The 65,475-nt window shown below is 32.3% G+C and overlaps 2 protein-coding genes across 2 annotated transcripts; one reads left to right on the top strand and one right to left on the bottom strand.

The window, feature by feature from the left end:
• The first annotated feature begins 19,860 nt into the window (after nt 1–19,860).
• On the top strand, nt 19,861–39,696 carry LOC143922302 (ras-GEF domain-containing family member 1B-like). The gene is made up of 11 exons (XM_077445528.1): nt 19,861–19,926; nt 20,521–20,637; nt 21,221–21,337; nt 23,897–24,136; nt 25,080–25,225; nt 25,309–25,453; nt 25,529–25,762; nt 25,857–26,000; nt 26,253–26,437; nt 31,919–32,372; nt 39,631–39,696. Exons 1-11 carry the CDS (start codon nt 19,861–19,863, stop codon nt 39,694–39,696), a joined length of 1,914 nt encoding a protein of 637 aa, XP_077301654.1.
• A 938-nt stretch (nt 39,697–40,634) lies between these two features.
• LOC143922303 (proton-coupled amino acid transporter-like protein acs) lies at nt 40,635–49,650 on the bottom strand. The gene is made up of 8 exons (XM_077445529.1): nt 49,598–49,650; nt 49,434–49,529; nt 46,515–46,665; nt 46,226–46,432; nt 44,630–44,902; nt 44,161–44,339; nt 43,692–43,867; nt 40,635–40,876 (listed from the first exon to the last, which is right to left on the bottom strand). Exons 1-8 carry the CDS (start codon nt 49,648–49,650, stop codon nt 40,635–40,637), a joined length of 1,377 nt encoding a protein of 458 aa, XP_077301655.1.
• Between the last annotated feature and the right edge of the window lie 15,825 nt (nt 49,651–65,475).

Here is a 65,475-nt window from a genome sequence, read left to right on the forward strand (position 1 = left end):
TACTTTTTGTGCCGAACAGCTCAAATTTACTTTCGTCACTCCACACAATTCGTTTCCAAAACGATAAAGGCATTGCAATATATTTTTGGCGAATTTAAAATCTCATGGCTTTTTTCACCTTGCTGGTTAAAGGTTTGCACCGCATTCTACATTTTTTTAAGCCAGCTTCTTTTAATCTACGCGACACTAACTTCTCCAAGATATTCAACGACAGGTTTTCTTTAATTTCCCGACAAGTTTTCGTTGGTTCTTGCTTTACTTTCTTAAATATCATCCCGTCGATTGGTTCATTTTTTTCTTCCTCCCCGGTAAATTCATCAACAGTGTCATGGTTTTTGAATTTATTCCAAATCTTTTCGGCAGCACTTTGAAATACGATATTTACTCGCGATATCACGAAAACTCACCCCAATTTTATGATCTTCTACCACAAATTTTCGAACTTAAACATGAATTTTAGATTTTTTCGACATTTTATTTTTACAACACTACACGGAAACAATATAAACGAAACAACTGTCTCCTACCAATTCAAAGGATAGAATAATAAAACAAAATAAAATTGAAGAAATCGTATCAGTAATAACTGAAATACAGGGCCCCTGACCACATTCGTTCCGCATGAACGCACGACCCAATTTTTGAATTGTGACGAACGCGGCAATGTCAACGAAACAGCTATAAAGTGTAAGAAACGAAATGTCTAAATTAGGATCATAAAATAACACTCTTTTAATTTTTGAAAACTATAAAGCTCTATGATAAATACTTTTTGAGAAAACCGCGTTCTTGTGTTCACAGAACTAGTGTCCACTTAATTCTGTCGGGCAATTTATTTATGGTTCTTTCTCTATTTTTTCTTTTTTTAAGACATTCCCTTCTTTGTTTTTTTATAATTTGTAATTATTATTATCCGCTATTTTATAGCTTACTATTTTTATGAGTATGTTAAATGTGTTGTTTGTGTATATATGTATATGTTTTGTTTTTGTCATGTCTAATTTCTATAGTTATTAGTATGTTTCTTTTCTTTTCTGTTATATTTTTGACCATTGTGGCGCATTTATAATTCCTGTAATACTACAATGGTCCAAAACTTAAAATAAATATATAATGTTTTGCGTTTAACAATATTTAAAAATACTGGTGGTTTATTCTGCTTTTCTGAGATTCTGGACATATCAAATTAAAAGAAGTGATAACAATTTGGGAATTAAGTCATACATAAATAGTGATTTTGTAACTGAAAATTGGACTTCAGCTACTTTCAAATATAACGGCTCATATGTACTTTGAGGAATTTATCTGTTCACAAATAATCTTTTATCGTCTCGGGATAAATATTTGAGAGTATCTAGACTTCGTCGTTTCGTGTACATACGTATATAACCACAAAACTCTTGTTTCTTATATTCTTCAATTGACACTTGTTTTTGGCCCGTAGAGTCGTCCATTTGACGATGTTTTTCTAGGACTCTTGCAGCCGGAAAATCGCCATGTTCCCCGACTGAAAGGACTTTCAGATTATATTCGTTGGTAAGGGTTAGATGGGGGCTATGAGCCAGCTCCATTGATCCTTGAAACAATTTAAATATACCTCGTGACTCGAGCTTTGTGTACCTGAAAAAAAAACACTGGTCTTTGCGGTCATGTTTCTCGTACCAATTAGTGGCGAAATGAATTATTTTTTATATATCTATGGTACGTGAAAATTTTTTTTTGTATTATGTATGATTTCGGTTTTGATAACACGGCTAACAAGAAAATTTAACAATCGACTATTTTGATTTTTCACTTCTTTTTATTTTAAATATTGCATGGCCCTTATCAGAAACCATTTACCCATCTAACGAAAATAAATTTAATATTTTCATTTGTTTATTTTAAAAGTGTTTTTCATTATAGTATATGAAACCAATTTACAATGTTCCCGTATGCACTGTGTGTTTTTATACGATTTTTTTACTCGGGATTTTTCAGAACGTGTCCATCATGTATGAAAATAATTGGGAGTACACGTAAACTCGCCCCTTTCAAAGATCGTTCAACTTTTCGACAATCTGGTACACTACATGCTTATATTATTTGCCAATTGTTTTGATGACGAGGTACATAGTTGGACTGATTTTGATCTGCACGAAAAATAGCAGTAGCACAGAAAAATATTAATCGTTTATTCATTATATCATACATATGTACATATGTATGTATGATATAATCGTGACGAAAGACTAATATTAGGAATCTCCGCAAGAAAATTCATTTAAAAAAATGAAAAGTATCAACGTTGATGATTATTGTACATTTTTAAAAAGCCATTAGTAGAATTAAACGTATGTTTCGATACAGTAAATCTATTTTCATATCGAAATGAATTGGGAATTGCCGCTGTGATTCGACGGCTTGAATTTTTAAATAATACACATTGCAAATGTACATACTAGTAATCGAGTTTGATTTTTTTTCATATTGTTATCGTCGTGAGTCGCAATTTGTATTTTGCATATCGAGTTGCAATTTGTTAAAGTACACGTGAGCGAGGGGTGTATGTACTGTTATATGCATAATATAACCGCCCCAATGTGCATGCATATCATTCATGTGCACGTATATTTTAAAATCAATTGGTTTTTGCTACCGGAAAAGCCTATGGAGAAATCCAAAAATCCGTTTTAAATCTATGGTATGTTTTACACACGAGAATTCCCTGCAAATTGAAAGAGTGAATTATAAACCGATTGAAATATACCGATCCTATTCGAATTTGCATTCGATATTTGCGTGTACATATTTATGCATATTTACACACGCGCCTCCGACCGTTTTAGAGTATATTTTTCAAATACCAAATACGCATTATGAATCAATCGAATAGCCATATTTTGAAATAAATACATACATATGCATCTCTACATAAATTGAGGGCTCGAAGAGTCCGAATCTTTCAAAGAAAACTTATTTGGTTCGTTTGATTGTTCGTGACTCCGATCTGAAAATTAAGACTTGCTTATTTTTTTTAACAATCCAATTGAATCAATGGCTACGTCCACACTACCGATATCTACACCCGATATTTGCGAATTTTTCCATAACCAGTTCCTAAATAGCAACCACAGGTTTTAATATGGGAACTGGATATGGAAAATTCGAGAATATCGGGTGTAGATATCGGTAGTGTGGACGTAGCCAATAATGCATATGTATATATTTCAATTTAAAGGGTTTTATGTGAAATTGAAGTTCGTCGACAATCAAGACGACATTAAACATGGCTCTCGTAAGATGATTCGATGTCAAATGCAATTTTGGATTCGCCAAAATTTAAACTTTATCAATTCGTTAAATCTTTTTCTTCCTCGTTTGCTCTATGCTGACGGTCATGGTCATTGATCTCATCTTGCTTAATATAAATAAACGTTAGCGTTAAGGGATGATCCCGTCAGTTCTTTGATTTGTTCAGACCATCTTTTGGAAGACCGTCGTCTCGCTTGACTCTCCACATTCTTCCTAGCCATATTGCCAAAGTAGGAAAGAACCCTTTTCCGATATGTTGTGGAGAGTCTCTCTGAGACTGCCAGTTCTTTGAGGATGAAGATGTTCGTGCGTCTTTTGGTCCATGGTATCCGTCTCAACACCACATTTCGAATGCATCTAGAATGTCCGTTTCTCTCTTTTTCATGGTCCATGTCTCGACTCCATACAATGCACTAAACGGATTTTCGTTCTTCTAATAATAGAGCGGTTCTTCCTTATTTTTACTAGACTAACCATCACCTTTTTCGAAATTCCTTCTCTTCTGCGGATTTCCGATCCTTCCCTTCAGATCAGGGTATATTAAGTCGCCGACTTCCTCATAGACTTTACGAGTCTCAAATTTGTCAACGAATTAAATAAGTCATTACAAATAAGATCACTTGACTGTTAGTATTTTGTCGTTAGTGTTGACTGACAAGTCGCTGAAAAGCAGCTAGATTTATTGCACATAAAGCTTGCATCTTAAGTAGAAAAGTTCACTTTCCGCTTTTCCTAAAGCGACTTCGATTGCGTTGCCGTTGCGAAATTGGTTTATCCGAATTTCTCTTGTCAGTTTAACCTCGCAACGTATTAGTTTTTCGAAATTTACGAGATGTATGTTTCCAAAATAAGCATCATTAAACAAAGGTTCCTATTGTTTTGTATGATGCGCAAACAACCACCGCTATCGATGTGTGCTAATTATTATCGATAGTTTGCGTAATAAACGTTAATATATGTATATCTTCATATAATTTGCGATGCTACGTCCGTATATTAAATCGCATACATGCATATAATATTAGAGATTAATTAAGCATATTCATATGCATACGGGGGATGCTAGCAACTGTTCTGAAAATCAAATTATGAATTTATTCAATGTATTTTGGTCTACATATAATATATTAGTTATTACATTGTAAATTTTCAATATATTTTCCGTTATTTACAAATGTACATATTATAGTATGTATGCAAGTGTTCTCTTTAATCTACTGTTTTAAATTTCACGCTATTTAATTCCTGGAATTGCCATCACGTTGAAAATTCTTAAATTATAAAAAAATGTTCTATTAAAAATAAAAATTGCCAGATCGGATGATTGAGTTTTTATTTTCAAATTTTCTTTATAGTGCATTATCCTGATTGCAGTGATAGTCGATTATGCAGATTTCCATAATCTGATTAGTGCTTGTGACAAAAGATTTTGGATGTTTTAATACCTTCTTACAAAAGAAAATGATTGAGAATGTATGTACGTTTATTTTATTTTATTTATACAGGTTTACACCCATTTTTACTAATACGACAACTTTTATCAACATTTTACATAATTATTATGACAAACATTTTACGTATTTATTATTCAAAACAAATTACAAACATCGATCATCAAACATTACAATTATCATAGATACATATATAGACACATTTTTGCTTCTTTTAAATATCAAATTTTACGAGAAATAGGACAGGATTGCCAATTCGCGAAACCGTTTCTAATGAAATCAGATGAATTGGCCAACTCTGAAAGGAAATGATTGACTTTAGAGTCATATATGCTAGGTCAATGATCAATGTTTGTCGTAGTTAACAAAATCAACACTTAGTTATTCAAAATCATACTGATTGTATTGGAATATATTGACTTATGTATGTATATCAGAAATTGTTCAGTAAGCATCAGTCATTAGCTTTGCATTATTAAGCCGGATCGCAGGATCCCCAGAACCGCCATTGTACGTGCGTTCCCATTCATTGAAGGATTAGTCAAAATACATACATATTGTATGCGATAATTGAGGGAATTATTTCCATTGTTCTGGAGTTTTCTTCATATATAATATTTTGATGTTAATGTTGGTTTATTACCATACATAATTTGTATGCGATTCGGGATTCGTTGACAAATTTGAAATTGAAAAATTAAACCGCTTGATTAGTCAAACAAATCTGTACGTAAAATTCGGGGATAATTGCTATAAATAGGTAAACGGTTTTCTGCGTTGTCTGGATCATCTTAAATATACAACCCTAGCCGCCACATCCACAGACTTTTCCAGATAAATATGGTTTTTGATTGCACATATGAACCGTAATATTTATATGAAATATAATTTCATAATAAATAAATATTTATATAATTTCATATAAATATTGCGGTTCATATGTGTACAGGTCCAAAAACACTTTTTAATTCGATATTTTTTATTTTTTGTACTAGTATGTACTATACAGATCAAGAAACACACCAAATTATATACATAATTCGAAATTATACGTGACATCTATGGTCAAAACATTGCAAAGTGCATTTGCAAACATCTTATTTATAAAATACGAATTTTTATACAATATTCATCCACAGAGGCATATATGGAGAGAAACCCGGCGAACCTTGATATATAGCATAATAACTCCAGATTTTGCGAGAGAAATGGGGAGGGGAACCCAATTTTGTAGGAATAATTTCAATAAAAATTGGCAAACTCTGGTAGGAAACGATCGACCTGGTCACAAGGTCTGGGCCAGCAGCAACCAGTGTGACTCGAACTCGTAACCACACTGACCACAGCAAGATGACCACTAGTCTAAGCTGCTGGTTTAGTATGGACTAGTGATTCCATGTGTAGAATCTCGGAAAAGCAGGGTAAACGTTTTGCAGGCCACCAGTATTTTTAAATATTGTTAAACGCTAAACATTATATTTAATGTTTTTAAAATTATTTCTCGAAATGAAGAAAAATTAACTTTTGGCCGTTAATCGTGTTTCAGCATGCAGCAAATGTGACAATTTGGTCTGATTATATTTAATAAAATTCGAATATTTTTTCGGTATTGTTTGTATTTAAAATAAAGATGGGTTCCCAAGGAAGCTCTCAACAATTGATATAATCAAAATGACGACGGGATCGTGGAAAAATTACAATTCAAGTTGTGAGCGTTGTTCGCTATGTATGGAACTTACGCGCGAAACTAATCATAATCGACGAATTTTTGATTTTTAAATGCTTTTTATTACGAAATTATGTTCACAATACATCTTATATCTATTTTAATTTGATTTTGATTTTTAAATGCTTTTTATTATTACGAAATTATGTTCACAATACATCTTATATCTATTTTAATAGCTACTGATCTACTGATCATTTTCTATTTTATAATTTAATTTAATTTGGTTAGTAATCATAGTATTATATTATTCTAATGTTAATGTACAGCATAATAGGAAAAAGAGCTCAAAAACCTATTTACAATCCTTATAAATGCTCATAATACATCTAATACATAATATTAATTAAAGACTCATTAAAGTCGATGACCTAAAGCAGATTGTGTTTAGGTAATCTGTGTTTATACCTGAAGGGTATAGACATTTTGTTGTAATCACCGAGACTCTTCACAAGTATGTTAGTATGGTTATTAGTGATTCTGTCATAGAATCTACTTGTTAGTTCGTTAGTAATGTCTGTAACAAACAAAATATTATATATGACATGCAGTTTTTTCAAGTTAGTATATATTGGTGTATTATAAATTATTTTTAGGGATTTATTTTGTATTACTTGGAGCTTGGAAAGGTTAGTATTTGAGGCGTTATTCCATACAGGTGAAGTATAGGCTAAATACATAATCGACAAATTTGAAATGCAATACATACATAAGTGAGCTTTAATTTTTTTAATGTATAGTAAAAAATTAGAAACATTCTAAAGAAAAAGGATACTCGAAAAAGCCTCTTTTTCGTGATAAATCGATTGGTTGGATGTGCAAGGTTTTTATTTAACATTTGCTTGATACGACGCAAGTTTTCCGCCGGGTCTGATCTAATGGACTTATTTTTTTATATGCACATATGTATATATTAATTAATACGACACGCCATTCGCATACGGCTTAGCACGGCCCGGCCGCGACTAACCACGGACAACTCCTTGACCTACCCAAAGGTAAATTGCATGCAAGAATTGTTGCGTTTTCGATACATTTTTCCCTCACATTGAATATGTCGATAAGGTCGTTATCGTAGGCACCTCCCATTTGGTGGCCAATGGCAACGAGGGTTGAAACCTTTGATAATGGTGGGAGGGGTTGTGTTTGATGCTGGTGGGGGTTGCCGGTTAATAATTTATGCGCGGGGCTGACAAAAACTGCCGCAGAACCGTGTTCAACGAGCAATCAGTCGGTTGAGGTGCATCTTCGGCGGCAGTAGTGGACCACCCTCCATGGGTGGCGGTACCAGTTACATCTACGTGACGTCAATTTCAACCACCCTTTAAAAGCAGATCCCGAGTTGATCGCCATCAGTTAGATCCGCGCTTCTGGACAGCATCCCCGTCGACCGATCGTCGCCATTTTCGACAGCTACTTCTATCACAATGGTCAGTTAGTGGTTACCCATCGTCTGCTTTCATTTAAATTCCACTTTTAAAAGCTTTCATTTAAATTCCACTTTTAAAAGCTTTCATTTAAATTCCACTTATACTAGGTTTCATTTGAAGCTTTAACTATTTGGAATTTTTCGTAAATTTATGACGATGGTTAATTATGTATATTGTTTGATTTCATTTCGTGTCTTTGTACCGTTGTATTATATCTAGGGTTTTCTTTAGGAGCAACAGGTTGTGTTCGTTGTTGAAGCGCGAGCGGTTTCAGTTTTCCGGCGAAAAACTTTCGCCGGCTATACACACGCTATAAAAGCTGCTGCATTTTATGTTTAAATAATGCAAAATTTTCTGCGACTTAATTTTAATGTGTTATTTTTCTATTTGTTAAAAAAAATTTGTGCATAACGTTTTTAACATATGTAAATTTAATAAATCTTAATATATTATACATAGGCAGAAATAAATCGTCATTTATATCGTATCGTCGTTATACTGGCAGAAAACTTTAAGTTAAAAATTCTTGTTTTGATAAAATCGATTTTTTCGAAAATTGCGAAGTTTGAAGCTCTATTTTATGACTCAAAATCATTATTCATTTTTTTGACTAAATTCAAAACATCCAATTTTTGACTTAACGTTTACTGCCAGTATACCGACGATATATTTCTTGAGTTGAACTGACGATTTTTATTACAAAGTTTACATTAGTTTCACTTTAAGATTATTGTGGACAAACCTTCTAACACTCCCGATCGCTTTGAAAGCTGCCATTTTCTTACATTATTATGTCTTATATTGCATTTTTTCATACATACATCACAATTTAGCAAATGTATACACTTTCAAATATATTAAAAGGCTTTAACGCGTGTTCTTTTTATTTTTCATATGAGCCGTTATATTTGAAAGTGTCCATTTACATTTCCAAAACACTATTTCTGTTTAAATTAATTCACAAATTGTTATCACTTATTTTAATTTGATTTGTCCAGAATCTCGGAAAAGCAGAATAAACTTATAACAGGCCACCAGTATTTTTAAATGTTGTTTAACGCAAAACATTATATTTAATGTTTTTCGAAATATTTCTCGAAATGAAGAAAATTTTACTTATTCCACTTTCAATTATGACGGCTCACATTTTCACTTAATTAGCGGTTTACTGCGACGACTGGATCATCTTAAACGTACAACCCTATTGTAAGATGATTTTCCGCTGCCACATCCACAAACTTTTTCCCTGGTTTATATGGTTTTTGACTGTACATATGAGCCGTTCGTTATATTTAAAAGCGGCAAAAGTACGATTTTCAGTCTCAAAACAGTTTTTCTGTTTGATTTAATTCACATATATCATTTTTTCCACATTTAATTCACATATCCATTTTTTCATAATCTCGAAAAAGCAGAGTAAACGTTTTACCGGCCACCAGTATTTTTAAATATTGTTAAACGCCAAACATCATACGTAATGTTTTGCGAGATATTTCTGAAAATGAAGAAAAGTGAACATAAGTTCATAATGCCATTTTAAATTATAACGGCAGATATACTTTTTTATAATGATTTATATTCATATACATATGTACATATGATACGAAATCTACGATGAAACTGTTTTTCGATTAGGACGTGTTAAATTTCCCATTACAATTTCAAAGACTTTTCTTTTCATAGTGCGCTCTTTATAATAATCCAAATGGTACACATATATGTTTTCTTGTATTGCGTTTCAGTGAGTAATATTTTTGCTGTAAATAATGAAGCGCAGTTGGACGGTTATTCAAGGGCGCAACTATGATATTTCCCCTCTGGAAAAGCATTCTTACATAATAAATATATATGTAATAATGCGAAGATATCACGGCCAATGCTGTTGATCCATTTCTGTAGAATAAAACCGTATTAGTTAACGTAGTATTACATGACTGTGCAAACAAGCGTTACAAAACCGTTTAATAGCACTGCATAACATTGTTTCACATTTTTATAATGAGCCAGAAAGGCCTTCACCCGACTTCATTTAAATACTAAAAAAAATGCAGACAAAACTGTACCAAAATTTCCGATTTTTATGCATTTTTAAGGGGGTATTCTAGTCTAGAGGGACAAATTTTGGGCGTTTTTTAAAATTCAATAAACTAAAAACATTTTTGCCATGCATTTTTTTACTATATGTTTATTAATATTTCAATAATACATAACAAAAATGAAAAAAAAAAACATTAAAAATTGAAAAAATTACAGGCTGGTAAAGTGGGGGAGGTAAAAAAAGGGTGCCTCCATCTTGACACGATTCTAGTCATCCGAAAAAAAAAATATTCTTAATTAATAAGAGTGTCGCTATGGTCCGTACCACGGAAAAAAATAAAAAATTTTTTTCGCGAAATGGCAAGTTTTTAATTTTTTAAAATATTAAACAACAAAATTTTTACATAATTCTGGTACGGACCATAGAGGGATATATAAAATAGAACCACACCAAATTTTAAGTTAATTGGTCCATTAGAACTTGAGATATCATGTCAAACCCGTTGGAAAAAGTAGTTTCGAGAAAAACGCGTTTAAAGTTTCGGGTAACGTTACGCGCCGGTTGGATGCCACGTCACTAAAACAGCTATATATCCGAAAATAATTTGAATTTTCAAAAATCCTCTTAAGGACATATTCTTAAAGGTTTAAGATTTGAAAATATGAAACAAAAAAAATCGATTTTTTCAAATTTCTAGACTAAAATACCCCCTTAATTCATTATACGATATTTCGAATTGCACATTCGCAGAATATTCGAGTGCAATATCAAAATGTAGGAAATTCAACGTTCACTTGAATCGGGGAATTGATATGTAAAAGACAGATTAATTGGTAGGTAGATTGGATACTTCAGTTCCTTTGATATCTCCTTATTCCTATTGCGAATATTTAGCATTTGTGCAAGTCTAAATATAGATATTCTGCATTTCAACTTGCACCCGCTCAATATAAGTTTTAATTGCAAAATGAGTCAGTCATTTTTCCATTGTTACAGATACGTATGTCCGTATAATACAACCCTACTCCGCTCAAGAAAACCCTTTAATGATCCTTTTGTACTAAAATTACTTTATTTTTCCTTTGTAAGTTCTCATCTTGAATTTGCCTCAATTATCTGGTCACCTTTTTATTTATCCCATATTAATTGTATTGAGAAAGTTCAACTTAAATTTATTAAATCCTTACGCTACCTTTTTCCTACCTATACCCATTCTACTGTTTCCGACATTTTAAAAATCCTTTCTTTTAACAATCTTTCTGTCAGGCGACGACATACTGATGCTATATTCTTCTTTAAGCTCATAAATGGTTTCCTTGATTGTTCTGATTTACTGAATAAGGTTAATTTCAGAATCCCAGTTCGGTACTCTAGACGCGTTGCACTCTTTTCACTTGATCCTTTCAATACTAATTCCCAAAAATATTTTTATCTGCAGCGCGTTTATCGTATGTTTAACGGAGAGCTGAATGAGGTTGATCTATTTGGTATTTCCCTACATCAATTCAGGTCTAACATCAAGAGAATCTTGACCGATTGATTCATTTCTTCTCCTATTCTATTTTTCCAATATTTCCAATATTTTTATACTTTAGTTTAGTTATGTAATGTGCTATTTAATCATATTATAGCTTTCATTCTTTTCCTTTTCATTTGTTTATTTTGTATTTACCTTTTTCATTTGTTTTATATTTGTAAATTTCAATTTCTTCTTATATTCTATTTTATAACCTTTTCCAAATATTTTAATACTATAGTTTAATTATGCAATGTTCTACATATTTTGTCATGCCTTTATTCTTTACTTTTTAATTTGTTTTCCTTATATTTATCTTTTTCATTTTTGTAAAAATCTATTATTGGACTCGGATGTTACATATATTATTTATTTACTATTTGTTTTTTTATACATATCTATGTACATCCTGTCTGTTGATTTTTCAATTAATAAAATAAAATGAAATAAAATAATATGTGCATATATGTATATAATAGTAACTCGCTATTTTTTTTACGATTTTGTATCAATTTGTACCCATATTTGATTTACGCCCAGCACAAATACATAGTACAAATTCAAACAATGTGGTATATTGTGAACGCGGATCTGTCTATTCTTTCGTCTATTCTATTGATATACTCACTATCTCAGTGCGACCCTTTTCCGCGTATTTCTGTTCAATTGCCGCATATTCGGTCATTGTCAATTTTATCACGATACATTGTAGATGCAATTGGATCGTGTATTGAAGTTTCCACTTTGAATACAACATCACAATAAATCACCGAGCTTTCTCGCATTTTCATTTTACCAAATCATAATTGACTATAAAACTTGTGTTTAGTTTATGTGTTTGGTTTCAAGTAGCATTTGAAATTTAATAACACGTACCTGTACGAGAAACTTGCAAAGCCGTTTTGTTATTTGCAGCTTTAAGCACATTCGTCAGTCCGGCAACTTCAGCGTTCCATTTAAGATTTTTCTTCGAATTGTAATTTTCAGAAATGTTCTTTTCCCAAACGCGTCTTTGCGTAGCGATCTATTTAAAAAAATGACGGAAATTTTTTTCATCGAGAATAGTTGATTTTATTCTTATTAAAAAAAGCGATCAATAGTCACCTAGTTCGAATTGTTATTTTATTAAATATATACTACATATATATGTACATACATACATATGTATAATACAATCATCGGAAATAAAATCTTTATTTCCCAAACGCGATTTATCTTTAAAAAATGACGGCATTCTTTTTCATCGGGAATAGTTTTGGTTTTGTTCCTATTATAAAAAAACGATCAAAAGCCACCTCTTTTGATTTGCCATTTTATTAAATATATACATACATACATGTATAATTTCCGGAAATAAAAATTTTCTTTTCCTAAACGCGTCTTTGACGATTTATTTATCTCAAAAAATGACGGAAACTTTTTTCATCGAGAATAGTTTCTATTTCTATTAAAAAAAAAAACGATCAATAGACATCTATTTCGAATTTTTATAATCTGTATAATCTTCGGAATTAAAATTTTATTTTCCTAAACGTGTCTTTACAACGATTCATCTCAAATAATGGCGGAAATTTTTTTCATCGAGAATAGTTTTGGTTTTGCTCCCTTTTAAAAAAAAAGCGATCAATAGCCATTTAATTCGAATTTTTATTTTATCAAATATATACATAAATATGTATAATCTTCGGAAATTAAATTTTCTTTTCCTAAACGTGTTTTACCAAGCGATTCATCTCAAAAATAAAAATAATAGATTTTTCTTTCATCGAGAATAGTTTTGATTTTGTTCCTATTATAAAAAAGCGATCAATAGCCACCTATTTCAGTTGAAATGAGTTGATTATGATTAGTTTCGATTTATTGGGGATAATTTAAAAATAATTTTGCACTATGGCTCTGATAAATTTTTAGTATGCTCCTTTATGCGAGTTCATAATCAATATAAAAATAGATAAATACGGAAAATGATGAAATCTTACAAGTATAGAACAATATCGAGATTGAGAACGAAATGACGATTTTCTTAAGAGACTAATTTGCTGATATTAGTCTAAACACAATCGACTCGTTTAAATTGAAATGGATGGCTATTGATCACCTTTTATTAAAAGCAACAAAATTAAAACTACATATGTATAATGTTATAAATTAAAAAAATATATATATTTTTCGCTCCAACTTGACTGTATGTACATACATATGTGCGTACGTATATGTACTTGAGACATAAAATGAAAAAAATAAACATAATAAAGTGGTGGCTTTTTGCGACTTGTTTATACAATTTTCACGCGATAGAAAATTTAATTTTCTATTTCATCTCCATGCATATCTTCCGCATCTCGCGTATCCATTACGCCATATGCAATCTTCCCGTTTTTTTGGCTTTGGCGTTTTGAATTAAACTATCTTTTTTACTGCAATATTACAAATTTGATTGTAATTGTCTTCTGTTCAAATAAATACATACCTACATACATATATTCCCGACGTCGCTCTAGTTTATATGTAAATAATATTACTAAGGTCTGAAGTCTATTTATAGCCATATACGTACCTAGATATGGACATTTCCGATACAATAACGAATTACATATTTTCGCAGCTCCGAACATAATTATTTAGCAGCAGTGTTAAAAAATCTCTTAACGGAATAAAAATTCGGGGGTAGCGGATGATTTTAAAAGAAATTTATGAAATTCGCACCCTAACACAATTTCGTAATTATTATTGGTCAGCATCCCACGTAACACAACTACATACACCTGCTGCGGTTTTGGTTGCATAATTTGTATATTCGGCGTGGAGAATAAATGATTGATCAAAGCGTGGGCAGTTTCAATTTTGACGCCTTCGTGATTTTATTAACCGTGTATACAATTGATACGTAAATATGTCATTGTTATTTATTTTCATTGACAATTTAATGTAGTGTATGCGATTTTTTTCAGTTTCAGTTCTACGCATTATAACGGATTCGTAGTATAACGAAACAAACGATTCGATAAAGCACTTTACATATTGATGTACGAATAATTAAACAATGTCCATTATCGAATCATTTTTATGCTGCATATAATCGGTTGCTCTTTCGTTCATCGATTTTTTACCAGTTAAAGTATAGCGGATTCAAATCACGGCTGAAATGGGAAGAAAACTCGATTATTACCTCACATTCTTTCGTTGCTGATAAGATGTGGATGATTATGAAATCCAAATCGACCGTTTCCCGTAGACCAAGTCCGTCTACAGAGTTTGTTGGTTTTATCTGTCATGCTGACACAATTCCATACTTCACAATCAACCCACTTCATAATCAAAGTCATAATCCCATTATTTCAGCTCCAGAAGGCTACATAATATAAAAATCGTTCCTAAGACAATTTTACTGTTTCTGATTCTGATAATTGTTAATAAATAAGCCTTTTGTGGTTTTGTGGTGGTATATGAATACGAAATTTTAAGTATCGCACTCTAACGTATTTATTTGTTATAAAGGCATGTACGCATATTGTTCAAGAAAAGCGTCGATTTCAAATCTTTTAATACTACATACTCACGAGAAAATTCTCTTGTTTTCAACAAGCTACGTACATACATATGTAGTTAAGCTTATTAACAATCTATTTTCCCCGTTGAAGCTTTATGAGAAATAAAAATAGCACTCACCGGGAACTGACTTGCTCAACTAGCGCTTCTGCGCAAACTTTTAATTAAGTCACTCTATTAATGTATCTTTTTACTTATTCTATGTACGTAGTAACAATAGATGAAGTTTTGTGATCATGCGAAAATTCGAACTCGAGATTTTGACTGATTCGAACTCAGAATCGATTACCGATCACGTTTTCATGATCTAGAAAAAAATGTGTGTGCGTGTGTGTGACTGTGTGTGTGTCTGTGTGTCTGATAAAAATAATAATTTTTATAACCTTAAATTTTTTAAATATTTCTATCTGAACCGGAAGTAGTACTTTTACTCTAGAGAATCGAGGTTTTTTATGTTTTTCTCAGAAACCTTTTGGTTTATCGAACTTAAATTTCATATCTAGAAGTTTAAGCGTAATACCAAGCTATGTATAAAATTTAGTAAGAATCCCTCAACCGGAAGTGGCAGTTTACTCTTGTTCGATTTTTCTTCCACTATTTTTTTCGACCCTTTATACATGTGTGATCTTCACGAAAAAAATCAAGTATAATTCTTCTATCAATGAGATGAAAATAAAATAAAATCACCAAATTTAATGAACCGGAAGTGGGATTTTATCTTATTTTAATTATTTTAATCTTCTTGATATTTATTGAGTATAATAAAGATAGTGATTTTAAGTAAAAATAAAAAATAAAATCACTAAATTGAATGAACCGGAAGTGGGATTTTCTCCTCTTAGAAAGGTCAAAAATGTTGTCGCCTGGATCCTGTCCACACCCCTGAACGTATTAAGCTGAAAAATTATATTTATATTATTTATGTACTAACTTAGATTTGGTAATGGTTTGGTCTGGATTCGTAAACCGGAAGTAGTATTTTTTTTTAAAACAATATTTCATTATTTTATTTTGACCTTTAAATTATTTTTATTTTCTTGATATTTAATAAGTATAATACTGATAGTGATATTAAGTAATAAAAAAAATTTTGAACAAAATCTGACTACCGGAAGTAGAACTTTTGTCTTGTGCAAGTTTCCATACATTTGCGCTCAATTTGTATCGAAAATGCTGTCATAGTTATTAGTATTTGATAATTTGTCTGTACGGTTCAATATCGAATTTTGTTTAGTAACCTTATATTCCTCAAATACATAGATAAAGTCATGGGTTGGTCACACCCGAATTTTTTTTATTTGTCTTATTAAGGGAGGCTCCTTGTCTTCGAAGGCTTGTTTTTCGGGGGACAAGAGATCGCTCATGCATGGAGGCAACAATTCGCCGGAGGGCCCATCCCCTTCCAGAGACATCCCACTGGACCTGCTGGTTTGTTAATATTACTTAATTTGTAATCTATGTTTGTCTGCTATACTATACCACATATACAGTGCCCGACAGAATTAAGTGGACACTTCAGAAAAAAAAACTTTAAGACAGAATATTTTTGTTATGATACATTTTACACAAGAGAAATAAATCAGTAATATTCATGATACTTGGGTTTAAAAAGTTATACAAAAATATTTTGAAAAAACAATACCGTTTATTAAAAAAAAAAAATGAGCAAAGTACGGAAAAATGAGCAGTACAAACAAAATTAAGTGGACAGAGAGAAATTGAGATATATATTTTTTTTAAAACTTGTATGAGATCCTTTGGAATTAATTTCAGCTTGCAGTCTATTGGGTGTGGTTTCAACTAATTTTTGGTGTGTCAGCATCTAATTTTTTTCAAATAGTGGACAATTCATCAAAAAACATTTTTTATTTCTTTTTTTTTAATTTTTAAAATTTTTTGGTCCATTATAGACTACTAATTTTCTATGGGATTAATATCTGGTGATTGGGGAAGCCACTCAATTATTTAATTGCATCTTCTTCGAAAAATTTCATTGGTTTCTTCGATTTGTGTTTTAGTTCGTTGTCCTGTTGAAAGATGAAAGTACTCCCCAGACCCATTTTTTTCGACTGATTCTTCCAAGTTGTCTTTGATTATATCGATGTATATATCGGAGTCCATTATTCCTTCTATTTTGGCTGGACTCCGATGCCCTTCCAGGAAAAACAGCCCCATATCATAATTGAGCCACCACCATATTTCACCGTTTTCTCAACACACTTGTTTTTGAGGGCTTCACTGAATTTTTTCTTTACTTTTCTTTTACTTTTTGTGCCGAACAGCTCAAATTTACATGCGTCACTCCACACAATTCGTTTCCAAAACGATAAAGGCATTGCAATATATTTTTTGGCGAATTTTAATCTCTTCGCTTAGTTCACCTTGCTGGTTAAATGTTTGCGCCGCATTCTACATTTTTTTTAAGCCAGCTTCTTTTAATCTACGCGACACTGTCTTCTCCAAGATATTAAACGACAGGTTTTCTTTAATTTCCCGACAAGTTTTCGTTGGTTCTTGCTTTACTTTCTTAAAAATCAGACGATCACCCCGTCGATTAGTTCATTTTTTTCTTCCTCCTCCTGGTAAATTCTCAAAAGTGTCATGGTCTTTGAATTTATTCCAAATCTTTTCGGCAGCACTTTGAAATACAATATTTACTCGCGATATCACAAAAATTCACACAAATTTTATCATCTTCTACCACAAATTTTCGAACTTAAACATGAATTACAGATTTTTTTCGACATTTTATTTTTATAACACTACACGGGAACAATATTGACGAAACAACTGTCTCCTACCAATTCAAAAGATAGAATGATAAAACACAAAAAAAAATGAAGAAATCGTACCAGTAATAACTGAAATACAGGGTCCCAAACACATTCCTCCCACATGAACGCACGACCCAATTTTTGAATTGTGACGAATGCGGTAATGTAAACGAAACAGCTATAAAGCGAAAGAAACGAAATTTCTAAATTAGGATCATAAAATAACACCCTTTTAATTTTTGAAAACTATAAAGCTCTATGTTAAATACTTTTTGAGAAAACCGCGTTCTTATGTACACATAAAAAGTGTCCACTTAATTCTGTCGAGCACTGTATGTACAACTAAACCACAATTTTCAACGCAATACTACCAAATTTGAAACCGATAACGGGTTGTAGATGGACTCTTATATATGTAGGCATAAAGACGCCTGGGCAACGCCAAGCACATATGTTTGTCTGGGGTGCACCTCACGGGATCGAATGTGAAATGCACGAAAAACCAAATATCGGAAGGCAAAGATCTTAAGTCGAAAGGTCAACAAAAAAAGGGTGCATGGTAAACGGTACATACTCACGCACATACTCACTTAATTTGCGCGAGCAGGATACAACAGAAACAAGAGGAATAGGCTTTTCCTCCCGTATTAATGTGCGCGCGCATAATACGAGAGGCAAAGCCTGTTCCTCTTGTTCCTGTTGTACCCTGCTTGCGCAAATTAAGTGAGTATGTACGACGGGGGGAGAGGTTTACCATGCACCCTTTTTTTGCGGTGGTATATGAATACAAAATTTAAGTATCGCACTCTAACGTATTTATTTGTTATAAAGGCATGTTCGCATATTGTTCAAGAAAAGCGTCGATTTCAAGTCTTTTAATACTACATACTCACGAGAAAATTCTCTTGTTTTCAACAAGCTACGTACATACATATGTAGTTAAGCTTATTAACAATCTATTTTCCCCGGTGAAGCTTTATGAGAAATAAAAAAAATAGCAGTCACCGGGAACTGACTTGCTCAACTATCGCTTCTGCGCAAACTTTTAATTAAGTCACTCTTTTAATGTATCTTTTTTTTATTTGTCTTATTAAGGGAGGCTCCTTGTCTTCGAAGGCTGGTGTTTCGGGGGACAAGAGATCGCTCATGCATGGAGGCGACGATCCGCCGGAGGGCCCAAGCCTTCCCAGAGACATCTCACCGCACCCGCTGGTTTGTTAATATTACTTAATTTGTAATTTATGTTTGTCTGCTATACTATACCACATATATGTACAACAAAACCACAATTTTCAACGCAATACAACAAAATTTGAAACTCAAAACGGGTTTTAGATGGACTCTTATATAGGCATAAAGACGCCTGGGCAACGCCAAGCACATATGTTTGTCTGGGGTGCACCTCACGGGATCGAATGTGAAATGCACGAAAAACCAAATATCGGAAGGCAAAGATCTTAAGTCGAAAGGTCAACAAAAAAAGGGTGCATGGTAAACGGTACATACTCACGCACATACTCACTTAATTTGCGCGAGCAGGATACAACAGAAACAAGAGGAATAGGCTTTTCCTCCCGTATTAATGTGCGCGCGCATAATACGAGAGGAAAAGCCTGTTCCTCTTGTTCCTGTTGTACCCTGCTTGCGCAAATTAAGTGAGTATGTACGACGGGGGGAGAGGTTTACCATGCACCCTTTTTTTTGCGGTGGTATATGAATACGAAATTTTAAGTATCGCACTCTAACGTATTTATTTCTTATAAAGGCATGTACGCATATTGTTCAAGAAAAGCGTCGATTTCAAGTCTTTTAATACTACAAACTCACGAGAAAATTCTCTTGTTTTCAACAAGCTACGTACATACATATGTAGTTAAGCTTATTAACGATCTATTTTCCCCGGTGAAGCTTTATGAGAAATAAAAAAAAAATAGCAGTCACCGGGAACTGACTTGCTCAACTAGCGCTTCTGCGCAAACTTTTAATTAAGTCACTCTATTAATGTATCTTTTTTTTATTTGTCTTATTAAGGGAGGCTCCTTGTCTTCGAAGGCTGGTTTTTCGGGGGACAAGAGATCGCTCATGCACGGAGGCGACGATCCGCCGGAGGGCCCACGCCCTTCCAGAGACATCTCACCTGACCCGCTGGTTTGTTAATATTACTTAATTTGTAATCTATGTTTGTCTGCTATACTATACCACATATATGTACAACTAAACCACAATTTTCAACGCAATACTACCAAATTTGAAACCCATAACGGGTTGTAGATGGACTCTTATATAGGCATAAAGACGCCTGGGCAACGCCAAGCACATATGTTTGTCTGGGGTGCACCTCACTGGATCGAATGTGAAATGCACGAAAAACCAAATATCGGAAGGCAAAGATCGAAAATTGAAAGATCTTAAGTCGAAAGATCAACAAAAAAAGGGTGCATGGTAAACGGTACATACTCACGCACATACTCACTTAATTTATTACACATATTGTTCAAGCAAAGCGTCGATTTCAAGTCTTTTAATACTACAAACTCACGAGAAAATTCTCTTGTTTTCAACAAGCTACGTACATACATATGTAGTTAAGCTTATTAACAATCTATTTTCCCCGGTGAAGCTTTATGAGAAATAAAAAAAAATAGCACTCACCGGGAACTGACTTGCTCAACTATCGCTTCTGCGCAAACTTTTAATTAAGTCACTCTATTAATGTATCTTTTTTTTATTTGTTTTATTAAGGGAGGCTCCTTGTCTTTGAAGGCTGGTGTTTCGGGGGACAAGAGATCGCTCATGCATGGAGGCGACGATCCGCTGGAGGGCCCAAGCCTTCCCAGAGACATCTCACCAGACCCGCTGGTTTGTTAATATTACTTAATTTGTAATCTATGTTTATCTGCTATACTATACCACATATATGTACAACTAAACCACAATTTTCAACGCAATACTACCAAATTTGAAACCCATAACGGGTTGTAGATGGACTCTTATATAGGCATAAAGACGCCTGGGCAACGCCAAGCACATATGTTTGTCTGGGGTGCACCTCACGGGATCGAATGTGAAATGCACGAAAAACCAAATATCGGAAGGCAAAGATCGAAAATTGAAAGATCTTAAGTCGAAAGATCAACAAAAAAAGGGTGCATGGTAAACGGTACATACTCACTTAATTTATTACACATATTGTTCAAGCAAAGCGTCGATTTCAAGTCTTTTAATACTACAAACTCACGAGAAAATTCTCTTGTTTTCAACAAGCTACGTACATACATATGTAGTTAAGCTTATTAACAATCTATTTTCCCCGGTGAAGCTTTATGAGAAATAAAAAAAAAATAGCACTCACCGGGAACTGACTTTCTCAACTATCGCTTCTGCGCAAACTTTTAATTAAGTCACTCTATTAATGTATCTTTTTTTTATTTGTCTTATTAAGGGAGGCTCCTTGTCTTCGAAGGCTGGTGTTTCGGGGGACAAGAGATCGCTCATGCATGGAGGCGACGATCCGCTGGAGGGCCCAAGCCTTCCCAGAGACATCTCACCGCACCCGCTGGTTTGTTAATATTACTTAATTTGTAATCTATGTTTGTCTGCTATACTATACCACATATATGTACAACTAAACCACAATTTTCAACGCAATACTACCAAATTTGAAACCCAAAACGGGTTTTAGATGGACTCTTATATAGACATAAAGACGCCTGGGCACCTCACGGGATCGAATGTGAAATGCACGAAAAACCAAATATCGGAAGGCAAAGATCGAAAATCGAGAGATCTTAAGTCAAAAGATCAACAAAAAAAGGGTGCATGGTAAACGGTACATACTCACTTAATTTGCGCGAGTAGGATACAACAGGAACAAGAGGAATAGGCTTTTCCTCCCGTATTCGGCGCGCGCACATTAATACGGGAGGAAAAGCCTGTTCCTGTTGTATCCTGCTCGTGCAAATTAAGTGAGGATGTACGACGGGAGGAGACGTTTACCATGCACCCTTTTTTTTGACCTTTCGACTTACGATCTTTCGATTTTCGATCTTTGCCTTCCGATATTTGGTTTTTCGTGCATTTCACATTCGATCCCGTGGGGAAGACACGTTTGTCTGCTATGCTATTTACAGTTTTCAAATTTTGATTAATGGACGCCGGGCGAAGCTAGGAAATATGTGACGTTGCTAGGCAGCTCCAATTAATATGTTTTAAATTTAAAATTCAATTTCTATATAGAGTTGAGCAATGTAACATACATATTTATATTATAAAATATAAGTATGTACTATGTAAAAATACTTTTCCACTGTTATCGTTGCATCGTGAGAGGACTTAAAATAAGCTTTAAATAATTACTTCCTGATCACTTTGTGCATGCATCCCCTTTCACCACCAGAGATGGAAAACAATTTGCAGGGTTCACGTTCGAAACGTTTAGATCCCCTCTCTCGGTCTGCTTTAGACTTGTGCGGGAATCCCAAAGCCCACTGTATTTATCCATGAAAAGGCTTTGTTTTCGAATACAGTACACTCTCCATTATCCGGGCTAATGCTGGGGAGGAAGAGCACGGATAATTGAAAATCTCGGATAATCTGATTCATTGAATTTTGACATGCATTCCCTTCACCACCAGAGATGGAAAACAATTTGCAGGGTTCACGTTCGAAACGTTCAGATCCCCTCTCTCGGTCTGCTTTAGACTTGTGCGGGAATCCCAAAGCCCACTGTATTTATCTATGAAGAGGCTTTGAGTTTTCGAATACAGTACACTCTCCATTATCCAGGCTAATGCTGGGGAGGAAGAGCACGGATAATTGAAAAAGACGGATAATCCGAATCAATGGATTTTGACTTCAATTTTTATCTTTGCCTTCCGATATTTTCGTTTTCGGGCGTTACACTTTCGGTTGTTATGGTTACAAAAATTTTGTAACCATAAGTCCATCGTTTGTTTTCAATATGCTTTCGTTCGGATGTGAAGGAGCATTATTTAATAACAATACTGCTCTTTATGGCAATTCCTTAATTTTTTTTTAAATCTTGCACCTCTGGAACCAAATTCTTTTTGAACCAATCTTCAAAAATGTCCCTGTCCATCCATGCCCCTTTCTGACTAAAATAATCAATGGGAAAATTTTTCATTTAAGTTCAAAAGAACGAGGTATGTATATTTGCTTTCCCAATCATCAAAAGTTTCATTTCATGAATTCCTGATGCGTTTCCGCAAAACATGACAGTTATCCTTTCTTTGGACGTTTTATGTACAGGAGCGAACTTTCCTCTCGTAAGCCAGCGTTTTTGTCGGCAAGCACTTTCAATACAGGCCTGTTTCATCTGCATTATAGATTTGATCGGGTTGCAAATTTTCTCTTTGCAAATATTCTTGAAATTCGATGCAGAATTCATCAGCAATTGAAAATAATTAAACAGACTTATGTTACGAAAAAATCTGCTCATGTCACTTCTTCGGATCAAAAGCGACTGAAAAGCTTGCTGATCAAAAGCAACTGAAAGAATTAACGCAATAGTAAAAGACATTTAAAAAGGGAACGAAAAAAATTTCTGTGTGACATAATTTTCTTGTCGCAATCAATCTGTGCGTCTCATAATCATATAAGAAAAAAATTAAATTAATTAATATTTTTCAAGCACGGATAATTCGCAAACCAAATAATCCGCGCCCAGATAATCCAGAGTCTACTGTATTTAGTTTTAGAATAGACACTCCTTCATTCCAAAGTACGTATGTACATACACATATATATATATATATATATATATATATATATATATATATATATTTTTTTTTTTTTTTTAATTTTTTTTTTATTTATTTATTTATTTATATAGCAAACTGCTAATACATATAACACAAAATAACAACAAAACATTATAAATCATCTTCCACAAAGGTATCCATTAACACCTTTCAAGAAAGCATCAATGTTATTAGAACTTCTAATGCCTTCAGGAAGGGCATTATACATTTGAACACCTCTGTGAAAAACACCTCCTGCAGTTTTAGCTTTCTTAACTCTACCCAATTGAAAACTTTCCATTGAAGGAGTTGAATTTCTAATGCTTCAATTTTATGTTGCACTTTGTGTTGGAATATAGAGAGCCGATCAGAATGTTGCCGGAGCGATCCCAGACAACCCACCTTTGGTCGAAGCCCACGTGGGGCCTGATCTGGAGTACCGCGATGGCAAAATCGTCAGCGGCACCTTGGAGGCTATTGTGGACCAGCTAAGACCTGGTGCCGATCCCATATTCAAATTTGCATTTTTTCTATGCTCACGGGTCTATCTGCGTCCAGACGAGCTGCTCTCCATGCTATGCCGGAGACTCACCCAACAGGTAAATTTTTGATTAAATAAGCGTGAGCTCAGTATTAGTGTATTAATCCGTTGCGCGTGCTGTATTGTATTATCCTCGGATGAAATTTGTTTACGCGAAAATTTACGATATTGGCCAGCGTAACCAGTTAATTTTTATGATACAATCGAATTGGCGATAGTTCGTACTCTGTTTTGGCTTTGCGATTTTGTGAATTTATGGCAATTTAGATATGCTACGTTTTATATGCAAGCGTCTTCCATTTTTATTTTATAAAATAAATATTTAATTATTATTTGGTTTATAGTACGGTTATATGCACCATTTATTACGTAATTTTATAGACATTTATTATTTTATTCCGGGAACAAAACACACTTATCAAAAGCATTGCACACATTGTATATTGGAATAATGAATAGTTTCCCACAATAAAAATGAAATCAACGTGCATTTTATATAATCTGAAATCATGCACTTTTGAGTATGGTATATTTCTTAAAATAGACTTATTTCAGATTTAAAAGATTTGAAAAGGAATCGAATTGAATTGAAAACAATCACATTAAAAATATTTATAAGTTCTTCATTTCAAAGTACAATTGTGTGAAATACTCTACATACATATATACATATTATATGTAAATTGAGATATTTTGTTTATCGTATATACATACATAATAATAGTTTCTCAATATTATAAAGCTGTATAGAAGTGTTTTTTAATCCCGGAATTTCCTTATAGGTTTGAATATTTGACTAATTTATAGGAAGGGATGAAGCAATGATAAAAATGTAAAATGTGTATAGATGAGGTATAATTATGTTTCTTAAATGATTTTTTTTAACATAAAGTGCTTAGTTTTGTATTGGCATAGGTCTTATACTATTGCCATTGAAAAATCACGACAATCTGATTTTATCAGGTGTCTTAAATCTGCTGTTTTACAAACGCTTGATTTAGGTGGGTGCGGCGATGGCTGTCTCTGTCGATGTGGCACTAGCTGAAATGACATCGTTAATTCGCTTACTCGCAGAGTGGACTTGCAACTTCCCATATGATTTTCGTGACGAACGGGTTATGGCTCTGGTCCGAAACATAACCCAAAAGTAAAATTTATATTCTAACTAATTAAATCTATTACTATGTATGTATATAATACATCCTTAAATGATGTATTTTAATTTCTTAGATGCGCTACCGAAGAGATGTCAAGTTTGGGAGAAGAAATGTCTCTACTATTGCAAAAACTTCTCGATAAATTTACAGCATTGGAACAATACGAGGCGACTTTGAATAATTTGCCATACGCATTGTCTCTCGACCAAATGAGTCCGGTAAAATAACGTGTACTAATCTCCAGTCGATTTTTATACACGTGTTACTGAATAATTAATAATTTGACGCTTTAGTTGGATGTTACTTCTACTGGATTGGCACCGACCGAGTTGGCAAGGCAGCTGACCATCTTGGAATTGCATTTTTTGTCATTCGTCGGTCCAGAAGAATTTATCCAAAGATTCATGCGCAAAAAAAACTCCACCACTCACGTACGCCCACAGGAACCTAGGAAAACAAGGAACCTTGAAGCGTATGGCGAATGGTTCAACCGCCTCAATTTTCTTGTCGCCTGTGACATATTGAAGGTGATTTTTTTTATCTACAAAACCTTCACATCCTTAAATTTTGTAACATCAATGATCCAGCCACTTACTAAATTGCATGATTTTTCCCTTTTAGTCTCCCAAAACTAAAACACGCGCTAGAGTCCTCGAACACTGGGTTCTATGCGCCAGGGAGTGCTTCAATCTTGGGAATTTTAATTCCCTCATGGCTATCATCAGCGCTCTCAATATGGTGGTTATATCACGTTTGAAGAAAACAGTACGTATTTTAATTTTATTTTGTCACATGATAAATACAACAAAAATATAAATAATAGCGGAATAATTCTAAATATATATAGATATGTATTTCACAGGACGAATACCATTGAAATTGTAATAATTTCTGATCTTTTTGTCTCTTTTGATTCAATTTTTTCCCTTATGAATCGTTTAGATGAGATGAATACAATTAGAACAATTAATTTTAACCACATTTTAGATTTTAAACAGATTAATAATTTATTTATAGTGGGCCCGTTGTAGCAATGTGGTACAACAACTTCCACCGCTAGAACGTTGCATGGAGCCTTCTTCAAACCATTGCCGATACCGTTCGGCTCTAGCTGCTGCTAGTGCATCTGTTCATGCAGCCGTTCCGTGCTTCAGCATTACTTGTCGCGATTTTTGTCACATGAATGAGGCAGCCGAAAACAGGTTTATTATGTTTTTCCCTTTTATTGTATGTTTTTAAATAATATACATAGATAATCTCCAGGTGAGCTAATGTTAATCTTATTAATAAGGATCCCTGGCAATCATATAAATATAGCCAAGTGTCGCTCATTTGCTAAGCATGTGGACAAACTGCTTGCTCATTGCCGCGTTGATACGGGCTTTGAGCGCCACGACAACACTTGGAACTATCTCACCAGGTCTACTATTCTTGATACATATGGTATTTATTATTATATTGTTTTTATTGATTTTTTTTTGGTTTTTTTTTTCTGTTACCACTTGAGTCCTTTGAATTGTTACAGGTATGGAGATTGCTTCTTTCGAGCGAGAACCGCCAAATGATCTCAGTGAAAAGAAACGCTACAAGTCTCTACGCAGCAGCACTCATTAAATATGACGGTTTCTGGCAAAAATTAAATTTATCTGTATATATTAGATGTTTTTGTTAGTATTAAGCGATGTTGTATTGACATCGTTCATATAAATTATGGTAATTCGATGTTCAATGGAGCGTTTACACCGACCGACGTAAACGTAAGACTTCATAATTAGTAATGAATGTAATACTGTACATATAACTACTAAATATTAAATGTCTCTTGTTATGATATTTTACTATTTCTCAACAAGACTTATTGAAGAATTAAAGAATACTTATTAAAGAATTTATAATTGCATCTTTATATAGTACATTATCATCATTTTATTTTAAATAATTTGAACAAATGTCGTCGTTATCGATTTAATATAAAAGTAAAATTCGTTTAGATAAGCGGACCAAATATGAAAAATAAAATCAATTTGGTGATGAAAAAAATAAATCATTAACAAGCCAATGAATCTACGATTGCCAAAATGAAAATGCGAGCGAGATATATATATATATATATATATATATATATATATATATATATATATATATATATATATATATATATATATATATATATATATATATATATATATATAGGTATACATATGTATATATATACTTAACGTATAATAATAACGATAGAAATCTGAACATTTCATTTTCAGTGTTTCTATGATATTTAAATTAAGTATTTTATGTTTATGTTCGCATTACCCGTCACACATATATAATTATATACACATTTATTGTGATGCTAATCTATTCCTTTTTTTTCATATGATATTATCCCAAAATTAGCGATTTCATCTATGTTCAAGCAAATACATATATTTGTTTTTGGTCGCTGATTGCCAAAATGAAAAGGCCGCGTTTTAGAAACCCCTTATTTACGAAAACCAAATATTTAGGATATGTATCGATATTTTTCAATTTTATATATTTATAATATACGTTTTTGATTTTTTTTTTTTTAATCTCTGAAAATATGTGTTGAAGTTATGTAAGACTGGTCTATTTAACTGGATTATATAATACTTTGAAATTTGATATTAAAAGTGCACTATATTTTTTTTGTTCAAGTATTGCTAAATACATACCATCTTTTGAATCTCTTATTTATGTATATTTATAATTATATGTGTACTTAGATATTATATGTGATTATTAATGTACATATGTTTAATGTATTGAAAGAAAAATTCTCATTGTTAATTAAGTAACATTGTTTCTAATGCAAGTTTATATATTTGTGATCATTTTGATATTATTTTTAAAAAATTATGTCGATGTTGTAACTTTGTGATATAAATTTTTGTATAAATAATTTTTTTGACAAATAATTTCTGTATAATATGCTTAAAAAAAATGTGCTCACCTTATTTATAATGCGAAAATAGCCAAACTATTGATGTCTACGTTATTTCAAGTGAAGATTTATTTATTATTATATTAATATCATGTAATATTCAATTTAAATCAATTAGAAATTGACTTAAAAAAGATAATATGAAAAATATATATATTCAAATATGCTTATTGTGTTTTAATTAAAATTTACATAATTGAGTCATTTTACCTGTCTGCAACTTGCCCATCAATCATTCTAAATGGACTTATCTTGTACACATATGTACATTATTGACTTATTAAATGAAAATAATACCTATATGTGTTATGTATGTAACACAAGATGGATTCATGGTAAAGCTTTTTTTGTACTTTTAAATATTTAATATAAATTTCCTGCATTTCAATTTCAATCTAAACATAACCTCAAATAAGTATTTAATTATATTTTGCATTTGTAAAAAAACCAGCAAGCATTTGTACAATTATCAATGCTGTAAAGTAGATTGTGTTCAGAGACTGCATGACGCATTCAATATACACATTAATGATTTTGTTGTATTTTTATTCGTCTAGAGATTCTTAAGGTATTAAATCGAATTCAATTTCTACTTACTAACGACCATGCCAATTATTAACTGTCAGTGCACATTAGTAATATTTTATTAAGACTCAATACATATAATTTTAATATGACTGAGTATGAAACGATTAACTACGTTCTTATAAATATAATGTAAAAGTAAGCTAGTCTATATATGTATATATATAGATATATACATACATATATGTGTGTATGTGTGTATGGTTTATGTACATATATGTATATGTATACCCATACAAAAAAGTAAGTAAATTTTATCTGATGACTTCACTAATATAATGCTAAAGATTAAAGTTTTAATGATAAAATTATTCATTAACAAAATTTTATTTCCATGACTTAAGTAAATTTTTAAGAGAGATTGCTCGTTTTCGTTCACACGTCTAGATTTTTTTCAAAAGCTTTAAAATGTTTATACAGTTTTGCAAGCCGATTTCACTTTTTTGCAAATGAAATTCACCCTTTTGCAAATGAAATTCATCGTTTTGTAAATGAAATTCATTCTTTTGCGAATGAAATTAGTTCTTTTGCAAATGAAATTAACCCTTTTGCAAATGAATTTCAAATGAAAAGGATGAATTTCATTTGCAAAAGGGTTATTTTAATTTGCAAAAGGGTGCTTTTCATATGCAAAAGGGTGAAATAGGCTTGCAAAAGCTGTATTCATTTATTCCATAATACATATACGTATATGTTAACCAATATTTTTATAACTGGATCAAAACATTTTTTATTGTTGTGAATGTAATTTCATTATTTTTACGTGATTTTATAAGTTAAGTGATTTATTGGTTGTTGATAGCGTTATGTGTATTTCTAAGTTTTACAGATGATTCCACTGTATGTGTACATTATTTTCATTAGTACATTGTGTTAATTTCCGATGTGTACATTTCACGTGTATTCTGTGGCTTGCCTTTGTAAAATTATATTTTGTGATTTTTGATAATTTGTAAAAAAAAATAAAAGAAATTATTGAAATAAACATATATGACGCGGAATCGAGTTTGAATTTATTTACTATCCTTATTTGATTTAATTGGCATTAATGATACACAACAAGCAATGTAAGTATCCATCAGGGCTGTGGATTCGCTTCTAAATTTACCGGCTCCAACTCTGACTTTACCTTATGCTTCGACTCCAACTCCAATTCTAACTCCGACTTGAACGATTTTAGTAAGATCGAATTTTCTTCCCAATGTATAAAATTTGTAGCGGCAAAAATAATAACAGTTTTCAAATTATAAAAAAATTAATGGAATTAAAATCGCTAAAGATTGACATGTAACCTAATTTATTGAATTATTAGTAATGAAATTGGGTATAAATAAAATGTAAGTACATTCATTGTGTATGTGCATGAATTTCATACAGACAAATCAATTTATTAAAAAAAATGAGAATAATAAAGTATGACACACAGAAAACAATTGGTTTTGCCGACAACACATCAAAATACTTGCAATTCAACGATTTTATTTTTAATGTAATTTAAATTCATGATTTTTATAAAGAAATTATTAAATTTCAATTTACTTGGATTTTACTTGCAACAAAATTGGAGAAGGAATGATTTCTTTTTATCGGAGCTGGAGCAATAGAAAATCGCAAACAATTTTTTGCCATTCGAATACTTTCAACCTTACCGTATGCATATTTCCAAACATCTGGCACGATCGGAAAGGTTTCTTCTAATATGAGTGACTTCTCTTATTATTTATGAACATAATTTCGTTACCTTATTTTGAAAAGGTTCTAACTAACATTTAGACCAGGTACAGTTTAAGGTAAGGTAACGATTTATTAACAATAAAAAGAATTTCAAAATCACATCTATGTATGTAGATCAGTGCTACTCAAACTATGGTCCGCGGCCCATTACTGGTCCGCGGAGAAAGACGTAATTAAAAAAATAAAACAATAGTTTATCTCAGAACTATTACAAAATATAGACTGGATAGCCAAGCTAGCTTATTTAACATATATTTTTTGCATTTTGAATGACCTTAACTTATCCATGGAAGGAAGAATGTCATCTTATTTCACAATGGCAGACAATACAGATGGGTTGAAAGGAAAACTAAAAACATGGAAGATTCGTGTTTCAAAATATTGCTATGACATGTTTCACAATTTGGCTGATATTATTTACGAAGGAGGAGAGGAGCTTAATATGACGTCTTTGCGCTATATAATCAGTTGTCATTTGACAAATTTATCAGAGCGATTCGATTTCTATTTTCCACCAGATGACGATCCACGAAAGGGAAAAGGATGGATACGAAATCCATGTGTGCCATGGAATTATGATATATCACCTAATTTGGAAGATAAACTAATTGATCTGACTGCAAATCAAGAATTAAAAAAAATGTTTTGAAACCACAACTTCACTTGCAGGCTTTTGGATCAAATTAAAAGTAGAATTCCCATATATTTATGAACTTGCAGTGAAAACTCTTTTACCATTTGCATCAACTTACCTTTGCGAGACTGGTTTCTCAATCATGAGTATAATTAAAACAAAACATCGTAATAGTGTGGATATTTATGATCCATTGCGTGTGGCATTGTCTTCGATTAAACCACGACTGGATAAGTTATCTAATAACAAACAAACTCATATGTATGTCTCATTAGTTTTTTTTATATTTTCATTTTTTATCTTTGTCTAAGTATATTCATATTGTACTTCTTTGAATTCAATAAAATACATTTTACTTCTTAGATTTTATTTTATTTTAATTTGTTTACAAGTTTTCAACCATATATTTTTTTAACAATATTCACCGTCGGTCGTTGTCGATCGATGACCCATTCGCACCGGTATTAGCTCTACCATAAATAACATCTAATTAAAAGTACCTAAACGGTCTTAAAAAAAAATCTGTCAACAAAGTTTGTTCCTGTAGTGCTATTTTTTAATTCGTACTTATAAAATATACTCAATATACTCATAATAATCACAAAAAATATCATTTCAAGTTTCAAGTGGGTAGTCCGTACATTCTCGTACGCAGAGTGAATTTCATAGATTGTCAACCTTTAGTTCAATTCATTTGGCAATCATGCAGTGTTGCGCATCTTGTGAAACGAAATTTTCTAATGGTGTTCAATGTGGTATTTGTAAGAGGCACTATGATTTTGATTGTGCCAACATTACGGAAGGCGGCTACAATAGATTGGGAGTTATTAAAAGGGCTGCATGGAAGTGTCCACGATGCCGTAATCCACAAAGTTCTCAGTCTTTGACTGAGTCACCTTCGCCGTCATTGAATACACTACTTAAGGATTTCCTTGATATAAAACGTAGCATATCATGCCTGCCGTCGCTTGCAGAAGACATAAAAACGTTAAAAACTGATATTTGCAACCTCAAAGCAACATGTGAATTTAACAGTTCAAAGATTATTGAGGCTGAAAACAGGATAAGTGCAGTAGAGGATAAAGTAAAAGACATTTACAGGGATTTATGTACTGAGAAAATCACTACCAATGATATCAAAGCTCGACAAAATAGGTTTGAAACCAGATCGCGTAGTAATAATATTGTATTGCAAGCTGTACCCGAAAAGTGCACTGAGAATGTAATAGATATATTCAAAAAACTTTGCAAGACTATCTCTGAGCCGATGGATGACAACTTAATATTATCCTGCCACAGAACTGCTAAATCAAACAAGAACAGTGACCGCCCTCGGAACATAATAGTAAGTGTACCGAGTTCACGTCACCGCGATCGTATCCTGTCTACTATACATCGCCACAATCGTAGTGCGCGTGCTACAAATCAACGGAACAACAACTTAGCTCTACTCAACTCTTCTCACTTGGGCATCTCTGGAACGCCCGTTAGAATATATGCAGCTGATCATTTATCACCAGAATCAAAATCACTTCACGGTGCCGCAAGAGCTACTGCCAAAAAAAATTATTATAAATATGTATGGGTTAAATTTGGTAAAATATTTATGCGTAAAGACGACAAATCGAACTCGATATTTATTCGAGATATAAATTGTCTTGCTAATATTAAGTAATATTACTAAAATTTTTATTTACTCGTGTAATATATAACTCCTAGATTCGTAGGTTTTTCTTTATTTTTTCAAAATGTCAACAGATGTAAGTCTAAAATTTCCAATATGCACCTTCAAGTACTTGCCAATAATTTCGATATCATCTGCCTTGCGGAAACAAACTTTGATAACTCCATATTTAGCGAAGAATTGTTTGATAATAGATATATAGTTTACCGTAGAGACAGAGATGTTTTGAATAGCTCCAAAAAGGAAGGTGTAGGTGTCCTCCTAGCTATAAAAAAACAGTTAACCTCATTTAGGCTATTATATTGGGAAAGCACTGTTGAAGATCTTTGGGTTAGGATATATCTAAATTGTAATTTTATTATTAACATTTGTTTAGTTTACCTACCCCCTAACTTAAATAATAATCTTCTACAGGCTTTCTATGAAAAATGTCATGAAATTTTTTCTAATACTGATACCAACCATGAATTAATTATTGTTGGTGATTTTAATATACCTAACATTGTTTGGTCAAAAGACTCTAGTAGCACTAAAATGTTAATAAACAATACCATTGATTCGAAATCGTCCTTGTTATTTAATCTTATGGCTAAAAAAACTTTAATGGTCGTATTTTGGACTTATTCTTATGTAGCTTTGAACCATCTAGCTTATCTATAGCATGTCCAGTTAGTAAGTTGGATAAACACCATCCAGCATTCGATGTGCTCTTAGTTCTTAAGAAGATAAAATATCTTAAGCCCTTATGTAATAACATTGTACTTCATTACAGAAGATGTAATTTTGGTAATTGCAGAACTAATTTATCATTAATAGATTGGTCTGATCTTTTTAATAATTTGAGCATTGATGAATCGGTCAGTGTATTCTACAACACATTATATAGTATTATTGGTGACAATACACCTACAAAGAAGATTGTATCTGACACTGGCCGATATCCAATCTGATTCAGTAAATCATTGGTGAAATGTCTCAAGGAGAAAGCCAAAGTACATAAAAGGTACAAAGTCTTTGGTAATCCCAGAGATTACGACACCTTTGCATTATTAAGAACTCGCTCTAAGAGACTGTTGTCCAAATGCCATACTGACTACTTGTCCTATACTGAATCCCGCATTTCTCTGAACCCTAAATGCTTTTGGTCTTACACCAAGTATAAATGCAAGGGTAATTCTTTGCCCGAAACTTTAAAATTTAATAACATTTGTGCCTCATCTGGCTTAGATATGTGTGAATTTTTTTCGGAATATTTTTCATCTGTGCATAACAATGAAGATTGCTCTCTTTCATATGTGGACGCTCACATTGACAATTGCTCGTACTGCCTTGATAAAATATATGTTAAAAAAAAGGAGATTACTTATGTCCTATTAAATTTAGATGTAAATAAGGGTGCTGGCATACGGTGCTGGCATAAGGGTGCATACCTCCATACTTTATTAAAACTTGTTATTTGGAACTTGTGGAACCCTTATTTATAATTTTTAACAATTCTTTATCTGCTGGTGTATTCTCTTCTAAATGGAAACTAGCCAATATTGTACCTATTTTCAAGTCTGGCGATAAATCACTTTGTAATAACTATAGACCAATAAGTATCTTATCCTGTTTTGCTAAAATTTTTGAATGTTTAACTTATAATCATATTTATTCTCATGTAGTGCCTAAAATTGCACAGGAACAACATGGATTTGTTAAAAAAAAACAACCGTGTCTAATCTTGTTGAATTCACTACCACAATTTATAAATATCTTAATACTCGTACACAAGTAGATGTTATATATACAGACTTTCAAAAGGCTTTTGACAAGGTTAATCACGGTTTGCTAATTCGTAAATTATCTAAATTTGGAATTCATGGCAATTTACTTAGATGGTTAACTTCCTATGTTAATTTGAGAAGTCAATTGGTTACAATTAAGGGTTTCTCATCTGCCCCTAGAATAATCCTTTCAGGAGTTCCTCAAGGTTCTCACCTTGGACCACTTCTGTTTATTATTTTTATTAATGATATAATCCCCCTACTGAAGTGTCAATGCTTACTTTATGCCGATGATCTCAAGGTTTTCCGTCCTATCAATAGTGAGTCGGATTGCTTAAAATTACAATCCGACATTGATATAATACCTGAATGGTGTAATGTAAACCTTATGCATCTTAATATTTCTAAATGCTTCTCATTGACACTTTCCAGAAATCGTAACCTAATTGACTTTACTTACAATATTAATAACGTAGATCTTATAGCAAAACATTGTGCCAGAGACTTAGGTATACTTATTCCAAACTATCATTTAATGAACATATTTATCATATTGTTACTATATCTTATAAACTCTTGGGATTTATTTGCCAAGTTGCGAAGCCCTTTAAGAATCCCCATACTCTGATTCTACTCTATTACAGTTTGGTTCGTAGTAATATGGAGTATGCTTCAATCATATGGTCTCCCTATTACCAAACTCACATTGAGCATTTAGAAACAATCCAGAAGCGTTTTTTGTGCCATTTATCCTATAAGACTGGTCTTAAAAAACTGTTACCATCTTATAATGACAGACTTTCTTTTTTCCATATTGCAAGTTTGTCTCAGCGTAGAAGGGTTTCTGATTTGTTAATTTTATATAAGATTGCTAATGGTATTCTTGACACATCTGTTTTAAGTGAGATTAATTTTAACGTTCATGCCCGATTCACCAGATGCACAAATCTTTTTTATCCACCAATTTGTCAAAGCAACACCTCTTTCAATAGTGCAATTGTTCGTATATGCCGTATTTACGATAGCTTAGATGATCGCCCTGACCTCTTTAGTGACTCTTTTAGTATTTTTAGGACAAAGGTGAAGAAAATAATATGTGGTTGATTTGCTTCTTCACCCTTATAGTCTTTCTTTTTCTTTTTTTTTTTACTTTATCTGTATCTTTTTCTTTATCTGTTTATTTTCTTTTTTTTTAAATCTTGATGTTTTTGTAATTTTACTTTTTTATATCACCATGTGGTGCTCACTGTAAATGGAATATTATATTTTTATTTATGTTTATTATTATTTTTTGTCTCATTATACAACTTTATTTTTATATTTTATTCTGTATGTGTGCCTATTTAAATAAAATAAAATAAAAAATAAAATATGTACATTCATACATACCCTTTTTATTTTAAAATATGATGCTGGTCCGTGAGAATTACTGAAAAATATATACTAGTCCGCCAGCTGAAAAAGTTTGAGTAGCACTGATGTAGATTCAGTAATTTTCTTATTGAATGAATATTATTTTGTATGTTCGACTCGTTTTTTCATGGAATTGTTTTATATATTAGTGTTTTATTTACAAAGAATGCTATTTCTGATGCTTCCAATGCAATTAAAAATGCATTTTCGATTGTATTTGGACCAAATACAATACATATTATGTGTTGAGCACATATGAAGCGAAATGTGTTTGAGGGATTAGTAAATGCAGACTCAAGAGATGATATCCAGCAGAATATCGTCATGCTTCAGTTATCTCCATTGAAGGGAATTTTTGAATAGGTTATGCCTTTATTTATTTATAAATAGAGACTCAATTCATAACCTTTGGAGAGAAGATTTTAGTCGACAAAAAAGTGGTATAAAAATAATGTTTTATATTGACCTTTTATTATTTTATGCTGGCACTTTATTGATTTTAATTCTAATTTATATACTTACCAAAATTGATTAGAATACTGGCCATTTAATTTGTTGCCTTTACAAAGTATCATTTGCTGTAATTGGATTTAGTTAAACCAACATTGACTGCACACTATTTTTTTTATTATTTATATTTGAGGTATCAATTTCATGTAATGTTTTAAAACATAAGAAAAAAAAACAACTCTGTGAATAACACTATTTATTAATACTATTTGAAGATATAGCTCGTTTCTACTAAAATTTCACCTTTTGATTAAAAATAAACGCAATACAGACAAATTATTATTCCAACAATAATAATAATATTCTGTATTTATCTTAAATACAGAGAAATAAATTTATTTTATAACTGTATAACAATATATTAATATTATTAAATGTTAAAACAATTTAAGCTGTAAACATAATTATACAACAGGACCATATACGAATAATAATTTCAGTATTTTATAATGAAAATACACTTAAGCAGGTTCTATTGTAAATAAATTATATAATTTTATCATATGAGTATAATAAAATCTAAAAGGATTGAATCACATATTTTTATTTTTACCTATTGACAGAGACACTTCAAATTAGTTAACTTTCAGTCAGATTTTGAGCTGCAGGATTTTTAAGATGTCAATTAGAATGGAATAATTTAAAATATTAATAAATAGAAAATAGTCGTAAATTGATTTGTTTTGAATCGAAAATAAGCTATGTCGCTTTTAAGCACTTTTAAGCCCGTAAAGCGTACTCAGTTAATCGCCTAATGTTCATGTGCTTATTATTTCAGCAAGGTGCTTTTGCATCATTTATTTTGCACTCACAATTGCAGTTTTCAATGCATTGATATTAAAAGTTTTCATGCCACCATTCTCATATTATTCAACAGCGTTTCTTAGAACGATGACAATAATTTTATTAATACATTTAGTTGAGATAAATTAAATATTGCTTGTTTACATATGTATTTCGAAGCACTGTTCTCGATTACTTCAGGAATATTTTCACTGACGAACTGAAATACAATATTTTTGCATATAAATGTCGCAAATTTTACCTGGTTTTTTATTGATTTTTATTTTTACTTGGATTTAAAGTATATCCAAGAGTGTAAATGTCCCACGAATGACATTCAAATAACAGTTTCATTATATATAGAATATTAAATGGGGCTTTGAATCAACAGGTGTAGCCTCTGAAAGTTGATGACAATGAATTTCACCTCCAATTTTGATTCATCGTTTATGACATTATGAATAGATAATGTATATTTTTATTATTAGGTGTATATTTTGTATTAAGGTGTATATTTATATTAAGTTTATATAAAAGTTTTGGTCACTCTTTGAAAATGATATATTGCTTAGCCATTGCTTGATTATGGCTGACACGACACTTAAAATTTAACAACAATTGACAACTTGTAAAATCTACAAAGGCAGTGATTGCACTATCAATATCAGTACAAACTAAATATGGAAACTTACATACGTAGAACGCACATCGAACGATACTGATAGTTGTACAAAATTTTATAAGAACTTACGAGTGAAACTCGAGTTTGTTGGCATCGGAGTAAAACGGTAACTTTCGATTTTTAAACTTAGACAACATTTATTTTTAACGGGTTAATAATTTTAAAGATAAGAATCGAATTGAACATACATATTGTATTGGTAGCAATTACCAAAACATTCTCTTTTTTGGGTACGTAGCTTAATTTAGTGATTGCGATTTCATTGTACACACAATTATTTAATTTATATAAATTACTTAAGCAACCGTTATAAGTGGCATGACCATTAAATTTTTTATATACGTAGGTATAATAAAAATAATTGATACATAGTTACTGCTGTCTATTATTATTAAATTATACTTTTACAATCATAACCTTGCAGTTGTCCAAATATACATAATACATACACATGTATATGTACATATGTACATACATATTACATATTACAGAAAGATGTCCATATTAAAAGCAACATTTGCAAATACATACTTGTATATAATTTTACATAACGTAAAAATCAGCGTTATAATGCCATCTGAGTATATTTTACAATCAAAAAGTTCAATACAATAATACATACATACATATGTTCATATGAGCTATTATATTTGAAAGTGGTACAAGTCAACTTTGCTCCATTTCCAGAAATATTTCGCAAAACATTAAATATAATACTTTGCGTTTAACAAAATTTAAAAATACTGGTCGCCTGTAATACGTTTATTCTACTTTTCCAAGATTCTGAACATATCGAATTAAAATAAGTGATATCAATTTGTGAATGAAGTCAAACAGAAATAGTGTTTTTGGAACTGAAAATTAGACTTCCGCCACTTTCAAATAGACCGGCTCATATATTGGGAAAGTTTTCTTCAGCTTTTCCTCGGACATAAACATAATACACACCTTTGTTTTTTGTTTAAATAAATTAAGATACCAACCTACGGTGAAAATGCACTAGTAAGGCTTCAACCAACCGTTGTCAATATTAAACGCAATCGAAATTTTCCAGCTATTTTCCACAATCCTGCTGTGTTCGTTTTTTAAAAAAGCTTCCATCGCACACTCACACGCATACACACACATACATGCACGAATAAATACAAATATATGTACATATGTTATGTAAGAAAAGTCTGGAATACTAGATATAGTATTTTAAACATTGATTATTTTAAAAAATTGCCAAAATAAGGATGATACTGTTAACTTATTACACAAATCATGTCATGATGCAATTTAAACCTTTTTGACTACCATAGCAATAAAAATAAAGTAATAATTAAAGCCCGGACCCAAAGCGCGCCACTCATTGTTCAATTGTTGTAAATGCTTTGTAAGAAAGGTTCGGAAAACCTTTAACAATGCATTTACAATATTTGAAAAATGAACGGCGCGCTCTGGGTCCGGGCTTTAAACTTTACTTTATTTTTATTGCTATGGTAGTTAGTTTTTTTTTTGTCTTTCATACATCCTTTATTTTTTGACATTTTTATAAAGGCTAGGTGTTTCTACCGCTATAAGCTTCTATATCAAAATGTAATAAGAAGCTTAAACATTATTTTTGATTAATGTAATTATTATTTTTTTTCACCCATAGTTGATTTCGAGCGAAATGGACTTTATTATGGTAAATGTTGCCGTTTTTCATTTACAACAAGATTAAAAAAATCAAAAAAAATAAAAACCGAGTCTTTTCAAGGCGATTTCCTCATAAATAAACGTCATGTTTAAAAAGTTTTAGTAACTATTCCAGGCTTTACTTACGTACTTGGCGTTTTCACCTCATAGCGTGTCCATTGAGACTAACAATTATAAAAATCTTTTATATAGGACATATTTTAGAGAGGAAAAATGAACCCCTTGAACTGGTGTGAATCGTGACGTGGAACACATCATCGTGAGATAAAAGCATAATATCCCCAATAGCCAATAAATGGGTCTACCTCACGGGCCGGTATGTGAAATTACCGAAAACGCAAATATCGGAAGGCAAAAATCGAAAATCGAAAGATCTTAAGTCGAAAGATAAAAAAAAAGTGCATGGTAAACGGTACATACTCACTTAATTTGCGCGAGCAGGATACAACAGGAACAAGAGGAACAGGCTTTTCCTCCCGTATTAATGTGCGCGCGCAGAATACGGGAGGAAAAGCCTGTTCCTCTTGTTCCTGTTGTATCCTGCTCGCGCATATTAAGTGAGTATGTACCGTTTACCATGCACCCTTTTTTTTGATCTTTTGACTTAAGATCTTTCGATTTTCGATCTTTGCCTTCCGATATTTGCGTTTTCGATAATTTCACATTCTGGCCCGTCACGGAGACCGCCAATAAATACATACATATATATATATATATATATATATATATATATATATATATATATATATATATATATATATATATATATATATATATATATATATTTGTATTTATCTTTGAACATTTTTCACAACTTAATTTAAATTTGAATACAATAATTATACATATTTAGTTTTTTTTTTTAATATTATCATATTTTATAATGTAATAGTTAAATGAACGCCGTTTGATGGCAACAACGAACAGCACAGCCGCAAGAGACGTGCACCAGGCTAGGATTGTTCACATGAAGGACTTGACGATGTCCACGAGGCTGGTGTAGGTGCCTGCCACAAGCCCAATCAGGCCGAACAGGATAAGCAGGACATCCTTGATCAACAGCCATTTGTAAGGTCCAAATTTATCGGGCCACGCGACGCAAAGCTCCATGATGGCCGGAAAAGCTATCCCCATGGCGGACAAGCACAGAGCTCCGAACAGCGATATGAACAGGCTCAGCCTCGGGATGGCGATCGCCAGGATAACTGCACAAGTGACCAACTCTACTAATTATATCTACAAAACATACTATTACAATATACACAAACGCCTGCACACTTATATGTATTGAAAATCTACATACAAAATGCGCGAAATAGTTTCTAGGGTGATTCGCGAAATTAATGATAGCTGCGACTCTCACTTATGAGATTATATCTCGCACAGCAACAAAAATTGGGTAAGAGTTTCGCTTTTTATAATAAAAGTAATCAATTGGATTGGTGACTTACATATTAAAGTACATAGTTAGTGGGCAGTGTTGTGTCAAAGTTGAGCTAAAAGTGTATGATATTTTGTATGAAGTCTAGTGAATGATCGTCATAAATAAAATTGTTATTAATTCTCATGATGTTCAACAAAGCGAATATACACACATACAAGGCAATGTTGATAGCTAAATGAAATAAATGCATCTTTGTAATATATAGGTATGTATGAATTATGATATTCTTAATTCCACGCAAAGTCCTAAGCTGGGGCACGTAGTTTGAATATTTAAACATAACGAATGATTTAATTTAATTTAATTACATATATAAATATACATATTCCTATCTACATGTATTTTTAAAAATGTCGCTTTTTAATATTCTTTGGCGATAAAGAACTAAATGTAACTACATAATTTGGTAATTGCATCCATTGATAATTTAATCAATTTGCTCCCATCCTTCTATGTCTTACTTTTTATATTCAATTATATTATTATTGTCACATAAATATATAATAATATGATATGATAGATTTAAAACGATATTATAACCAACGTGGTTTTATCATATATATTGTTGTATAAACTAATATTTACTAAAATATATATACCATATCTATTGTTAGAATTTTGAACACTAGTCTACAAATGTACATACATACATACATACATACATATTATATGTACATTAGATAAATCCCCAATTAGTCCGTTCATAAAAAAAAGCCGCCTAATATATATATTAAGACAATTCATTTCAACAATTACGCATTATCTTATATTGTATCAATTTTTAAAAATGAAATCGTATATTTTTTGAATAAGTTAAGCGAAACTAAGCGTGTCGATTGATATAAAGAGAGTACATATATATGTATTTAAAGGCAAAACTGTTTTTTTTTGCAATTTAAATAAGTACCTCAATACTATAATTTATAAATACAAAAAAATAGAACATCTGAAAATAAATGATACATATTATAAGACAAAAAAAATCACGCAAAACAATAAATCAATTGCTCTATATAACATATACATACACACAATCATAGATAAACTCTTCTCACGAAAAAATTTATTATTAACTACATATATATATATATATATATATATATATATATATATATATATATATATATATATATATATATATATATATATATATATATATATATATATATATATATATATATATATATAATGTGTGCACATAATTGTGCACTCGGTAAAACATCGCTATTCGGATCAACGGAATGAATAATGATTTATTACTAATTTAAGGTTTAATTAGTTATTTTAAAAAAATTATTTTGTTTTTGTCGGCCGATCATGTGAAGGAAGTGATATGTCGCGTCTCTTTCCACTATATACGATTCCCACACACACGCACGCACGCATTATTATTATTATTTATAGTTTATTTATTTATCGTTAGTTTTGGACCATTGTGGCATTACAGGAAGAACCTAATGCGCCACATTAGCCTACATTTGATAAAGAAAAATAAAAAATAAAATACAGAAAATAAAAAGCAAAAATGCAAAGGCAGGTATTATATACGATGGTTCATTTATACCAGAACAGCCCAAGCCAGCAACTTGTATTATTTATGTATATGAACACATTCATATGTTCCGTAATATGTATGTAACGTAGGCGAAACAACAGCAACCAACACGATCTATTCATATTATACAACATTATGTGTCACCGAAACGTATCAAGCAGAACCGGTTTTCTTTGGCCATTGTGAAAATATTCATGACGTGCATATGAATATTTTTGAAAACGGCATATTGTGACAACATTGACTCGACGATACGATGCAAGCAATATTGCGCCCTATCGTCGCGCTCTACAATGTACCTATGTATGTACATACATGTATGTATGTACATATAAGTATATTTATGCCGATTTTCCCGGGCACTCGTACAAAACAAGCATAACCAGCAGAATAGACTAGTGGTTAGCATATAATGCTTTGAACAGAGTGGTCACGGGTTCAAATCCCACTGGTTTCTGCTTGGATTTGTGACTCCAGGTCGATCGTTTCCTATCAGAGTTTGCGAATTTATGTGATTTTCATTGAAGCGGTTCCAACAAATTGGCAACCTTACCCATTTCCTAGCAAAATCTCGAGTTTTCAGCAATCTCAAATTTCGCTGAATTGTATAAAATGATTCAAATTTACAAATTTGACCATATGTCTCCGTGGATATTAATTGATATGTATTTATGTACTTTGTATAATACTTATAATATTTGTATCAAATGTACAATGTTTCCGGCCAGGAAGGCGCAACAGGGGTAACCTGTTAGGCCTTCCTGGTATAAGATAAAAAGAGCGGGCCGAAAACGAACAGTGCTGGATGTGTAGTATGAACACTACAAGTCTTTTCCATGCCGTATTGTGCAGTTCTGGATAATATAAACGGACCTTCAACCTTATCTACACTGTGAAAAGATTATCTGCAAATATTTCATACAAAAAAAAGCCAAAACACGCAGCTCGAGCGCTTAACGCAAATCATCATCAAAAATTTACAAAATAATATATATTTTTTGAAACCCATTATAAAACTTACATGTGGCAAGCACGAGAGCGACCCTCAATATGTACTCGTAAACCAATTTGTATTCGCTGCCTTCGACCCTCTTTTTGATGTAAGTGTTCCAGATCAACTCCACGGGCACGTAGCACTGCAAACCGTACGAGATGAATATGGCGATTGCGAATATTACCTTGACGACCTGAGACATGCTGTAATTAAATAAGAGCGAATGAAATTTTTGACACAAGATAAATTATTGTAGATGCATAAGCACATACATATGTATGTATCGTGATGGGCGATGTGTCGTGAAATTCTACCTGTTTTTGTCGCACAGCCTTACTTACGTATGCGCGAGTAGGATACAAGGGGACTAGGTGACGTCATACCGAGTCCCCTTGTATCCTGCGCACACGTAAGTAAGGCTGTGCGACAAAAATGGGAAGATTTTCAACGCACGCCACTGGTACGTACATATATGTACGTAGGTTAAAACACTCACATCTCATCTTGAGGCAGGTTCAAAGTGATGGAATCCTTGGAATCGCCTCCGTATCTCATGTAGCCGAGAGCACCCATGAGCACGTACAAGACGATTATTACACTCATACCTATGTTCAAGACGCCAAAATAGCCCCCGAACGAGGCTGGAGTCTTCATGTTATTCTCCAATGCGATAATCTGAAAGGTGCACTTGCTTTAAATAGCTTGAATAATACATCAGACACGACAAGATTATTATGCAGATCAGCGTTTTTCTTTTGTACCCGTGGCCCCCTTTTGAATTTAATGTTTTTCTGTGCCTCCCTTGAAATGTTCTGGGGCTTCGAGAGGGACACTGGTTGAGAAACACTGAATTATACACAGATCACTTTAGTGTAAGTTCTTTAAATATCAATTATATGAAATTTGTATTTAAATATGTATATAATAGCTATTTTTGCAATATGTAAGACGACTTTCGAACTCACCACTCCTACAGCTTCTAGTGCGAAAAGTGTGGTTCCAAAGAATAACGGGAAGTTTCTGAGGTAGCCCACCATGTCCAGTTCTGACACGGGTTTCATATCCTGGAGCACGTACACCAATATGAGAGCCATCCCCACGAAGGTGATCACGTTGGCGAAGGTTGAAAATGGAGCCAGGAGTTTTAAGTTTCGTATGCAGTTGATGCCAATCAAAGGTAGGAACAAGATGCACATATGCAATTTGATGTCCAACTCGGGCATGTATGCGTCACATATCTGAAAATTAAAGTAGCCAAAGATTATAAATATGGAAAAATCTTTTTTTTTTTTATTTAATTCTTATGATTTTTTTACATTTTTCTTAGTCAATATTATGAAAAATGGTGCAATAAAATCAATTTTTATACTTCTATCTTCCATTATTTATTTAAAATAAATAATGTGTTCTATTAAAATGACTTCAAATATTGAAATTTTATCTCCTGGATTTCATTTTAAAGCTAGCTTATAACATTGCAAATAAGTAGTGAGTGGGTTGTGCAAGTAATCAGAATTTAAAGTAGCAAGAATACCGGAGCGGAGACTAATCGATCTTTACTTAGTTTTACCTACTTAATTCGAATATGACAATAGTTTTTGTTGGCTTACAATCGTTCAAGAGATGTGAGCGTTTAAAAATATGTGCAATTTTTACAGATTTTGCCTTTTGCAGTCTTTAATTCAAAATCGAGTATTGCTGTGCCAAAAGTAAATATTGGAATCAATAGTCAGATTTTTTTTCTATAGATTGTAGATTTTATTTCTTTAAAATGCGTATAATAAATTATCTAGCGAATTTTAAAAGTCAAAAATATTGTTTTTCCATAATATTATTTTTTAAGGTAATTTTTTAAGCTAACGTTTTAAGGGTTGGTTTTCAATCTCAATATTTTATTTTTATTTTATTTGAAGGAACTAATTCGAACGGTAAACTATTTTAAATTATAATATGAAATGTTCTAGGCTCATTGCTAATCCTTCGTAAGCGAAAGTGAGCGAACGTGAGAGAGTGAGATGGATTGATGCTTCATCTCGTTCTTGTATCATCTATTTGTGTGCATTTTTAAACTCAATTTAAAATCATTTACTGTTCGAATTAGTACGTTTCGATAAAACAAAAAAATATTGACATAATAACCAATCCGTATAAACTTGATTAATTGAAAATAATGTAAACATTATAATTAGCGAAATAAACTCATAATATTACGGAAAAAAGTGTAAAAAATAGGCATATTTTTGACTTTCAAATTCGCTATATAGTTAATTCCTTATAAGTATTTAAAAAATCACAATCTATATAAAAAACATATGACTATTTATTCCAATACTTACTTTTGGCACAGCAATATTTGATTTTGACTGCAAAATTCAAAAATCTGTAAAAAGTTCCTATTTTTTAAACACTCATATCCCTTAAACGGGAGAAAGCCAACAAAAATCATTGTCATATTCGAATTTAGTGCGTCAAACTTAGTAAATATTGATAAGTTTCCGCTTATCATTGTTGCCCAATATAATCCGTCATAGTTTCATTTTCACAATTTTACATATACATACTTGTTTAATATTATTAGCCACGAAGACGATGTAAACACAACATATTCCCAATTGATAAACGATCATGAACACGTCGATGATGATAGGAGCAGCTGGCGCGAATCTTCTAAAACAGGTAGGTCCCACTTCTAGCGCCATTTTCATGGATTCTGGATACGTGAGCACGGGCACTCTTTTCCGTTTGCACAACTCGTACTGAGATCTCACCTAGAATGGAAATAGACACTGTATCGATAATAGACTTCCACCACGCTTATATGAATATATTTTTATTCGAATTAGTTCATACCAAAACGTGCAAGCAGTAAGTGCACAAAACTCCTATGAGGATTGTATTGATGGTTCCTGAGATGAGACCGGCATTGAAAAAAGCCTGAGGCATGGCCATGATACCTGTACCTAAGCTTCCTTTTAACAAATGAACTAGAGTCTCTGCATTTCTGGAAAAAATAATGGAAAGCAATCATAAGAGAATATTGGAAAGGTCTCACACTTTGATCATTGCTAGAACATTAATTGAAAATTGAACTCTGAGTTTTTCGAATGTTAACCAGCAAATTAAATAAACTAGCTTTAGAAATGAATTCTACATAATAATCATAATTCAAGTACATATACAACTTTCGATTGTATTAAACTTACTCGCATATGAAAATTGTTAGATATCTGAATGAAATATCATTCTTCAATAAATGGCTAATTTAATTCAATATTTATTTTTCAATTACAACGTTTGATTTTCTAGTTACATACCATCTTATTATACTTAAACACCTTATATACATATGTACATATGTATGTAGGTATGAATATTCTTTAATTAACAAAATCAACCCCTCTCACACCAGATATCGCCCCCCTGAAATGTCGATCCGACACTGTTAAAATCAATTTATTACGCGTAAGCAAATATATACATATGTATGTATGTATTAATAGCCACGTAATTGTTGGCACTCTAGAATTGATCAAAACCGATACGCGATCGCGACACGGTCAATAGTCCATCGCCATGAATACGATTGGATTCAATTGACTCTGGAAGAGTGCACCAATTCTGAAGTGGTATACGGTGGTTTTATCCGGATTTCGGACTAAGACAAAGATGAATCAGTTTGAGAAATATGTGTACATATACATACATATGTACTCCTAGGGGCTAATTTCAAATCAAAATGATGTTATTGACTTTAAAATGAAAATCAGCAGGTATACACACTTGATAATAACATCTACATATAGAAATTTTCTACTTAGTGCAATGATTTTGCATTCAAAAAATGGGATAGGAAACGTTTACTTCCGCAACGGAAATGGATTCGCTTCGGTCTGATCTTTTATTTGTGTAAATGGAACGTACATAGATATATTAGTAATTTCATAATTCGTATATTGGACAGCGTGACGTCACAATACTAATCATTTCAGCGGCTTCATACAGAAAAAAACCAGAATAATATATATTTTTATGTTATCTTAACCAAATAAAATAAAATATCGTACATAGATTTATTTCTTAGTTTTAAACTACAATAAATTTTTGATGTAACGAACTCCCGTTTGGTATATGTACCGTCGTTTTTTTATGCATACACATGTATTCATTTTAAAATAACATCAAAATATTTTGCTACACAATGTTACACAATTTAAATTTGAATTTTAAATAAAAATTAAATTAAAAAATGTATATATTTTCATAATGATTATTTTTGAATAACTGCTTTAAATATTTCTTGCTTAATTTTCTTGTTTTAAAGAAATGTACATTCTGATAAAAAATATGTTACTTAATAATAACACCGAGCAACAAAAAATCACGCTTTTGAGTTACCAGAGCGGAGACTAGCCAATCTTTACTAAGTTTGACCCACTGAATTCGAATATGATATTGATTTTTGTTGGTGGGTGATTGATTCCAATACTCACTTTGAGCGTAACAATCCTAAATTTTGAGTTAAAGACCGCAAAAGCCAAAAAACTGTAAAAATCGCGGATTTTTTTAAACGCTCATATCTCGTAAACGATCGCCCACCAACAAAAATCAATATCATATTCGAATTCAGTGGGTCAAACTTAGTAAAGATTGGCTAGGCTCCGCTCTGGTAATTTTTTTTGTTGCTCAGTGTAATCAATTGAGAAAGCAAAATTTTCAGTTGCACATAATTTTTATGCAATTAAATTCTATTAAAAGAAACCGAGAATACCTTTTTAAAAAATTTTGAAGTAATTTTATTTGTTAATTTTACACGTTTCAGAAAAAAAATCAGCCTGCGGTGCACAACCATCAAATATTATATTAGTTTTATCTTGTTTATATTTTCCTTGTACATAAGAATTGTACATAGAGAAAAAAATTATAATTAGTTGAAAATATAACCATTAGGTTATTTGAGGGAATAATTTTGAAATTTTTGGACGTTCGATACATTTTTTTACCTAGACTGGGGCGGGGGGACATTTTTTTTGCGGACCGTCCCGTTTTGAATCCTGAGAAATATGGTCAACTTAGTTATACTTCAGTTCTTAAATTATTGGAAAAAAAACTGACCATTCCTGGCAATTTATTTTGGACTACGAAAATATAATAATTCGTTTTAATATAATATAATAAACATTTAAGCTACATATTCATGTCCTTAAAGAAAAAAAATCGACGATGAGACATTCTTATTGGAAAATACATATACATACATACAAATGCATATATCCTTTTTTTTTTGGGAAATAAGGACTACTATAATATTCATATTGTTTTTAAAGAATGAAATTATTTCTTGATCAACATTTAAAATTCGGGGAAATTTAGGGAGTGTATTTAAATATTACCTTGCAATAATGAAATTTGTTATTAAAGAGAATTTTAACACTTCTTGAGGAAAATTAACATTCACAAAGGAAAAACTAAATTGTGAGTAAAACTACAGAAAGCCAGATGACATTCTATTGACAAGTCCTATTGTTTATACCAAAGCAAATATTCAGAGATCCAATTTTTTTTCATTAACAGATTGACCGCGACGACCGTAGACGGAAGACGACCCCCGGACGATATTTAATGAAATCAGTGGTGGAAGATTCCAATTATTTCCTCTGCTCTGTCTACGTTGTCAATTGTATGCGCACGCAACTCGACCCAATTAATATGCGAATCTTGTTACCGAATGCATTCCAACTCAATTGTTACGGTAATAAAGTTTCCGCTTACGTGGTGGCATGTGCCAGTTGTCTGTGCATGTGAGGATTGTAATCTTCTTCGGATGATGCATTTACCGGACTTGATTCCGGATCACCCTTGCCGTTCCTGGAAATTAAATTAATATACAAAGCTATTCATTTTCAGTAATTTGGTAAAATTATTCATCCTCTTACTTTGGGCTATCCAGCGACTGTAAATTCACCATTTCCTCTTTATTGGAACTCATCCTGGGGCCTTCTTTTTATTCCTTTGCTAAAAACAATAAATAAAATTCATAAATAAATCAATATTAGACAGTTATTTATGCAAGGTTTTTCTTGAAATGCCAAAAAACTACTCCAAAAGTGGACTTTGCAGTAGACAAACTACTACTTATAATATACGCGATTCCTGTTGGTCAAAACATTTTAGATGATTAATAAGAATAGCGTATTGAAATGAAATATACATTGGTTCAAAATTTGAAACGTAAAAATTTACGAGTAATGTGTTTTTAAATTATTGATAGTGAAATACTTTTGAGAAATAAATAAAGTTGAATTTAATAGTAACATCTTGGGTTTTAATATGGAATCTGGATCTTTATTACTTGTCCTATAACTATTTCTATAGTCTTTATGGCTATAGATAAATTGAACAGGATCATCCGGAAAAAAACCTGGTAGATAAAGATATCTAGATATAAAAGTGTGTAATTTGATTAAAAAATGACAACAATAATGCTTGAAAAAATATTTTGGAACTGTGTAAATATTTTATTATAAAAAATGACCATAAAATATTTTAAGTAGAAAAAGTAAAATTTTAGTCTACATATAGTACAATTCTCTTGCCACACGTGGTTTATTGTGCCATTGTGCTTAACGATTTAATGGCCAAGATTTAGGAAGAATACAAAAATTACGAAATAAAGCTATGAGAGGTATTTTGAATGTTTGTAGATTAAAAAGTATTAGAAGTATGTTAGATGAATTGTGATGGATGAATATTAGATATAGTTTAAAGCTTAATACATTGTCTTTTGTTTATAAGTTAGTTCATAAATTATTACCTAAATATTTTAAGGATTATACTATGAGGAATAGAGATTTCCATAGTTATTATACTAGAAATAAGAACAATTTAGTTGTAGGTAGAGTAAGGAAAAAGAAGACAGCTGGTGGTGTTTTTCACAGGGGTGTGCTCATGTACAATGCCCTCCCTGAGTGCATCAGGTATTCTAAGACCGTGGATGCATTGTTGCGAGGTGCATATCAATTTGTATATAAAATTTTAGAATTAAGTAATGAAAAATCTATTTTTTAATTAGCTACATAAATAGATAAAATTATATAAATATTTTATATAAAAATAATTACATATAAAAAAAAATCAGCTCAATGCATTGAAGGTATGGAAGATAATTAAATCCAAAGGAAAATAAAGAAGAGGAAACCCATAATAGGAGGTACCACTTATAAATTAAAGAAAAATAAAATTTAAGTAACTGATACTGTTTCAGTGTGGTGAGATTAACAATGTTCAAAAAACGTGATCAGTGATAGATTCTAAGGTCGAATTTTTACACGGTCAAAAAACTTCATATATTAATACTACGAATACAAACAGATAAATTCGAAACAAACTTGATTTAAGGTCAATTTATTATAACGTCTTTAGCGTATCAGTCGTATTTGAGGAAGTGAATAGTTCGGCAATGGCACACATTAATATTCGATCAATTGGTATGATTCGCTACAAGCGACACACACCACGGAAAGGATTTGTCACAATAAAAATACATTTGACAGATCAGATTGAGGAGGCGGGGTCTCTCGTGCGAGGAATTCCACGACCTGGACAAGCAACGTCAATTAAGTTCAAGGACTCGATTGCACACCATTATCAACTACTAGACGGGCTTAAAATCTAAGCTGCAGATCATTAAATAATACATATGTATGTACGTACATATGCAGTTACCAAAGATATCAATTTGAAATAGTCAAAATAAAATAATAGAATTGGTTTAATGCGAACATACTCGTACATAGTCGTGTTAAATATATTGATTAATCTACTATATGTACGTATGTATGAACCAAAGCACTAAGGGAAGATAAATTTTCCAACCATAGCGTTGAATCAGCCAATTGTCCCAAGGTTTCCCATTTCCAATTAACAAATATCGTACGTTGATGTTTTTGGCAACAAACGCGCAATAAAAAGCTTTTACTAATCGGATCGAAAGCGAAAAACTGTCAAAATCATATAAAAAATTGCAACACTAACATTGTTTGAATTTTCGGAAATGTCGAAACGTCGGATTCTGTCGATTTTACAGTTTATATAAACATATTTTTAAAACTTTTCACAACTTCCATAATTCTATGGAAATATAATTTTTCTATTTTTCATGTTTACGGTTTCTACGATATTTATTTTTACTGAAACAAAAGAAAAAACATTTAATTTTTTTTAATTTTGTTTTCTTAACACTTCAAATAGAAAATAACAAATTCAAATAGTGGCTGATGGAGCGAATGATGAAAGAAAATGGTGGTCTATGTCCGATTTTAGATAGTTTTGTACATGCAAAAAAAACGCCGGTCTGCCAAATCTGTATCGTCGCGTCCCTTTGAACCCCCTGGAGGGGTTTTTTGGTGATATTTTATCCTTGCAATTGACATTGATCAACAATTGATTCCCATATTTGAAGAAATGTAGGAGATAAGATAAGAAATAAGATTGTACTAATTAAGAGGGCTGGACACCAGCGCCTTGTCCATACAAACGTATTACACTTCTCCCTTCCTCAATTATGTCACTAGAAAAATTACTTTTCAATATGCTATGGACATCTACCATAGGCATGTATCTATTTTTTTATTTTTTTGATTAGTTATTTTTTCAGGAGCTAGGAGCCACCAAACATCTATAAAATCGCCTCGTTTTTATACCCACGAAAAGAGTCAATCGTGCTAATTTAACAGTTGATTTTTAAAAAAAATACGAAGACACAAACATAGAAAATATCTTTCTCATACCGATGATGATTTTTTTTTTAAATTGGTCCAGTTTTGGAGGAGAAAACTGGAGAATACGAAACCTCGATTTTGTCGATTTAAAATAGGTATTATCTGGTCGAGCCGCAACTGTCGCATTCACTTAATATACATATACTAGTGAATAGCTCGATGAAATATCATCGCATGGGTATAAAATTATTATATACCCGTATAAAACTAAAAAAAAATCGGGAATCGGAACCGTTATTTTCGTAGACTCTCATAGATAGTTTTCAATTCTTTATTTGTAATAATTTAATAAATTCTTAAAGTTAACGTTAACAAAATGTAATATTTTCCGATTATACACAAACGGTCATTGACCTAGTAACGTTGAATATTATTATTACACATAACAAATTACGTGCATATACATATGATGTGTATTTACAACACGTATTCTGGGCGAGGATATGGCATGCGACGCGAGCTCGTGAGGGCTATTGCGTTTGTATCGGAGGGTCCGAGGTTCGATTCCTGGCGCCCGCGGTGAATGAAATCAATTTTTTTCTCGAATATCGTCAAAATATAAATAATTTAAATTATAATTATAATTTAATTGAAAATAAATACATAAAAAAATGGTTCAAAACCTCGCTAAATGAAATTATTAAAATAACGTATTTTTATATGGCGAGAAGGAATATTTCAATTAATGTTTAAAAAAAAAAGGCGAAATGAAAAATTGGATTTGGCGTGATGTTCGAGACCATTAGCTCAATTTAGACCCATATTCAGGCTATTTGGGGTGATCGGTTCGAGTCGCGACAAAGTCATCTCGTCGAAAAATGAATTAATCGATTTTTATCGATTCGTTCATTATGTTCGGCGAGAGTTAGGACACACACACACACACAGATTACCGTCTTTATATATATGATATTGATATATATTGTCGCGTTCACTCAAAAAAAAAAATGTATATATATATATATATATATATATATATATATATATATATATATATATATATATAAGAAAGGAACGGCAACAAAATTAAGGTTTCGGGTATACAGCCTTCTCAAAAATGACATGAAGATACGCTATCACAGCTGGAACTTACGAGCGCGTCCCGTGCCGTACTTTTGTGTGTGATCTTACCATAAGTCTGCTTATCATCCCGAGTATACATATGTATGTATTATATAAAAATAAACTTAATGAACTTTGACTAGTTCCGGAGACAATTTTGCACACACGCAAATTTTAGAGGTGTGTATGTTCTTTCGGAATAAATCAAATTTTAATGAAAAATGTATTGTAAACCGCCAACCACAAATATTTTTTGTCGTTATTTCTATGTATAATTGGTTTCATGGCTCAAAATATGTAGGTTTCAATGCAAAAGTACTAAAAAATGATGAAATTTATTGCTCGCCAATTGTTTATTAAAAAATCATATGAAATGGAAATTTCATTATCATATTCATGCCAATGGATCTGATTTAGCAAATATGCATATGTACATATGTAAATAGTTTGTTTCAATCCGGTTGTTTTTTTTAAAACATGTGTAAAATTTTTATTGCATCAGAAAATAAAATTTAAATATCAGGACTACTACAGATGGCAGCTTTGAGAGAATGCGAACATTGACAGGAATTCACGCCTGAAAAACCTGAGACCGCGCTCGTTTGCATCGTCTGCCAAGCCGGAGAACAACAGATGATCGCCAACCTTCATTTACTGAAGTGAAAATAAAAACACTTACGAACAGACTAGACTAGTTCACGATTAGTGTCATTCTATTTTTGACATATTCCTCCATACAAAAGCGTCGGTATTTTAACGATCAATTTCAGCGAGTCGCACGATGGCAAACGATGTGAAGATTGACGATTTATATTATAAAAATTAAGTATATTCATGCCTCATGCATACAAACACTTCACATAAAATACGAATGTGTTTGGTTCGTAAATTAAATCAAATTTTGAGATAAAGCTATCAATATATTCAACACACATATATTATATATCGATACAATTTTTTTTTGCCAATTTCGTACTATGTATGTATATGTACATACATATGTAGCTATTATAATATAATACACACAATTGAGCGCACACTAGACAAAGGTCACTGGCTCGTATTTTTCAGCGGAAAAGCTAAAGAAACGCTCGGAAAATCGACGGGCCTTATAAATAGAACTAGTTTTCAATACGTAATAGCCTTTCAACTGTACTTCCCACACGGTAGACTATGTGGCATTGTTTGTTCGTTATGATTTCATTATTTAGGATGCGACGTATCATATTTGTAATTTCATTATAGATCTATAGGTACAGTCTCCGATCAATCGGAGTCAATAAAATCTAAACGTAATGACTTACTAAACGATTATTATTACGTACATAGATGGTTAGTATTGTTTATATTAGTGTTGAACAATACATATAATAAATCCAAGTAGCTCAAGAATTCCTCAAATTAAAACATATATACATATGTACGTATATATTATGCATATGCATTTATAACGATACATATATGTAGAATGAAAATGCATTGTACGATTTTTAAGTACCGTGAGTCATCAAGATATAAAAATAACAAAAAAAAAATGATTCTGTCTTGTTTTTTTTATATAAATTATACCTAATTATGAAATATGTACAAAAAATCTATATATACATACATACATATACATAGTTGACATAATCAAATAATGCCTACTAACCATAATGTTTCGCCATGTTTATAGCGTACGACAAAAGTAAAGATTCATTAAATCGAACATTGTTTCCCGTTTAATTTTATATCATTCTTTGACCCCGTAAATTTTAATGGCTCAGTTTTGACGTCAAAACTTGCAAAAATATTTTTTAGAACAATATAAACGAAAATGTGGCATACTTAGTATTAGTAGGCAACAACTGCAACTCTATACAGCTTCCTGTCATTAATATTGTACAAAACAAATTCAAAAAGTTAGTGATTATCATTTTCAAAACATCCTCCAATTAACCTTTTTCATAGAAAACCGAACACTACAAGAATATTACAGTAAAGGTGTCAAAGAAACGGTACCATTTTCGGCTCACGACTCAATCATCGGTAGTTATTTTATTTAAATGCGCATAAAATTGTTTGATTCCAACTTTAATTTCAAGTTTTATTAAAGTCTTGACTTCCAGGCTTTTTAAAAAGAGCTATTTTGTTACAATTAGTGGGTAGTTGGATTAATCGGCATATGAAGTTATAAAAATCATTTTCAGCGGATCGTCATTTACATTTGAAACATCAAATGCTGATTATTTCCACTATTCGACATAGCTTAGAAATTAACTTTAAGAGCTAAAGCGTTGGTATTTAAAATGAAAATCACAAACAAGTTACATATTAACTGCAGAAGATTGGACCAAAACTTATTAAAATACCCTTCACTTAACATATACTGAGGATAAAAAGTGTGTCATTTTCAAATTATTGTTTATAATTGGCAACAATTTTTGGTCGATCATTATTTTACTACTTTACTGCTGATTTCTTCCACTTCTATTTACAGAAATGTTTGAAACTTTTGATTTGTTTATAAAAAAACAGTTGTTGAATGCAAGTTTTTATTTCAATCAATGTACGATATCTGTTGTTGAAAAATACAAATATTTTTTAAAACTTATTGCTTTGCCAACGGGCTTAATGGGTCTACCTAACGGGCCGGAATGTGAAATTACCGAAATTATGAAATTACCGTATTCTGCGCGCGCACATTAATACGGGAGGAAAAGCCTGTTCCTCTTGTTCCTGTTGTATCCTGCTCGCGCAAATTAAGTGAGTATGAACGTTTACCATGCACCCTTTTTTTTGATCTTTCGACTTAAGATCTTTCGATTTTCAATATTTGCCTTCCGATATTTGCGTTTTCGGTAATTTCACATTCCGGCTCGTCACGGAGATATATATATATATATATATATATATATATATATATATATATATATATATATATATATATATATATATATATATATACTTATTGTATAATAGTTTGTTTAATGAAGACATGCTTTAATTACATACAACGAAATAGAACGCATGGTGAACGTACCCGCAGCAACTTGTTGGCCAGGGAGAGCTCTCGGTATTATTTTCGTATATAGTTCAAATACAAAACGAAAATATGTGTCATGTGTGAGGAAACTGTGTCTTTTTAGTCTGAAATGACTTTTAAAAATAAATTCAGGCACATGCGTGTTTATGTGTATGTCTGTTTTTCGAGTGCGTGGGTTTGTCAGAGCATTCCCGTTGTTCGTGACGGATGCTGGTGTGTCGCGTCTCCAGGAGTTCCGCAGTCAGACTGACCAAGTGATGGCCAAGTCTGCTGACGGGAGGCTGCTCAATTGTCATCCAAACCAATTTGCTCCAACGACGAGGTGGTGAACGATATGGAGATTTTTATGTACGCCAGTGGTGTATTCGTGTGTCAACGTCGGGATACCCGTCCCGTCCCATTCATTCGTAGTCGCGAAAATTGCGAGGTTCAATGTTCAACTTCATCTAAATAGACATGTGTGTATGCGTAGCATTCATTGAGATGATATGAGCGTTCATTTTTTTTTTTTTTATAGAGGATTTTCCATTTTCCAATACATATTCAATTAAGAATTAAAGAATAATAGGAACAATATTCTTATCTTACTATTTGGTTTAATAATCAACAAGATTAAATTAAAATTAGTTATTATATCCCGTACTAGTGTTGTGCTCATGGATTTTAACAGGTGGAATGGAATTGATACACGATTTAAAATAAAGTTATATCTACCTATCTATATATTATATGTATGTATACATATACATATAAAAATCACTGTTTGTCTGTTTGTCACGTATGCGTTCCTATATCATTCAACCGATTGCGATAAAACTTACATGAGTTGTTGTGTGTATGCCCGCGATGGTTTCTGTAAAAAAATATCGCCCAAAAACGGGAACGGGAAAACAGAAATGAGTGGCATTGCAACGCAATAATTTCAAATGTTTTCACGTCGCCACCTGCGTTGTTAGGCTAAAATAAACAAACAATTGAATAATTTCAAATGTGTTCAACAAATTAACATTACTGTAATTTAATTTGATTATTAAGTATTAATTTGAAACTGAAACATTTGCGTATTGAAACACGTCGAGAAGCACGAGCCAAAACGCTGGATAAGTCAGATTACCACGATGTTAAATCGGGAACGGGAACGGGAATTGCATGCGTTATTGTGGCATTGCAACGCATGCCGGGTTCAGCTAGTATATAAATTCTATGTAAGTTAATTTTTAGGCGCGCACATGTATCAATAGTAAAAACTTGAGTGCGCGCATTATATGCTCGCTGATCCAGCCCGTTTACCCGTTCGAAATGATGAATGAATTTATGAGTGAATTTCATCTTCCAATCCTTGGTCCATTTGCTGATCTTATCCAGTGCACGCTGCAGGCGTTCAAATGCTTCCGCTTGCGACTCGCTCGATGACATAATGACTGTGTCATCTTCAAATGTTCCAATGAATGTCTCTTCGCTTGTCGGGATGTCAGCAGTGTATATCAGGTACACTATAGGCCCTATCACGCTTCCTTGTGGTACTCCTGCAGAGGCTGTGAAAAAGTTAGAGAATGCCTCCTCATGAGCAACTCTGAATTTGCGTCCGGATAAGTATGATTCCAGTCATTTGCCATAATTTCCAAGTAGTGACTTGCTGATTTTGTGGATAAGTCCTTCGTGCCATACCCTGTCGAAGGCCTGTGAGAAATCAAGAAATACAGCCGGACAATACTTCTTTTCCTCTAACGATTGCTCTATTGTTGAAATAACACGGTGCACTTGATCGATGGTAGAATGTTTCGACCCAAAGGCCCAAATGAAAGAGAGAAGATCAAAATTTCACTCATACATCACATTCAATTATGAAAATAATGATGAGCGTAGGCTACAAGAAAAATAAGTTAAAATAATCTCCCATAACCTACGCTCACTGAGGTGGAAAATATCCCTTTAAGGCTCAGCAGCAACAATTTCACTGAGAAGTTGGATAGCTCTTGGAATAGGAGCCATTCGATCCTTCAAAAAAAACATCCTTTTATACATATTTACATACATCGAATTCAAAATTTGTTTGTAAAATAATAGAAAAATTTTATAATGTGTACCTATAAATCATGATTTTAATGCTCATGCTATTCATACAAAATTCATTTAGGCTTTCCCAAAAATGGAAATTACGTAAAATTATTTCATACAATTTTATATTAACAATTATTAAAGAATGAAATGATAATAATAAAAATGGATTTTATAATAGTTTACATATTGTATATGTATGGATATACAAACAAACTTTTACCTTTATAACATCGGCAAATTTTTATCTCAATACGGAAATTATTTAAAAAATTAGATTCTAATTGAATACAGCTGGCTGTTTCAAATTTCCATCTCACGGGATTTTACAGTCGTATATTTTGGGAGCAAAGCAAAATGTCCGACACTTGAGTATTGCCAATTAAAACTAATAACTTTGTAGTTGAGAGTATGAATGTGAAAAAAATATACATACATATATATATATATGTATTTATGTATGTACGAGAATATTATATAACCGACTATTCGTTAATCAGTCGCTATGGAATAGTACTGAGACAGACGCGGAAAATTTTGTGTAGCGCAATTCCAAATAATGAAACCGCGAACCTTGTAAAAGACAAAAGATTTTTTAATACTCATAAAACTGTATCATAATAACGACAATATACGCATGGTGCTACCCGGCGTTGCTCGGTATATGGAAATGAAATGAAAACCATTAAAAAAAATCTTCATTTGTTTTTTTATTAAATTTATTTGAATCGAAAGAAAATAATATTATTTAACGCCACACCAATCGCAAAGGTCTTTGGCCAATCCAGCCAAACAGAAACAGCTTTGATTGAATAAAATCTTTAGTGTTTCGCAATCGTTAATTCGCATCAATAATCTCAATATTTTTGCAAGAAGTGCTGCAGAGTACAGTTTGGCTGCCATCAACGGAATATTTGCAAGACTTGGCGATGATGATGACGATGTAATGTCGAGACAGTCGACCTCCCTGGTTGAATTCAATGAAGAAGCAACAATATTGAGGCGCATTGCAATCAACTCTTCAGTTTCGCTCGACGACGAGGAACATTTACATATGACGGAATTGCTATAGAGTTGAGTGGCAGGATTTTTCGCAGTGCTTTCAACAGGGGCGTCATTTGGGGGGGGGGGGGGGGCAGCCACTCCTCCCTCCTAGATTTAAACTAGACTATCCACTACTTCCTAGATTTGAACTAGACTTAATGTATTATTATGTTTTTGAACTGAAATAATAAACCAACAAAAATTGAATATTGAAATTGTCAGGTATAAACATTCCCAAATAAAGAACGGACCGGAAGCGTGCTTTTTCCGGGAATCAGAGCGTTTTGGGTCTATTTACAAGGTAGAGTGCAAAAAAAAGGTATTTCATAAAATTGAACAAAGCACAGCGAACAATTAACAATGAACGGCACGCTTCCGGTCCTACCTCTACTCCCAAATGGCACCCTGACAATTCAGCGCACGTCAATGCGTTTTCGAAAATAGTCATTCTATTGAAATTTCCGGCCATATATACATAATAATTTCATAAAATTCGAACACCGAACCTTTTTTTTTGGACAAAAGCATCCTAGCCATGTGTAGATCAAAAGTAAATTAAAAACAGGAATTGAAAATTGATAAATATCGAAGATAAAAAATAAAGTGAATGTCATGTACTCATGTATCATATTTACGTATAATGCTTTTTTTAAACCATTTTTTATATTGTACTTTATCAATATGCGTTTATACCCAAATATTTTTTTTGCGTTTATGCCCAAATAATTTTTTTTAAATCATTTTGCTATTGATTTTATTGATGAAAATATATAAACAAAAAAATATATTAAAAGAAATAGTTAAAATTCATATACACTAATTTTTTTAATATACATAATACACCCCCCTCCCCCTAGAAAGTCATTCCTTGCTGGTCAACAATATTGCGCCCCCTGGGAAAAGCTGAAATAACGCCCCTGGTTTTCAACGCATATTTTTTATATAATCACTAGCTGAATTACCCGGTTTCGCTCAGTATTTATAATATAAACCGCTTAAACATGACTAATCTAATAGTAAACATTTTATTAAAAAAAAATCAAAAAAAAATCAAAAAAAAATGCCTTTTAGGGCTTTGCTCCTCCGCGCCCCCATGATTGAATGCCGTCTAGGGCTTTGCCCCCCTTAGTTTATGCCTTTTAGAGCTTCGCCCCTCCACGCGCCCATGATTAAATTCCGTCTAGGGCTTCGCCCCCCTTTGTTAATGCGTTTAGGGCTTCGCCTCTCCGCGCCCCCATGATTGAATGCCGTCTAGGGCTTCACCCCCCTTAGATAATGCCTTTTAGGGCTTCGCCCCTCCACGTCCCCATGATTTAATGCCGTCTAGGGCTTCGTCCCCATGATCATTTGCCGTTTAGGGCTTCGCCCCATAAGGCTGCGCCCTTATAGAGCTGCGCCCCTCTGCGCCCCCCTGCGCCCCCCTGCGCCCCACTGCGCCCCCCTGCGCCCCCCTGCGCCCCCCTGCGCCCCCCTGCGCCCCCCTGCGCCCCCGTGCGCCCCCTTTGTGACCTCATGCGGCTGAGCCCCATAAGACTGCGCGCCCTTCGGGGCCCCATGCGGCTGAGCTCCATAAGGCTGCGCCCCACAAGGCTGCGCCCCACAAGGCTGCGCCCCATAAGGCTGCGTCCCCTTCGGGGCCCCATGCGGCTGCGCCCCATAAGGCTGCTGCCCCTTCGGGGCCCCATGGGGCTGCACCCCTTGTGACGCCCCTGGCGGGGCCCCATGAAACTACACCTCTTGTGCCCCCGCGGGGGTGAATCCATTGAATTGAAAAAAATCAAATCGGCGCCTATGGATCGAAAAAAAATAAAACGAATCACGTGTTCGATGACGTCACCGATCTACGGACGCCTAACGAACGAAGGATACATACATACATATATATATACAAAGTTTCTTTCCAAATTATATATTAGATTATGTGTAATGATGGTATTTGTTACTAATGTACAAAAGTTTGATCATAGTATCGCCTTGGCGATATATGATTTATTTATCCATTATCAGGTTTAATAATGGATAAATAAATATGTAGAAACATTTTTGGTGTCAATGTTTTGAAAAAATATTGTAATACTGTATTTTTATGTTTAAATACATATAGGTCAGCTAGCTGTATTACCCGGCTTCACTCGGAATTTGTAATATAAACCGCTTAAATATGACTAATCTAATAGTAAACATTTTATTAAATTTATTTGAATATTTTTATTTTATATAAATTTATTTGAATATTTTTATTTCATATAAATTTATTTGAATACACATTTGTTTTATTTTATTAAATTGACTGTCACCAACAAGCAAACGTATATAGTAAGTCTCTTAATTAAAATTAAAAAAATTATATGTATACCAGAATCCGGCACCTGCGCCCCCTCGGCTGAGCCTCCTGTGGCTGCGCCCCCTAGAGTTTCGTCCCCGGCGTCTGCAACCTAGGGCTTCGCCCTCGGCGCCTTTGCCCCTCGGGGACTTCGAATCCTTTCAATCGAAAAAAATCGAATCATTTGTTCGATGACGTCATGGATTTAAAAACCAACAATATACATATATGCAAAGTCTCTTTCGAAATTATATATTAGATATGATTTTAGTGCAGCCATTCAAAACTGGGATAGTATTTTTTTATTAATTTTAACTTTCAGAGATTAAAATCAAATTATGTATGAAAGATATTTTCTAAAATACTGCGGCTAATTTAATAGAAAATTAACTTTAACATCTTCTTAATTTAATTAAATCTTAGCCAATCACGTTAAAAGGTATGAACGCGATTTGAAACAATCAAGGCGAATACTTAAATGAGACGAAATTGCTCAAATACCTTGGGGAATAGTTAAATTATTGCACGTAGCGACCAGAGCGGCTTTACATGATAACATCACTTAGTTTCAATCTTTTGAAAAAATACGATTAAAAAAATATATCACACACGTATATGTAAGTTTCAACGCCAATTTAAAGTAATGTTTTAGTTTCATGTATGAATTTAAATATTAAAAGAAAATTTATTGAAAATAACACGTTGAAAAAAATTTCCATTAACACACTGCTTTTAATTAAATAAGATACGTACATATGTACGAGTATATCGACAAAAATAACTTATTTTGTATGTAATGGTGACTTTTAGTTTTTAATATTTGTAACATTTTTCTGATATGGTGTCTGCTACTTTTTATTTTTATAATTTGCATTAAATTTTCTTATATAATTGAATAGAAATTTCATAAGATTAAAAAAAAATTAATTTACTTGCATTCATTTACATTTTTAAGCGAAGTTTACCAAATTAAATTCCACCGGTAGTTGTCACACGAATGATCAGGTATTACATACATATTATATGTCCCAAAGCAAACGAACCAAAATTATATCTCATTTAATACGTCAACATTTTTAACTGGGGCTGCTGTTTGGTTTTAGGGGAAAAAAGCCAGAGTAGAAAAGGTTAAGGTTTGTTTACACCAGCACAGCTCAAGTCGGCAACTGCACGTAAATAGCAGTGCGAAAAATATTCTTTAGTAAATTCTATTCGGACCAGGGCTTGAAACGGGCGGGAGATTCGTAAATCACAATTGTTCGCTACAAGTAAAATGCTTTATATTTCGATTCCGACAAAAACATCTACATACATATCTGTATCCGAAGACCATTTATTTATTTTACATAGATATATAGCAGGAAGGCCTGACAGGTAAACCCTAATGCTCCTTCCTAGATAATTAATTACAAACGTTGCAGCATTTTTATTACATAAATCACTGTATTTCGAGAGGCTGAAGGACACGAAATTAACAATTAATTAATTAATCCATTGAGAGATCTATGGATTTTGACCTGTAAACAAATTTTTACACATTGTACATAAATCAAATTCAGATATTTGTGACAGCAGGTAGGATGATTTTTGCCAATTTTGAGGAACCGTTTCAACAATGAAATCAGATAAATTGGCAAATTCTGATAAGAAACGATCGACTTGGAGTCACAAATATCCAAGTCTAACCAGCAATATTAAAGATTAGCACGGGATCGAAACCACCAATCTCTCGGTGCCAAAAATAAACGCAACCACCGAGCTATACTGCTGGCTTTATGTAAACTATTATTCTGTTTTTAACAAGCTGAGTGCACTTGTCCAAATTCTATTCATTTTTATGCTTTCATGTCATCATTAGATATGGAAATCTACAACCACATACATATGTTCCTATTGTTTTTTATGATTATGTATAAATGTATTTTTGTTTGTGTATATGTATGTACATATGTTTATATATTTTTTTTTATAAGACATTCCCTTCTTTGTTGTTTTTTCTAATTTGTAATTATTATTATTATCCGCTATTATATAGCTTATTTTTTATAATTCAGTTAAATGTGTTGTTTGTGTATATGTATGTTTTGTTTTTGTTATGTCTAATTTCTTTAGTTATTATTTTGTTTATTTTCGTTTCTGTTATATTTTTGACCATTGTGGCGCATTAGGAATTCCTGTAATTAAATAATAAATAAATAATTAATATTTAGATTTGTACCTACATACACATATATAAAAATGATTAAATATGTTTTTCCCGAGATGTATGCAGTTCTGAGTGTATACATATATTATTTTCCCTCTCATCATCTTGTTTATCATTGCCATGGGATTGGGCTTGCGACGTCGTCAAAGGGTCAATTGCCGTTTGTACGTTGTCTATACTAATTTAAACGTGTGCGAATTCAAAATTGTAATAATAGATTGGTTAACAATTTTGAGGTCGTAATTGAGAGTCTTAAATATGACTGAATCCGATCTGATTGCGACTCAAACACATAACCCATAATACAGAGATACACATATTTGTACTAGGCCAGCTTGAAATATAACAGCTATAAGTTAAAAAATACTAATTATACAACCATCGATGTTTTATAATTTTTTAAAACGATTTTTGTGTGAGCAGTTTTTGAAATTTTGCTATACATATGTATTTGTGTTAATGTATTTGTTCCGTTTTAAAATAATCAAGGATACCCAGATATTCTTGAGTGCATTCTGAAATTGATCACAGTTGTCAAATTAACTATGTAGTATATCTGAATCTGAAGGTTGACTGTGTGCTGATGATCTAATTTTTTTATTTATTTAAAAAAATATACATAATACAGTTGTGTGTGTCGAAACATTCATACTGACCGTATAGTTAGATATCACCCAAAACTAAACATTGGAATAATTTTCCAATGTTTCACTTAAAATAATAGTACCCACTGCCATCTAAGACTCAATCTTAGACATTTTTAGTTATGTAAAATTTGATTTTTTTTTTTGTTTTCTTTATATTTTAATGTAAAAATTGCAAATAAGTGAATTAGAGCCACGACTTTATATCTTGTTATTTATTTAAATTCGCTCCTATCTCGAATATTCAACTAAGTGAAGAATGCTGGTTTGGGAAACTTCAAGTATAATTGACAACTACATATGCATATATGAAATTGTTGTCATAATTTAGTATTTATTTATTTGAAAAATTAAATGAAAAATTCTTGAATATACCGTATATACGTATTAACCACAAGTTAAAAACCTTTCCAGGACTATGACAAAACTATTGTTACCAGTTTTGGTTAACATCAATTATTTAATTGTAAATTAAATAATTGATCAGTTATTTAATATCATCAATTATTTAATTCTAAATTAAATAATTGATGTTAAAATTGAAATTCTTTATGCATTAAGTATAATATACGGTTTAATTAGATTCATACATTATCATAGACGTAGAGAATCTGACAATGTGGAGCGAGTGAAGTTTGTAATGCCAGTCCATTGTCATTGCATTGTAATCAC

This window comes from Arctopsyche grandis, chromosome 2, assembly GCF_051622035.1.
Source record: "Arctopsyche grandis isolate Sample6627 chromosome 2, ASM5162203v2, whole genome shotgun sequence".
Classification (NCBI taxonomy): Eukaryota; Metazoa; Arthropoda; class Insecta; order Trichoptera; family Hydropsychidae; genus Arctopsyche; species Arctopsyche grandis.

Coding starts and splice junctions, on each gene's coding strand:
- LOC143922302 (XM_077445528.1), top strand. CDS start 19,861: ATGCACGGAGGCGACGATCCGCCGGAGGGCCCACGCCCTTCCAGAGAC. Junction 19,927..20,520: donor ACATCTCACCTGACCCGCTG/GTTTGTTAATAT, acceptor TGTTTTATTAAG/GGAGGCTCCTTGTCTTTGAA. Junction 26,438..31,918: donor AATGAGGCAGCCGAAAACAG/GTTTATTATGTT, acceptor TATTTGTAAGAG/GCACTATGATTTTGATTGTG.
- LOC143922303 (XM_077445529.1), bottom strand. CDS start 49,650: ATGAGTTCCAATAAAGAGGAAATGGTGAATTTACAGTCGCTGGATAGC. Junction 46,666..49,433: donor CAACTGGCACATGCCACCAC/GTAAGCGGAAAC, acceptor TATTTTTTCCAG/AAATGCAGAGACTCTAGTTC. Junction 44,903..46,225: donor TGGCTAATAATATTAAACAA/GTATGTATATGT, acceptor TTTAATTTTCAG/ATATGTGACGCATACATGCC.